General features: G+C 38.6%; 3 protein-coding genes, 1 long non-coding RNA gene and 1 pseudogene across 16 annotated transcripts; 1 reads left to right on the forward strand and 4 right to left on the reverse strand.

Annotated features, from left to right (window-relative positions):
• Positions 1 to 7621: 7621 nt before the first annotated feature.
• LOC110939796 (calcineurin subunit B) lies at positions 7622 to 11466 on the reverse strand. Of its 13 annotated transcripts, XM_022181369.2 has the most exons (13): positions 11309 to 11466; positions 11101 to 11157; positions 10708 to 10991; positions 10546 to 10594; positions 10384 to 10447; positions 10223 to 10285; positions 9993 to 10114; positions 9350 to 9438; positions 9142 to 9266; positions 8430 to 8526; positions 8229 to 8338; positions 8035 to 8109; positions 7632 to 7961 (listed from the first exon to the last, which is right to left on the reverse strand). In XM_022181369.2, exons 8-13 carry the CDS (start codon positions 9417 to 9419, stop codon positions 7911 to 7913), a joined length of 528 nt encoding a protein of 175 aa, XP_022037061.1. In that variant the 5' UTR covers positions 9420 to 9438; positions 9993 to 10114; positions 10223 to 10285; positions 10384 to 10447; positions 10546 to 10594; positions 10708 to 10991; positions 11101 to 11157; positions 11309 to 11466; the 3' UTR covers positions 7632 to 7910. The 13 variants fall into 13 exon arrangements, 12 of the variants coding, with proteins under 12 accessions (XP_022037061.1, XP_035830690.1, XP_022037057.1 ...); XR_002592509.2 differs by lacking the exon at positions 9993 to 10114 and having other exon boundaries at positions 7622 to 7961; positions 8035 to 8123; positions 10254 to 10285; positions 10348 to 10447; positions 10514 to 10594; XM_035974797.1 differs by lacking the exon at positions 9993 to 10114 and having other exon boundaries at positions 10254 to 10285.
• A 17027-nt stretch (positions 11467 to 28493) lies between these two features.
• On the reverse strand, positions 28494 to 30579 carry LOC110938473 (probable carboxylesterase 18). Its single transcript, XM_022180787.2, has 2 exons — positions 29722 to 30579; positions 28494 to 29000 (listed from the first exon to the last, which is right to left on the reverse strand). The coding sequence occupies exons 1-2, from the start codon at positions 30289 to 30291 to the stop codon at positions 28560 to 28562; spliced, it is 1011 nt and encodes a 336-aa protein (XP_022036479.1). The 5' UTR covers positions 30292 to 30579; the 3' UTR covers positions 28494 to 28559.
• Positions 30580 to 51393: 20814 nt separating this feature from the next.
• On the forward strand, positions 51394 to 52088 carry LOC118479909. The gene is made up of 2 exons (XM_035974800.1): positions 51394 to 51566; positions 51633 to 52088. The coding sequence occupies exons 1-2, from the start codon at positions 51396 to 51398 to the stop codon at positions 52074 to 52076; spliced, it is 615 nt and encodes a 204-aa protein (XP_035830693.1). The 5' UTR covers positions 51394 to 51395; the 3' UTR covers positions 52077 to 52088.
• A 5389-nt stretch (positions 52089 to 57477) lies between these two features.
• LOC110939794 lies at positions 57478 to 58801 on the reverse strand (annotated as a pseudogene).
• Positions 58802 to 67071: 8270 nt separating this feature from the next.
• Positions 67072 to 68575, reverse strand: LOC110938472. The gene is made up of 5 exons (XR_002591419.2): positions 68548 to 68575; positions 68378 to 68452; positions 68030 to 68274; positions 67790 to 67900; positions 67072 to 67360 (listed from the first exon to the last, which is right to left on the reverse strand). It is a non-coding gene; the product is annotated as an uncharacterized LOC110938472 (long non-coding RNA).
• Between the last annotated feature and the right edge of the window lie 3514 nt (positions 68576 to 72089).

Consider the following 72089-nt stretch of genomic DNA (forward strand, 5'->3'; position numbering starts at 1 on the left):
GCTCCAGGTTTGGGTCAGCTGCAGTGGTTGCTAAAATGTGGATATTAGCTATACCCCTATTGAACATATATTGGGCATAGGCATCAGTTTCTCTTTTAGCTGCGGCTAAAACTCCCTGTTCCTGCAACTTTTTCATACGCTTTCTACGCTCATGTGCTCCCCTACTTAACCATCCCCTCTTTTTCTGAGGAAATGGCTCTTCAGATTAAGCCTTAAACACAAAGATTCCTTCTTCCGTATCAGCAGAGTACCCTGAGAGGGCAGGCTGAGAAGAGGAGGTGCCTTCGCTCCTAGGCGAACCAGACAATTGACAATACGCGTCAGATGGTCCTTGGTCACTCATACTGTAAACTAACAGATAGTCAGATAACACATAACAAGAAAATACAATTATGCACGTATTCTCGTAATTTATTTCCTCACACTTTGAATTTTGATGTCAGTAGAACACTTCTGTGGCTGAATCAGTGGCATAGCTCTGATACCACCTTCTGTCACAGCCCCCGATTCCAAATCCCCGGGAACGGGCGGCCGCGAGCCAGTTTCGGTGGTATCACGTTATTAACTAATTTGGCAGCGGAAATTTTCATCAGGACCGTAGTTAGGAAATATTAAATCAGAGTAAACCACCACATTTTATAACATTAAACACATGGGTAAAACCCAAGTTTTCAGTACATAAAATTTCATAGGGATACACCCTATTTTATTTAAGAAAAACATCTATTTCTTTTTAGGTAACTTTATTGCCACTTTTCCAAGCCTTCAGTGCTGTCCAGCTGGCTTCTATTTGACTTTCACATTTTGTTACCTGAAACGCGTTTTAAAAACATTTTGTCAGTGGGAAATACTGGTGAGTGAATCCCAGTTTTTATCAACTTTAGATAAAACCATTTTCACAGTGTACAGTATTGAGGGCGCATCCGCAATTACATTTGTTTACAGGTAATACCAATTAACATCCATGGTACTGTCATCTGACTTATGGTCATGTTACTCCACTCCCCAGGTGGTAACAAATTTTGTATACAAAACCCCAAATATACCATCATAATTGTATCCTTACAAATACTCAATAACTGTCGTTCGCATGAAGAAATATTTAAGGTTTTGTAAAAACAATTAACAAATTTTACAAAAAGTGGATCAACTTACAAAAATGAGTATATAAAAAGAGGATTAACTCACATTGCTGTTTTAGGGTTTTCAGTATGGATTTCCTGGGAATAATCTAAAAATTACACAAATGCACGTGTGCTAGTATAATGACCCATTTTAACATTAGTAATACCCTCCCCGAGACGGCATTCCAACGACTACGTCGGGCAGAACCACGACAGCCGTTACGGAACCCTAGATCAATCGGGCAAAGTATCTAATACGTCTCCAGGGATTATAATACTTACATCGTAGCAGAACCTCGCTATTTTAGGGGGTATAATGCCCGGGTATAATAACTCTACTACAGAAATTTAGATTGAAAGAAAGAAAATGAACGATCGGAACTGAAGGCCCGTTGCCTTCTTATATAGGGCTGAAATCTGGTCTCCACGCGGCCTGCGTAAAGCACAGGCCAAGGTTACGCGGCCCGCGTCAACCTTGGTCAACACAATAGCTTGGCCCGGTCATCTACTAGGTTCGACACGATATCGACACGTGTCAGCTCAGGGCTGCGCCACAACTTAGGTTACTCGCGGCCCGCGTTAACTATCGAGAACTATTACGCGGCCCGCTTCAACTGAAAGAAATCAAAGGAATCCAGTTTACATCTTCATACGGCCCGCGTGAGATGTTGGGGTGGGTCTACGCGGCCCGTCTCAACTTAATATTTATTGTTTTTAATTTATTTTAATACTATAACGTATTTCGGGCTTGGTTTTCACATACGGGATATAATATAATACATATTGGGACATTTCAAGATATATTAGGGTGTCGGTTTACGTTAGGGTTGTTATAAATACATAAGGCACACACACACGTATAATAATAACCAACCCTTGCGTTATTCGAGTTTCGAGTTCGTTGATGATTAGATTAGTTCGATTATTGATCAATTGACTTTATTACTTCCTATTATTCACAGTCGTAAAGCGGTTCGCATCGAAAAATATACCTCGATTACTTCGATTGTAATTAAATACTCCACATAATACAACTAACGTAAAAACATAAAATAGACTAACTACAGTCAAAGAAGTCAAAACAGTAATTGAGCAAGGAGTGACAGATCGCAATTAGCGATCTTTTCTTCCTTTGACTTCAATCTTGACTTTGACTTTCGGAAACACGGGGTGTTACAGCCTCCCCTTGTTTAGGGAATTTCGTCCCGAAATTAGGCTGAAAGCTGCACAACACCGTGAATAACGTTGGAGAACTTTCTCTCTCTAGACTTTTACTTAAACAACTGCGGGTACTTTGCCTTCATGTCGCTTTTGAGTTCCCAAGTGAACTCCGCGCCTCGTTTGCCTTCCCATCTATAACAACCCTCGGTAAAACCGACATCCTCATAATAGTTCCGACACCCTAATATATCTTTAAATGTCTCAACATGTCTTTATATGCACCCCGTATGTGAAAACCGAGCCCAAAGTACAATATAACATATAAAATAAATTAAAAACAATAATTATTAAGTTGAGGCGGGCCGCATTGACCTCACCTCAACTTAACGCGGGCCGCATTAGAATGCAACCAGACTCCGCTGAAATCATAAGTTCATGCGGGCCGCGTATAAGATAGCCTAAGTTCATGCGGGTCGCGAGTATCCTGAATTGTGGCACGACCCGGAGCTGACACGTGTCAACATCGTGTCAAGCCTAGTGGTGACCGGACCAAGCTACGCCGTTGACCCACATTGACGCGGGCCGCGTAAGGCCTAGCCTTACTTAACGCGGGCCGCGTGAAGACGCGATATCAGCCCTATAAATAGAAGGCAACGGGTCTTCAGTCTGTCGTTCATTTCCTTTCTTTCTTTCTTAATTTTCTGTAGTGGCGTTACTATACCCGGGTATTATACCCCCTAAAATAGCGAGGTTCTGCTACGATGTAAGTATTATAACCCCTGGAGACGTATTAGATACGCTGCCCGATTGATCTAGGGTTCCGTAACGGCTGTCGTGGTTCTGCCCGACGTAGTCGTTGGAATGCCGTCTCGGGGAGGGTATTACTAATGTTAAAATGGGTTATTATACTAACACACGTGCATTTGTGTAATTTATAGATTATCTCCAGGAAATCCTTACGAAAAACCTAAAACAGCAATGTGAGTTGATCCACTTTTTGTTAACTGTTTTTACAAAATCTCACTTAATTAAATAAATACAAAGCAGTTATTGAGTATTTGTAAAGAATACAATTATAGTGGGTATGTTGGGGTTTTGTATACAAAATTGATTACTGGCGTGGTAACATCCCATAAGTTGAGTATGACCGTACCACTGATGTTAATTGTGATGTCTTGGATACAAATGTAATTGCGGATGTGCCCTCAATACTGCAAATTGGTTTTTACTTAAACTTGATTAAACTGGGATTCACTCACCAGTATTTCCCACTGACAAAATGTTTTTAAAACGCGTTTCAGATAACAATATGTGAAAGCCAAATAGAAGCCAGCTGGACAGCACTGAAGGCTTGGAAATGTGGCAATAAAGTTACCTAAGAATAAAAGAGATGTTTTTAAATAAATAAATAGGATTTATTCCTATGAAACGTGTGTATTGAAAACTTGGGTTTTTCCCATATGTTTAATATTATTAAACGAGGTGGTTTACTCTGATTAAATATTTCCTAACTACGGTCCTGATGAAAATTTCTGCTGCCAAATTGAATAAATAAAAGTGATACCACCGAAACTGGCTCACGGCCGCCCGTTCCCGGGGAATAAGGATTGGGGGCTGTGACACCATCGGACTTTCACAATAGGAATGCGCTAGCGTCTGAGTTGCTTGGTTTGGCGGTCCATGATTTCGACAGGCTTTTCCACGAAGTGCAGCGTTTCGTTTATTTGAAGGTCGTCGAGAGGTACAATTAAATCATGCTCAGCCAGGCACTTTCGGAAATTTGACACGTGGAAAGTCGGGTGGACATTACTAAGTTCCTCCGGTAGTTCGAGTCTGTAGGCGACTTTTCCGATCCTTTCCAGAATCTTAAAAGGTCCAACATATTGAGGCGCTAGTTTCCCTTTTTTGCTGAATCTGACCACACCCTTCCAAGGTGTTACCTTTAGGAGTACGTAGTCGCCAACGTCAAATTCAAGGGGCTTGCGTCTTCTATTGGCGTAACATTTCTGTCTACTCCGAGCTTTCAACAAGTTGTCTTGGATTTGGAGGACTTTGTCAGTCGTTTCCTGCTGTAGCTCGGGACCGGTTAATTGTGAGTGACCGATCTCGTGCCACACAATAGGCGATCGGCATCTTCTTCCATGTAGAGCCTTGGAGATTTGTGTGAATTATCGAGATGAATAATTTGATGTGTATTGGTTCACTTTTCTTGTTCTAGTTAGTTGCGATTACAGTACGAGTTTTGTGGATTAGTTAGATCGGATTATTATCATCTAGCGGTTGATATATTATTATAAGTTTTATGTTTTGTTGTTGAATTTAGTTGATTTTATGAAAGTATGTTGTTGATTCGGTGTTAAGTAGAATGAATTTGGATACAGTTTCACTAGATTAATTAGGTTATAGTGTTGAATTATAGGTAATTTGATTGTTAGGGTAATTTTTTTATGAAAGTATATTGTTGTTGAGTGCTTGATTTCAGATTTTAGATCTGATTTGTTAGGGTAATTTGATTTCAGATATATAATTTTTTTCTGAAATATTTTTTAAAGAATAAATTACAAGTTTTGTCCTTTAAAATAAGTAAAAAGACTAAATTACCCATGTATAATAAGATTTAACAGAAAAATTTAACTGAGTTAGGCTCAAAAGACGTAACTTGCAACAAATTCACTACAAAAGACAAAACCTATCAAAATTTGTTGAAAAGAACACCGCCTGAAAATTGGTATATATATAAAATACAAAACTTGTAATTTTTCCAAAAAAATAATAATTGAAAAGTTAGCTTAAATAAAAATCTCCATTAGACATCAAACTAGAATCTTCGATAACGCGGTGGAAGATCGAATTTACGCTACAAACATACATACGCATCTCTTTTCCCCCAAAATATCAAACCTTCAAGAACACGAAAATGGCGAGACCTACAAGACAATCATCATCAACAACCACCACCATAACCCTCGAAAACCCCGTTCCATCGCAGACAACAACCTTAACGATAACGCTCAATCCACGGAAGAAGAAGGTGACGTGGAAAGAAGGCACCGTCGATAACGAATTTCTTCAAAAAAAGAGCTCCAAAAAATGTTGCATCTTCCACAAACAAAAACCCTTCGATGAAGATTCTAGCGATGATGAAGAAGACTCTCATGATCATCACCATGATTGTGGCGGATTCAAGGAGGATGACGAAGGAGCATCCACGAGTTAGGTTGTTTTCATGTTTTTGTATTGTTTTTGATACCGTATGTATACGAGTTGTTTGTTCGATGATATTTTATGAGAAATGAAATTGATTCAAGTTCTGTTTGGGATTTTGGTTGATGTTTTGATGCGTATGTTGTTGATTGAGTTTGATCTCAAAATGAATTGGTTGCATATGGTGTTTGTATAGATTTTGTGGTCTGCAAGTCTTTTATATCTGCAGATAACACATATTGATCAATTTGATGCTGTGTTTGATGTCTATTGAAATGTGGAATGTGCTAAGGAGTAATGATGCTCTGAATAAAACGTTTTTGGGTAGTAATGATGCCCATATATGAATGATTCTCATGTGTATTTGAATCCAGTTTTCAGCATGTTCAAGGGTTAACATGTCGTGAACTATGGCTCTCGCTTGGAAGACCGAACAACTCCTCTAGGGAATATACACTTAAAACTCAGCTGTTGAAACTTGAGATGAAAGGGGATGAAAGTTCTGCCTCGGATCTCAGCTGCGTGCAAGAATATGCCACCGGTCTGGCCAATATTGGCGAGCCCTTCAAAGACAAAGACATTGTTATGCTTACTCTTTCAGGTCTAAGAGATGAGTATAATGGCCTTAAAGCAAACCTGCTTGCTCGGTCACCACCTGTAGCCTTCAATGAATAACATGGCTTGCTTAGCGATCATGAGTTCGTGATTAATCGTCACTCATATTCTACCGCAGGCTTTTACAACCTCCATAGTTGGTCCGGTCCTTTCCTCCCCTGCACGGTTAGGGTACCAAGTCAACCCTGTTATTTCTCAACACAATCAGCCTCAAGCTTTCTATATAAATCGCCAGTCTAAACAATTATCGAGGAAATCGTCGTGGTAATTCTCGTGGAAACTCGCGTGGCAATTATACCAGAAACCGTGATGAATCTCAGGGCACCAACGGTCAAAACCGTAAACCACATTTTGCTTGGGCATCTACTTAAAATATAGTACTTGGCAGAGCCGTCCCCGAGAACTCTAAAAAAATTTAGTCCCCAGGCAACAAAAAGAATTGGGCCCAAAATGGTGGTTAAGTGGAAATGAATTAAAAAATAAAACCTTAGTGGTGGTCTGGTGGAGCCAACACATTATCTTAAGATGGATGCATATACTAAAATATAATTTAATGTGTGTGTGTATATATATATATAAGCTTATAAAAAACCTTTCGGGCCCTTTGAAAATTTTGGTCTCGGGCGATGGCGTGGGTTGGCCGGTTCAAGAGCCGGCCTTGGTACTTGGAATCCAGACACCGGATCAAACAACCATGTTACCCCAGATTTAACAAATTTGTATAACTCTGAAGCCTACTTTGGTAATAACTCCCTTCATGTTGGCGACGGTAATCCTCGTCCTATTTTTCACATTGGTTCCTCATCACATACACCTGCAATTAAGAAGAATCTCTTGTCTGTTCAACAATTTTGTTTGAATGATAATGTCGTTTTTGAATTTCATTCGTCTTTTTTTATGTTGTTATGAAGGACGAGTCTACACATACCATCCTACTCACGAGGGATGTTAGACAATTATTAGACTACGTTTTATATTTATATTTATAGCTCTTGATGGTAGTTAGGTGTAATATACAATCCTGTATAGAGGATCCTCTTGCAATCAATTATTAATATCAATAATAGCAAAAACAATTTGATGCAGAATTATCTTTAAAGTTATAGAATAATATTTCATTCCTTAGTTATCGAGACTTTTATTAATTATCGTCTCTTTTATTTATTTAGTTTATTCATGTCCATCTCTAAGGTTGTTAGAGTCTAGTATAAATAAAGGTCTTGGTTAAATGTTTATGATCAGTTTCTGTTGAATTTGAATGATAAGAACTATGTTATTCAATTCACGGTCAAATAAACCTGTATGTATCCTATGCAATTTACACAACATAAATACATAATAGGCGTAGGCTTTACACAACATGATACAGGCATGATAAAGATTTGAACACATCTTAAAACACAAAAAACCATGAATGATCTCTTTGTAAAACATAGAAGCCACTTCTGCAATGAGTCATTTTATGTGATGATCTCGCTTGTAGGTTGACTCGAGTGCCATATATTTATATAGCCCAATTGCAAATTGTTTAACGTAGCATACTTGCAGTTCAAACCATTCTTATATAGTTTACCTGAAAACTTTACAATACACCGACCGATGTTGGAAAAGAATGGAAAAAAAATTAAAATAAAATAAATAAAAAACACTACGGCTTCAGGCGACGGGTCAACCTTCCTTAAAATCTACTGCTTCAGTTTTTGTTGTATAGATGATGAAAAGGAACTTAAATTATTTCGCCTTACAACAAGTGTCAAATACAAGCAGCTAAACGCCCTATTGATAAATAAAACCATACATCTCCATCTAGTCGACGGGAATCTCAACTTCCATCTTCAAGCCAGAGTTGCCAAGAATCTGCACATTTGAAAGATGAGAAAATATTGTAAGTTTTCTGAAGGTAAAATGCCAAGACAGAAATTTAAATCACCTTCATGAAGTCGGATAGAACTAATGTAGAATCTTTCTTGTAACCAGCTTCCTCGAGAACTTGGGTTAGAACAAGCTGTAAAACCAGAACTGGCCGATATTACTGGTCGTAGTTTAAGGCTAAGAAACAAATTCAAAACATAACATATGGAAACAACTTATGTTTCACATGATAATGTTAGGCTTCAAACTCACCTCCCTTTGCTGTTCAGAAATGAATTGACCGGTCAAATCGCGTAAAACATCCAACAAATCCGAAAATGAAACTTTCCCATTTCCATCAGAATCATAAACCTTAAATATATCTGCAAGCAAACAAAATAATAACTAACCATTCATGTATATTAAACTCAAACCATCGCCATCGTATATAAACAAGAAGATAACGATACTTACATTCCACTTTATGTTGTAAGGTGGCACGCGAACTAAACGCAGACAAAAATGCCACGAATTCCTTGAAATTCAACCCATCAATCATCCTAAACAATCTCTGAGAGAACAAACATACAAATCAAAATATTAACAGACTTAGATTTTGATAATTATACGTGTTCTAAGATGGAAACCAACAATCAAATAGTGTGCTACTGCTAACCCTTGTTTTGTTAGCTCATATGTATTTAACGACAAATCTAGGGCTGCAAAGAAATCGCAAGTTCAGCGAACAGCTCGTCACGGACAAATCCAAGCGTTCAGTGGGACTCATTTGTGTTCATTCGTTTAATAAATGAACCAACACCAAACGGACAATAAACTTTGTTTGTTTAATTAATTGAAAGAACATGAACAGAGGCCGCGCTCGTTCTTTTTAGTTCGTTTATGTTCGATAAGAGTTTTTTTATATTTTATATATAAATAGTTCAAAATTCCCACTAATAAAATATTTAATTAACATTAGTGAATTATATTACATACCTTTTAATATATTTTGTTTGTGTTCATGAACGTTTTTATTTGTTCGTTTTTGTTTTCATTACCTAAGACTAAAAACGAACACGAATAAGGCTTAAACGTGTATGTTTACAATTATTACAACTCAGCCCTTATACTTTACTAATTGATACTATTGGTCCTTAGACATATTCTCGTGGATTGAAATATATACCTGAGAGAGGGGATTGACGGCGAATTCGGGTACGGAAAGAAACTCGTCGGCAGAGATGAAGCCGCCACTATTACGATCCAACTGACAGAAGCGTTGGTACAAGGAAACGATCTCTTGTTGCGAAACTAGAATCAATTGACCAAATTTACAATTTATACAGTACAGTTGGCTTGTGATTGTGAAACAAGAAGACAAGTAAAGCACTTACTGGTGTTGTTGCAGTGTTCTTGAACTTCTTCGATGTCGTATTGAGTGAGCATTGAGGATGTGTTTCCCATGATTTCGATGAGATTTTTGCTGGAGATTGAACAACGGATGTTAAGGGGATTGAAATGGGTGAGATTTAGGGAATGATTTGGTGAGCAGCACACCAACTAATTAACAATCAACAAATAATGTGTTGGTTGCTGCGATCTTGAAAGTGGGTTTGGGAAAGTTTTGACTTTTGACCGAATCGCTTTTCACCCAATGTAACGTTGGTTGTTCAAATCGCTAATCGCTCGTTCACCGATCGTTCGGAAAACGCTTAGAATATGCTTGCTCGGTTTGGTTCGGTTAGCAAACGAGTCAAGCATGAGCAAATGTTCGCTCGGCTCGGTTCGACTCGAATTAATTTTTATTAGTTTACTAGGATTTTGACCCGCCGCGCGTTGCGGCGGCGTCAAAAGTTATAGTAACTCGGAATTATACGATATATTTGACACGACTCATTTTTGAAAAAAAAAATTATGTCGCCATCAAATGAAAATGTATTATATTTGTCGATCCGACTCGCTTTCGAACATGCATACACCAAATGTGGTGGAACGTTAACTATCTCTATCTTGACCAAATTCATGTAAGATAAATACATTCAACTTAACATCATCCAAAATCTGAATATTCAATCCGATGCCGAATTCACCACGAACTTTTGCCTCGAACATATCAAGACCGTACACAAAAGAAAAGTTCCATATCCCGACTGGGTTATCTGTTATTGTGATCATGCAAAAGACAAAAAAAATGTTATTAAACCAGATCTAAAACATCAACACACACTATCGAATCACACAAATCGGCAAATAATCATAGGACTTACTTGATGAATAGTTGGGTAACATTCTCTTTACCTTAAGATCAAAGTACTAACAGTTCTCTTAGCCTAAAACATAAAACAATCATTTAACAATAAAACATAGATTAATTAGAAATTAATAATCTTAACAATAGTGTCTTGTTTGTTGGAAACCCTAACATGACCTTTAATCCCTTGTTTCTCCTTCTCAAGCCCTTCACCTTCTTCCCATCCGTACAATCTCTTAGCCTAAAACATAAAACAATAATTTAACAATAAAACATAGATTAATTAGAAATTAATAATGTTACCAACAGTGTCTTGTTTGTTGGAAACCCTAACATGACCTTTAATCCCTTGTTTCTCCTTCCCAAGCCCTTCACCTTCTTCCCATCCCTACAAAACTCAAACACAACCCATAAATCAAACAAAATCTTATAATCAACATTAAAGTTTCCAGATCATAATATAAGGGTTAAGATGAAAGCAAGTTATGAACATAATCTAACCATTTGTTTCATCAGGCGGAAAGCGGCGGACTTTCGGGCCACGCCGACATAACAGAGAGGAGCTTCCGGAGCTGCCATGGTTTCTCCGCCGTCAACTGGTTGCTCGAGGAGGAGGACGACGGCGGCGGCAAGCAGATACAAATAACAATCATCATCATCCACCTTTGTTATTGATTAGAGTTGCTGAAAAGAAAGGAAAGAGGAAGACGAAGATAGAGATGGAATCTACTGTGTCTGGCAAAAAGAGGAGACGCCAACAATATCCATAGGCTCCATCTTTGACTCTTCAAATTCAACAAAAAACACACACATAATCATCAGATCTGAACCAAATTTCAACAAAAACACACAGATCCAAACAATAATTGAAAAAATAAGGATCTGAAAACTCACCGAGAAGATCAAAAACTCAAAACCCCTCTTTAAAATCAACTATTCTTGATTAAACTTCTGCAAGAACAACATCAAACCATATTAAATCCCAAAAAGACTCAACCTTTAACAATCTTTAACTATGTTTAATCAATCAATAGTTATTCTAAGATCTAACAAATTAGCAATGAAAACAGAAACATGCAATGAAGAAAATCAAAGGGGTTACCTGATCTACAAAGAGGGCAATGGGGAAAGTGAAATCATGATGATTTATTATAAATAAGAATAGGCATGTGATGGATTGCAAGATGAGAAAAGGGGTTGAGCTAATTGCTGAATAAAGTAAAGGGGTAGGGGCGGATTACAGGAACGTAAAGGTAAAGGTAAAATGTAAATAAGACAAATGAGGGGCATGTATGTCATTTGGTGAGGGCACCGACATTTGTCTTTAAGAGTATATAAATTACATATATAATCATATATGCACACACAAATAACATGTATATTCATATTTTATACATACAGTTCTATTAGATTTGGACCACTATATACTTGAGCAAAGGTCCGCTCGGCTCGGTTCGACTCGAATTAATTTTTATTAATTTATTACATATATAATCATATATGCACATACAAATAACATGTATATTCACATTTTATACATACTGTTCTATTAGATTTGGACCATTATACTTAAATATACAATTATATTTATCCATACTAGCCTAATCAAACCAATAAAAAATTTAACAACAAATTTAAAACTAAAACTCTAAGTCGTGAAGCAACAATATTTGACATCTTTCTCTCATTAATCGTCAGTTGTCAATCGTCTTTCACTCTCACCATACGCCACAATGAGACAATTATTTTTTGTTGTATATTCATCGCCTCACCTGCCTCAGAGCCTCATCCTCGGACGATCCGACATCAATTTTAGTGTCATCCTCGGACAGTTGGACCTTTGTCATGACCCGATAGCGGAGACATCGAAGGAAACATGCTAATTCGATGGTTGTCCAAATTACTCGTCGCTTACTTCTCGCTCGCCAATCGCTTGGAAAATTACGTGCTCGAATATGCTCGTTCGGAAAATTACCAACCTGATGGATGTTATGTAACACCCCGTGTTACGAAAGTCAAAGTCAAAGTCAAAGTCAAGATTGAAGTCAAAGGAAGAAAAGATTGCTAATTGCGATCTGTCACTCCTTGCTTAATCACTGATTTGACTTCTTTGACTTGTAATCGAATCTTTTATTTTATTTGCTTTAGTTGTATTATGTGGAGTATCTGTGAATAATCGAGGTTTAATCGATGTTTATTGTATGTTTTATCGCTTATCTCATCGCAATCGCATTCGCAACTCGAATTATGCGTTCTGGTTATTGTTTTACGTGTGTGTGTTACTTATGTGTTACTTGTGCATGTTTATTTATGTGTATGTTATGGTGATTAATCGAAACGCAATCGCAACTCTATCGCAACGCAATCTAAATCGCAAACGCTAAACGCCAGTTATTTATAATGATTGTATGTTAGATATAGTATTTTTGTGGATATTATAAATCTATCGCATCGTTCGCTCGAAACGCATCGCAACGCTCAACACGCGAACCGAAACGACAAAACTCAACACACCGGACACCCGGATCGAATGGCCAACCGATCGAGTGGCCATCCGATCGGATTACCATCCGATCATGGCGCCATTCGATCGGTGACCAATCCGACCCTTGTGCACTTTCCTCTTTTGGAAACCTTATAAATACCCTCCTGTCACATCATTTGTGATGTGACAGCTTCTCTACTCGACCAGCCGCACTCCAGCCTCCTTTCTCTCGATTTCTCGCGATTCTTGTAAGTTTCCAACCTAAATCTTGTACTTCTATGATCTACACACACTCCTCCATCTTTTTCACCTTTGAATCTTAACTTTTAACCGTGAAATCAGCGGATCTGAGGTGTTCCATGAGGATGTCATCATGGAGTTCTTATGAACTTCAAGATTTGGCTTCATTCAACCAAGAACAACTTAGATCTGAACGATTTCCACATGAATAAACAATGATCTTGCATAGATCTGAACATTTTCAAGGTTAAAAGGATTGAAAGATGGTTTTCCAGCTTTTTTTCAACTCTTTTACACTCCATGCACTCAAAACCGATAGAATCGGAGCTTGTCCTGATCTTCTACTCATTCTTAGTGAAGTGTTGGTTCAAGATCTGATTTCTATCTAAGAGGCAACTGATTCTGAGCTAAACGTGAACAACCGTCACGAACCAGTAAACTAATCGGACTTGGGTGATTCCTGTTCGATCGGACGACTTGGGACTTGACGAGGTTCTGTTGTTTAATGCGTTATCATATCGTCTCGAGCAAACCGCAAACTTCCAGAACTTAACAAATCTTTAGGTTGCAAAAAGATCAGATCGCGGGACGGATCGCCGTCCGATCGGATTGCCATCCGATCGAACCGCAATCTGATCAGATTGCACTTGAGGATTTCAACACTTAAACAATTTTCAAACATGTTCAAGGCACAATCAGTTCTAACAGATTGCCACCCGATCGGTAGACCATCCGATTGGATGATAACCCTGCTGTGAACTTGTTCTCTGAGAAATACCTCGCCGGACGGATCGTCATCCGATCGAACCGCCGTTCGATCGAACGACCTGAAAGGTAGAGATACTTCTCTGTTTACAAATGCTACAACGAAAACTTCAAAGCCATCATACACAAACACATCCTTGCCAAACGAATGTCAATCCGACCGAATGGCCATTCGATCGGATGACCATCCGAACGGATTGACATCCAATCGAATGACCATCCGATCGGATTGCTATCCGATCAGATTACCGTTCGACACTTGGTTCTTTTGCACCGTTTTACGCGCCGTTCTTCGCTTATGCTATTGTTAACTGTTCAGGCTAATCTCTCTCAGCGCCCCCTTCAATCCAAGAGAGTGTTTACTTGTTAAACGCTATCTGTGAGTATACTCGATCCCTTTTTGCTATATGCACTTTTGGGTGTTACATACATTATCAATATTCAATCACATCAATCACACAACGCAAACACTATTTATACGCTGACCATTATTGCATATTACGTGTTATTCGATGAATGCTTGTATGTTATGTTAACATAGTGATTGTTGCCTGACACCTTAGCAACGATAGTACTATAGTTTAGACTCAGCACCTGTCGTGGACAGGGGTTGTTAAGGGCTTTACTTCACGTGTCCCAATGGGGATATGTGTTGCGCATTCTACAACTCGCAGTCACGTATGTGCATATTTCTCTGTCGATAACCTACTAGCTTTCACTTTACTACATGTTACATGCTGGTTATGCGTAAACGATTTCGAACTCTATTATACTATGAAACTTGTATGCTCACCTTTACACTATGTGTATTGACCTTACTTTAACGTATGTGGCAGGTGTTTGAATGCTTAGGATGTTGTGCTTGCTAGCTTTTCATGGAATCAAGTAGGATTGAGAGTCTAGAAACAAAGACAATTTATTTTATTTAAATCTGAGTTGTCGGAACATGTTATTCGTCTTTGAGATACCGCTATCTGTAATAATTTACTTGCTTAATAGGTTATGGTATGGGACAAAATGTTAACTATTCGGTAAAGTAGTTGTTATAGAATTTCTCTTGGACAATCTGTTTCGCTCAGTGCCGCGCCCCGATGTTTCCGCCATCAGTTGGGGTGTGACAGATTGGTATCAAAGCCATAACTATAGTGAATTTGGCAAGACTCGACCTAGTCCGGGCTGATGTCTTAGAAACGACCTAGTCTATAGTCTAAGTCCCAACAGACCGACTTGTGCATACCCTGTAGGGGTTCCGCATGAGCTTACTCGTTATTCTCGTTTGCACTCGCACTCACTACATTATCACTGCACACTATTTTGAAAAAAAATGAGTGATTAGGTCGAGATTAGGTGTGAAAACCGCAAACTCTCGACTGAAACACTTGTTCAACCCGCATTTTTATCTATAAACGGGAGAATTTGCGTTGAATCAGGAGTGGAACCCATACTTTAACGTAGATTTTCCTATCTATCTCATCAGATAGGAATGCAGTCGCTAAGTTAGGGGTGAAACCCGAACCTTAATGACTTGTTCCGATCTTTATTTTGGTTTTACAAAACTCTCACCAAAGTCTCGACGGACTCCAACGACTTGAGGTCACGCTGTAACTAGAAGGATGCGTGCTGTTCGCCCAAAATTGAGGCGAGAGCACAGTCCTGAAAGCCAAAGTATGTACCAAAAGTCCTTGTGAATAGTCGAATCACTTTGGGTAGTCGACGTCTATCAAAGCCTTAGACAGTCTATTTTCGATTTCAAGCTCGCAATCGCTGATTTTATGTGTTTTGATTCTGAGCCCACAACTGCCGACTGTGATATTTGTCGCTTTTATGTGGATTTTACGTGATTTATGTGATTTTACCTGTTTACGTGTTTTGATTTTTGGTAATTATATGTTTTTCGTTGTTCGCTTTGGTCGACACACACCACCCGCACTGCGTATCTACCTCAACACGCTAACAAATCGTTGTTACCATCGCATGCTATGTTACTCGCTATCTCGCTATTCGCACTCACAACTCTCGAACGCTTTACGCAGCTTGAAGGATAAGTGAATACGCGCAATATGTGTAGGTGAATACGTGCAAGATATAGTGTGGATTCTATGCTTACGTGCTTCTGTGCCTATGTGTTTACGTGCTTTTGTGATTATGTGCTTACGTGCCTATGTGTTTATACGATTGGCTGTGTTCCTGAGCTTTAGTGGTATTAAGTACGTTGTGAGGAGAGATTCGATTATATAGCGTCTGAATCCTATGGCGATGTCTGTTGCAGACAATGTCGTCATCTGGAACGTGCTCTTCTCGAACAGCTCGTCGCAATCACGATGACAAACGCATCGCCGCCCTCGTCGCTAAGCAAATGGCGAAAGCTATCCCACAGATTGTTAGTGAGCTGAATGAAAACACCAGCAAGTCTTCTGAAGAGTCCAGGACTGATTGGCCAAAGTCTGTTTTTAGCTTCAAGCAGTTCAAAGCCTGCAGCCCGAAAGAATTTACCGGCGAAGATAGGCCTACGGCCATGTTCCAATGGTTTGATTCGATCGAAGTCACCCTGCGCTAGAGTGGCTGTCCCGATGATCTCCGCAGTCTTAACGCCATCGACGTCTTCCAATCCCGAGCTCTAGATTGGTGGACGGCCGAGAGAAACAAATGCGGAAATGATGCAGCTTACGGGTTGACGTGGGACGAGTTGAAGGACGTCATGATGCAAGAGTTCTGCCCTCCCCACGATCGCCAAAAGTTGGCAGACGAGTTCTGGCATATCAAGTAGAAGGATGGTGACAATGCTGCTTTAACTGCTTGCTTCAAGTAGCTAAGCATAATCTGTCCAGGCCAAGTTACGACGCCCGAAATCACCATCAAGAAGTATATCCGTGCTCTTCCGGATTGCGTGGCCGATTTCGTTCAAGCTGCTTAGACGACGACTATTGAGGAAACCTATCTGCTCGCCACTGAGATCAACAATAAGCGAGTCAAGTCTGGTTACTGGGATAAGGCCCCCAAGAATCTCCACCAAGTCACCGTTGTTCCAACCGCTGAAACCGCCGCCGCACCGCAGTCTTCAAAGTCCTCTCGTCGCAAGAGGAAGAACAACAAAAGTAGAAAAAATTGCGCTTTCACCACCACCGCTCCACTCCAAGCAGTACCTGCCCCACCGCAGCCTCACCACCGCCAAGTAGCGGCACCGGTCACCAACGCACCGCCGGCTAAGCATGCGTACACTGGTCCTCACCCGGCTTGCCCTACTTGTACTTATCACCACCCAGTGGGAATCGCTTGCAGATACTGTGTGCACTGTAACATGTACGACCATTTCACCGCCAACTGTCGTACAGGTCCATGTCAAGCTCCAGCTCCAACTCAAGGTCAAGCTACTGCTCAACAAGCTCTACTTCCTGCTCTTCAAGGCCAACAAGCGGCTCCTGCACCCGCGACCCATGCTAGAGCTTGCTTTGCGTGTGGTGATCTCAACCACTTCACAAACATGTGCCTGAATCGAGTGGTGAAGCAATAGCCACAACAGCAGCAGCCCCAGCAACAACAGCAACAGCAGCCAGCAGCCCGCGGACGAACTTTCAACATCAATGTCCGCCAAGCTCAAGCCGAAAACAATGTAGTTAATGGTACGTTCCTTGTGAATGGTAATTATGCTTCTTGCTTTTTTGATACTAGAGCCGATAACTGTTTTGTATCGTTTGAATTCGAAAAGCTCCTTAATCGTAAGCGCGCCCATCTCCCCTCAACGTTCAATGTTGAAGTTGCCACCGGAAGAACCGTCGCTGTCAGTTCTGTTCTTCGTGATTGTACTCTCGAACTCAACAGTCACGTCTTCCTTATCCACCTCATTCCAATGCAGCTCGGTAGTTTTGACGTCATAGTAGGCATGGACTTTCTTCGCGAAAACTATGTTAAAGTTGTTTGTTTCGATAAGATGATTTGATTCTCGCTCGCCAATGGTGATCAACTTTGTGTGTATGGTGAAACTCCTTCGAAAGGTCTAAAGCTCATGTCGTGTACCCAAGCTAGCAAGTATCTCCGCAAGGAATACAGAGCTTTCTTGGCTAACACTGTAGTAGCGGAGAAGGAAAAGAAAGGGAAGGAAATAGACAAGGTGCTTGTAGTTCGTGATTTTCCTAACGTCTTTCCTGACGATCTCCCTGGATTACCTCCGAGTCATGATATTGACTTTCGTATTGATCTCATTCCTGGAGCTAATCCTGTTGCTAGAGCCCCTTATCGACTCGCTCCGTCCGAAATGCGCGAACTCTCGAGGCAGCTCCAGGAATTGCTTGATAAAGGCTTCATTCGCCCTAGCACCTAACCTTGGGGCGCACCAGTCCTTTTTGTCAAAAAGAAGGATGGGTTGTTCAGGATGTGCATCGACTATAGGGAGTTGAATAAGCTGACAATCAAGAATCACTATCCCCTGCCCCGAATCGATGATTTGTTTGACCAGTTACAAGGTGCTACGTGCTTCTCCAAGATCGATCTACGCTCAAGCTACCGCCAACTACGCATTCAAGAGGAGGATATACTTAAAACCGCTTTTCGCACTCGTTACGGCCACTATGAGTTCGTTGTTATGCCTTTTAGTTTAACCAACGCACCCGCGGTTTTCATGGATCTGATGAATCGCGTGTGTAAACCTTTTCTCGACCGCTTCATCATCGTGTTCATCGATGATATCCTGATCTATTCTAAGTCAAAAACCTAACACGCGCAACATCTACGTTTGGTTCTCGAGCTACTCCAGGGGAATCGACTCTACGCAAAGTTCACCAAGTGTGAATTTTGGCTGGAAGAGGTTCAATTCCTCTGTCACATTGTCAATAGTCAAGGTATTCACATCGACCCCGCGAAGATCGAAGCTGTTAAGACTTGGGTTACACCTAAGAACCCGTCTGAAGTCCGTTCTTTTCTCGGACTAGCGGGCTATTATCGCCGATTTATCACAGGATTCTCAAAAATCGCCGTGCCGCTTACTTCTCTCACGCACAAGGACAAGCCTTTTGTTTGGGGAACTGGACAAGAGACTGCCTTTCGAACCCTCAAGCATATGCTTTGCAATGCTCCTGTTCTCGCTTTACCCGACGGAAACGATGACTTCATTGTCTATTGCGATGCCTCGAACCTTGGTCTTGGTTGTGTTCTCATGCAACGGGACAAGGTTATCGCTTACGCGTCTCGTCAGCTCAAGATCCACGAGAAGAACTATATAACCCACGACCTCGAGCTAGGTGCAGTTGTTTTTGTGCTGAAGCTTTGGCGACACTACCTTTATGGTACCAAGTGTACGATCTTCACAGATCACAAGAGCCTACAACACATCCTCAACCAAAAGGAACTGAATATGCGCCAACGCCGATGGGTTGAACTTCTCAACGATTACGACTATGAGATTCGTTATCATCCTGGCAAGGCAAATGTCGTTGCTGACGAAGCTATTTGCATAGCGCTCGTAATATCCAAGACAAACATAATCTCGAAGCCTTTATTCGCGAAGCCCAACATGCTTGTTTCACCGAACGCACTTTGAAGAAGGAAAGGATTCTGAACGATGGAGCCCAGTTAGTGAGTAAGTCGACCGGGATATTCCATTATCTAGACCGAATTTGGATTCCCAAGCGTACCGACTTATGACAGATTCTGATGGACGAAGCCCACAAATCCCGATATTCTATTCATCCCGGCGCCGATAAAATGTACCAGGACCTTCGATACAAGTACTGGGGCCGGGCATGAAGAAGGATATCGCTCTCTATGTTTCGAAGTGCCTGACTTGCTCGAAAGTCAAGGCCGAACATCAAAGACCCTCTGACTTACTCGTCCAACCCGAGATTCCCATGTGGAAGTGGGAGAGTATAGCTACGGATTTCATAACGAAACTTCCACGCACGCCATCAAATCACGACAGCATCTGGGTTGTCATTGACCGTTTGACTAAATCTGCTCATTTTCTGCCGATTCGAGAAGACTATAAGGTAGAAAAATTATCCCGAATCTACACCGAGGAGATCATTTGTCGACATGGGAGGCCTAGCAACATCATCTCTGACCACGATGGTTGGTTTACCTCGCAACTTTGGGAAACGTTTCAATTTGCTCTCGGTACTACGCTTAATCTAAGTACCGCTTTCCATCCCCAAACCGACGGTTAGACTGAGAGAATGATTCGTACCTTGGAAGACATGCTCCGTTCATGTGTCATAGACTTTGGTGGTAATTGGGATGCATACTTACCTTTAGTCGAATTCTCGTACAATAACAGTTATCATTCTAGCATTCAAATGGCACTGTTTGAGGCATTATACGGAAGAAGATGTCGATCGCCTATTATGTGGCACGAGATCGGAGATTCACAAATAACCAGTCCTGAGCTGTTGCAAGAAATGACTGAAAAAATCCTCCAAATTCGAGACAATCTGCTGAAAGCTCGGAGTCGTCAGAAAAGTGATGCCTATAGACGCCGCAAGCCCTTTGAATTTGACGTTGGCGACCACGTACTCCTAAAGGTATCACCTTGGAAGTGTGTGATCAGATTCGGCAAGAAAGGAAAGCTCACGCCTCGATATGTGGGACCCTTTAAGATTCTGGAAAGGATCGGAAAAGTGGCCTACAGACTCGAACTACCGGAGGAACTTAACAATGTCCACCCGACTTTCCACGTTTTGAACCTCAGAAAGTGTCTGGCTAAGCATGATTTACAAGTTCCATTGGAGGATCTACAAGTGGATGAAACATTGCACTTCGTGGAGAATCCTGTCGTGATCGTGGACCGAGAAACCAAGCAGCTCAGGCGCTTACGCATTCCCATTGTGAAGGTCCGCTGGGAAGGCAAACGCGGCGCAGAGTTCACCTGGGAACTCGAAAGCGACATGAAGGCGAAGTACCCGCAGTTGTTTGTTACAGCCAAGGCCTAATTTCGGGACGAAATTCCCTAAGTAGGGGAGGCTGTAACACCCCGTGTTACGAAACTCAAAGTCAAAGTCAAGATTGAAGTCAAAGGAAGAAAAGATTTCTAATTGCGATCTGTCACTCCTTGCTTAATCACTGATTTGACTTCTTTGACTTGTAATCAAATCTTTTATTTTATTTGCTTTAGTTGTATTATGTGGAGTATCTGTGAATAATCGAGGTTTAATCGATGTTTATCACATGTTTTATTGCTTATCACATCGCAATCGCATTCACAACTCGAATTATGCGTTCTGGATATTGTTTTACGTGTGTGTGTTACTTATGTGTTACTTGTCCATGTTTATTTATGTGTATGTTGTGGTGATTAATCGAAACACAATCGCAACTCTATCGCAACGCAATCTAAATCGCAAACGCTAAACGCCAGTTATTTATAATGATTGTATGTTAGATATAGTATTTGTATGGATATTATAAATCTATCACATCGTTCACTCGAAATGCATCGCAACGCTCAACACGCGAATCAAAACGACAAAACTCAACACGCCGGACACCCGGATCGAATGGCCAACCAATCGAGTGGCCATCCGATCGAGGCGCCATCCGATCGGTGACCAATCCGACCCTTGTGCACTTTCCTCTTTTGGAAACCCTATAAATACCCTCCTGTTACATCATTTGTGATGAGACAGCTTCTCTACTCGACCAGCCGCACTCCAGCCTCCTTTCTCTCGATTTCTCGTGATTCTTATAAGTTTCCAACCTAAATCTTGTACTTCTATGATCTACACACACCCCACCATCTTTTTCACCTTTGAATCTTAACTTTTAACCGTGAAATCAGCGGATTTGAGGTGTTCTAGGATGATGTCATCATGGAGTTCTTATAAACTTCAAGATTTGGCTTCATTCCACCAAGAACAACTTAGATCTGAACGATTTCCACATAAATAAACAATGATCTTGCATAGATCTGAACATTTTCAAGGTTAAAAGGATTGAAAGATGGTTTTCCAGCTTTCTTTCAACTCTTTTACACTCCATGCACTTAAAACCGATAGAATTGGAGCTTGTCCTGATCTTCTACTCATTCTTAGTGAAGTGTTGGTTCAAGATCTGATTTTTATCTAAGAGGCAACTGATTCCGAGCTAAACGTGAACAACCATCATGAACCAGTAAACTAATCGGACTTGGGTGATTCCTGTTCGATCGGAAGACTTAGGAGTTGACGAGGTTCTGTTGTTTAATGCGTTATCATATCGTCTCGAGCAAATCGCAAACTTCCAAAACTTAACAAATCTTCAGGTTGTAAAAAGATCAGATCGCGGGACGGATCGCCGTCCGATCGGATTGCCATCCGATCGGATTTCCATCTGATCGAACAACAATCCGATCAGATTGCACTTGAGTATTTCAACACTTAAACAATTTTCAAACATGTTCAAGGCATAATCAGTTCTAACGGATTGCCACCCGATCGGTAGACCATCCGATTAGATGATAACCCTGCTGTGAACTTGTTCTATGAGAAATACCTCGCCGGACGGATCGCCATCCGATCGAACCGCCGTTCAATCGAACGACCTGTTAAAAGATAGTGTTTACTTGTTAAAAGATATCTGTGAGTATACTCGATCCCTTTTTGTTTTACGCACTTTTGGGTGTTACATACGTTATCAATATTCAATCACATCAATCACACAACCCAAACACTATTTATATGCTGACCATTATCGCAAGTTACGTGTTATTCGATGAATGCTTGTATGTTATGTTAACATAGTGATTGTTGCCTGACACCTTATCAACGATAGTACTATAGTTTGGACTCAGCACCTGTCGTGGACAGGGGTTGTTAAGGGCTTTACTTCACGTGTCCCAGTGGGGATATGTGTTGCGCATTCTACAACTCGATGTCACGTCTGTGCATATTTCTCTGTCGATAACCTACTAGCTTTCACTTTACTACATGTTACATGTTGGTTATGCGTAAACGATTTCGAACTCTATTATACTATGAAACTTGTATGCTCACTTTTACACTATGTATATTGACCTTATTTTAACGTATGTGGCAGGTGTTTGAATGCTTAGAATGCTGTGCTTGCTTGCTTTTCATGGAATCAAGTAGTATTGAGAGTCTAGAAACAAAGACAATTTATTTTATTTAAATCTGAGTTGTCGGAACATGTTATTCGTCTTTGAGATACCGCTATCTGTAATAACTTACTTGCTTAATAGGTTATGGTATGGGACATAATGTTAACTATTCGGTAAAGTAGTTGTTATGGAATTTCTCTTGGATAATCTGTTTCGCTCAGTGCCGCGCCCCGATGTTTCCGCCATCGGTTGGGGTGTGACGTGTTATTCGCGTAACTGGCGAATATGTATCAAATAATCTAAACATTCTTGTTGTTTATATCCTTTGATCACCAACCTTGCCTTGTACTTATTGATGGTTCCATCTGGTTTCATCTTCTTCTTGAAGATCCATCGATATCCTAGTGGTTTACATCCTTGAGGAAGATCCACTAGTTTCCAGGTATGATTTTGTAAGATAGAGTCTATCTCACTTTTGATGGCCTCCCTCCACTAAGGTCCTTCTGAGGAATTCACTGCTTGTTGGTACGTTTAAGGTTCCTCTTCTACCATATAGGTTAGAAAGTCAGGGCCAAAGGTTTTTTCAGTCCTTTGTCGTTTACTTTTTCTGATTTCAACTTCCTCAGTCTTAGATTGTTCTCGAGGTTCATTATTTGCAACCTCATTCTCTGGAACAAGTTCCTCTACCGGTCTAGTGAAACTCGGTTCACTTTTACCTAAGCATGGGAACACATGTTCAAACCATGATGCATCCTTAGATTCTATTATGGTGTTGTTTCATATTCCAGGGTTCTTAGAATCATGCACAAGAAAACGATATGGACCATAAGGACGGGTGTATCATAAAAATACACAATCCACTGTTTTGGGTCCAATAAGTAGGCGCTTTGGTGGTGTGCCACCACCTTGTTTAGACACCTCCACACTCTCAAGTATTTATATGGTGGTGTCTTTCCCGTCCATAATTCATATGGCGTTACATTTTTCTTCTTATTGGGTATCATGTTCAATACATAATTTGCCGATAAGATTGTGATCGGAGTGTCGCGCCCCGGTCAAAGATAATATTTATAATCCCAAATTACCCTTAACAATGTGTTAGTGGTAGTAAGGGGTCGAACCACGAAGAGTTTATGGTTTGTGTGTGGTCTTGATTGATTTTAGGTGTTGTCACAATTTATGAAGCTTGCTAACGATTTTACTTTGATTACTTGTTTGGTTGAAAGGTGTTGGATTGCATCGACAATTTGTTTAAACTAATTGACTACTAAAAACTAGATCGATTGCAAGAGACTTGGTTTGATAACTTAAAACAATGATTGAGAAACAAGGTTCCCACCTGGTTCAACAATTGCAAAGCCTAGGGTCGCTAACCATTTTTAAATTGATTCAATTGAACATGTCATTAATGGATTTCTATCACGAAGCTTAGGTGCCAATTGCTATCAACGCGTATAACGGACCGCAATGCACTTCGTTACCTCAGACAAGTAAAACCTCTTGAAAGATAAGGTACAAATACACAAACTTATTTCGCAAAGTCAAATTTATCATCATTCGACAATTCACAAATTTAGTTCCAATGTAAGACAATTATCAATCAATTCAAAATACAATTCAACTTATCACAAATCAACTAAAGAACAATTAGCAAACCCTAAACCTTAAAAAGTTTACACCGGTGTGAAACCCGCAAGAGTTAGCCGCTCATGGTGAACGGAACTTGATCAATGATGGATTAAGACTTGAACTTGAACATCTTGAAGCCTTGAAAGTGATGAAGATGGTGGCTAGGGTTTGGGATGGATGATGGTGATGAACGGATGGAAGATTGGAGGATGATTAGGGTTATGGAATGAAAATCGATGATGAATTCGGATGAATGTGGGTGAATAATGATGATTGGTTAGATGATTCGGATGATTCGGGGTCAATTGGAATGATTGGGGATGAAAGGGTTTGAGTTCTTGGCTCTAAAGTAGTGTTCTAAGCTTCAAAAATACGTAACTTCCATTAAAAGACCAAAAAATTGGGTTTTAATTCTTCCAAAAACGCAAAACAAAGGAAATTCAGAAAAATGCACTTTCTGGGGACACTAGCCTACGCCCCCTGGCGTCGCCGATGCCCCCATAAATTGCATTTTTCTGCTGACGCCCTAATTCGCTGTCTACGCCATTTCTTGACGACGCCCCCTGTAGGGTATATTTTTCTATTTTCTCATTTCTCGCGTTTCCAGATGATCCCTTCGCTCTCGGTGCTCCGAATAGCTTCCAAATAGCTCCTTAAATTCTGTTAGACCTGCAAAACACAATTCTAATCAAAAGTAGGCTATTCGAAACTAAAAGCTATGTAAAAACATAAACTTAAACATATTAGAACACCGGTATTCGACCACGCATCAGATTGCTTCCCCCCCCACATGTTTTAGCCTATCCAAGAACTTATCATCATGGCATTCATCATTTCTTTCAAAGTGCGATTTTTGCGTTCCGCGATGCCATTTGATTGGTGGGGAGGGGGGAGTAAGGAGCCGTGAGTTCATGTATGATTCCATTTTTTGCACACACATCAATGAAAGGTGAAACATATTGACCTCCTTGGTCGCTCCTTACGATTTTGATTTTCCGATTTAGTTGATTGTCAACTTCGGCTTTAAACAAGATAAACTTATCTATAGCCTCGTCGGTCGCTCCTTACTCATAAGTAAGTACACAAAGCAATACATTGTACTATCATCAATGAACGTGATGAAGTACTTGTTCTCACCAGGAGTAGGAATTGCTTTTAGATCACACACATCCGTGTAGATCATCTCGAGGGGTTCGGTGATTCGTTTAACCTTTTTGAATGACGATCTCGTTTGTTTTGCTTCAACGCAAGTCTCACATTTATTATTTGAGTCGATGTCGAATGTTGGTATGCAATTAAGTTTAGTCAAATGACGTATGTAATTAAAATTAACATGACCTAGTCTACCATGCCAAAAATTAGAAGACTCAAGCAAGTAAGCAGAACTAGTAGATTCTTTCATTCCATTCACAACGATTACATTTAGTTTAAACATACCGTTGAGGGCATAGCCCTTACCAACATATACACCATTTTTGGTCAACACGACATTGTCCGAATCAATCACCATTTTGAAACCAAACTTGTTCAATTGCCTCCCCGACACAAGGTTCTTACGAATTTCTGGAACATACAACACGTTGGACAAGGTGAGTTCCTTTCCAGAAGTCATTTTCAAAATCACATTCCCCTCGCCTTTGATTTCAGCCGTGGCGGAATTTCCCATAAAAACCTTTTCTCCATTAGTCACCTCCTTGAAGGTGCTAAACAGATTCTTGTCAAAGCATATGACGGGTAGCCCCCGTATCAACCCACCAATCCTTGTGGTTTTGCCTAACCAAGTTAACTTCCGTGACCAAAATCGAGAGGTTCGTGATCATAGAAATGAGGTTATCAACCTCATGAACCATGTTCACTTGTCAAGCATTTTCCTTCTTTGGAAGCTTGCATTCGTTGGCCTTATGGCCTTGCTTTTGACAATTGTAGCAAGTTCCTTGGAACTTCTTTTTCCCAACCCCCCCTTTAGGACCAAGGTTGGAGCGTTTCCCATGAACTTTTTCCCACCCTTCCCACCGTTCTTGTTTCCCTTCGAAGATTGGCCATGTTCAACAACATTGGCCTTTGCTGTTTCAGGACTATCAATCCTTTTCAAAGCAACTTTGTTATCTTCTTCAATGCGAAGGCGAATAACAAGATCTTCAATGGTCATTTCCTTTCGCTTATGCTTGAGATAGTTCTTGAAATCAACCCAGCTTGGTGGTAGCTTTTCAACAACATTTTTCTTTCTAACACCCGTACGTTTATACCCTATGAATCTGTCCAATATTCTCGCCTTAAATGTTTGACCCTGAAAGTCAAACAACCCTAATACATTGACTTGGCAAAGTCAAAACTAGTAATTCATGCACATTTACCAATTCGAAGGTAGGATTTCATAAATGAATCATTGAAATTAACAAAACATAAGTTATAAAAATAAGTTCGATAACTAAAAATGATTTATTACATAGGGTGGGAGTTGGCTACAAAGTCTATTTTCCTACAAAATGTAAAAAGTCATAAAACACCATAATGTCAACCATAAAACACACTCAAAACCCACAAATAATATAATGAAGATTACCAAAACATCATATTTGTTGGTTTTGTGTTCGTTTTGGATGATAAGGCTTTGATTATCGAATGACTAACATTAGCGTGTTTTATGTTGATTATCATTTTGTGTTTTATATTCATAGTTGTACGATATTGTGTTTGAAGTTTTTAAGGACTGTTAGAGTTTGGATATTGTGTTTTAGTGAACTTCACTATGTTATTTGTGGGTTCTGAGTGTTTTTTATGGCTGAAATTGTGGTATTTTATGACTTTGTACACTTTGTAGGAAAAATGGACTTTGTAGCTGAACCCCATCCTTATTACATATAATAAATCATGCTAGTGTTGATACAAATTAATTATATAATTAGATAATAATTATGCTAGTGTTGATGCAAAAGCCATCTTGGTCCAGGTTGAACGTCTAGCAATGGCACGTCAAGGATTGAGTTATCAAACACAATGATATGCAAGTGAATGACCATCTTTGGGTAGGTAGCAATGACCCATAAGTGATTACCGCTAATAGATCGTAAAAGTATATGAAGCATTGTTGGGATCGACATCGGTTCTTGATTGCGGTTCGGGGATGGGCTTGCAGGTCTCGCCGGCGGCAGTGGCTTTCAGCCAAGATGAAAGCTTGAGGAGGTGCGGACAACGGGGTGTAAGAATGAATCGGGCGCTATTTACTAACCTTGCTAAGTTATTGACCGTTATTTTAAAGTCGTTGACTCTAACGGCGTTGGGACCCATGGTCCAACATTGAGGCAAATTAACATACGCGGATGTAAAATAGCAAATCTTTTGAAATAGGGTGTAAAGTTGCGAACCGCCCTAAACCACAGGGTGTAATATTGTAGTTTACTCTTTAAATAAATTCATTAACTTTTATAAAAAAAATATATCATAAAATGAATCATTTTATCCTATAAAAAATAAAACGACCTTTTTTAAGTTTGTTTTGATATACGTAATGATTGCATGATTATGTTTATGGTTACATTTTTGTGTTATTATTTGATGTAGCGTGTGATACGGAAACGAAGATCAAACACGTTGATTCAAAGAATAACCGTGTGTTCTTCCCCAACCCTTAAGATTCCACTCAAAAGGCACGGAATTTGAAGTGAAAAATTGATTGTCTCAAATTCAAGTCTAAACTTTTCATTAGCTTTAGCAACATATAAATAGAGACCGAAATTCGAAAATGGGCCTAGAACACACTTGGGCCAAAAACTAGAAAAAATAAAAGTCCAAAAAACCCACTAAAAAACACAAAACATAAAATAACTCATGAAAATAAGCGTTTTTTGGCCCAGACGATGACCCAAACCGCCGTAGGCTGTTTGCAGCAAGATGGAGCTCGTTCTCACGTTCGTTTCGCCTGGTCGCACGCCCAAAACGGACCCTCGTAGCCCAAGTTAGAGCCATTTTAGTGAAACCCCTTTTGTTACACGATCTTGGGCCTCCAAATACAAAATAGCCCGCTCCTCCACACTTGGGCCCGCATAATTATTCTTCCATTTCGTAGGTTTTGCACGAAAAATCATTTTCTTATTGTAAGTATATATAAGGAAAAGCTTAGAGTAATACAATTTCATAATAGCATTCAATAAATCAGTTATTTTTTTTGTTCCAAGTAGACCTTTCTTCTATGTCTTGTACGTGTTTTATAGGTATTTACATTGGAGCTGAGCATGCCTTTAACAACACCTTGTGAAGAAAGTCCTTCACTTCCAAAATAAGTTGGTCCGATTCCGGCAACTCAGGGAAGAAGCAGAAATCGTGAAACATGTTTGGGTAGTCCACCAAGTATGCTTCTTTCCCGGATTTCTTGAGCCACTCGTAGTACCTTATTTGCCAATCTCGTAGAATATCAAACCCAGCCACAACCACCATGGTTGCTGGAAAATCCGTTTTTGATATGTCCACGCTATTGGGCCCGCTAACATTGATGATTGGATGGTCTCGGTTGTAGGGTTCACCTAGCGGCATGAATGCGTTCCATAACCAATCTGTAAGTTTCGTTGACAGGATAGGCGCTGATCCAGCCAGCCGTATCTCAGAATCTGTTCGCTCCTCCCCGCCAAAGAATGGATGGATTGCCACTAGCCCGATTACCTGCAAAATAGTAGGCTTTCATCAGCAGGTATGGTTAATCTAAGAGTAATTACCTTAGAATCTGTTTAGTTATCTAGTTACTTTTTATATTTCATGTGGTGTATGACATGCTAAACAACTATTGCATTATGTTTTTTTGAACGAATTGCATTATGTTAATCTCACAAAAAATATGTATAATAGGTTTGGTTCAGTCAGTTCGGTTATGTCACACACCAAAACTGAAATGGAACCACATTTTTTGGTTAATTGGTTATGACTTAACCGAACCATCAGTTAATTGTTTGGTTCGGTTAAGGGGCTGTTTGACAACTTCTGAATGGTTAAGTGCTGAATCAGTAAGAGGTCAGGTCTGAACCATTAGGAGTCAGTATAATCTTTAACCGTTCAGATGCAAATGTCTAACCAATTCAGATTATAGGACTTAACCATTCAGATTCAGTATAATGCTTAACCATTCAGAGGCAAATGTCTGAATCATTCAGACATCTGCTCACGAAACAAATAGTCTGAACCATTAAATGCTGAACCAAATGTCTGAACCATTAAAAGCCCCATTAAAAGATAAACAAACAGCCCCAACTTACTTAATTTGGTACACCAAAATTGAAATGGAAGTATGGAACTATAATTTTATTGGTTAAGGCTTAAATGACACTTAATTGTTTGGTTTGGTTAAATCAATTAATTGGTTATTTCGGTTATTTGCTCCCAGCCGTACCAGGAGTTGTTGGAAGTTAGACTGTGAAGCTCTTAGAACAACATGATGAGCTATGTGTCCGCCAGCGCTATCACCCGCGATAAAGCAACGTGAAATATTCGCATTCTCCGGCAACCATATCGACCTGTTTTCTTCATTGTCAAGAAATTTCAGCACATCAAACCCATCTTCATGTTGCGAAGGGTGTCTATGCTCCGGTGCAAGACGATAATCAACAGAAACAACTATCACATGCAATTCTCTCGCAAACCTGCAGCAAAAATCGTGGGTGATCGTGGCATCCGGGGAGACAGCAACATATCCACCCCCGTGAAAGAACACGATTACTGGAAGATCTTCAACCGTGTACTGTGTGGGGACAAACACGCGGAACCAAAGCTTGCGAGTTGGATCCACCATGACATCGTATGTCTTGACACCGTTGATTGGTTTGGACGACGGCGGTGTCCGGAAGTCTACGAGTTTGATAAGACAGCGGTTCACCGTGCCGTCTTTCCGGGTAATTAGGTGTAACCCGGTGTTAATTACCCAGAGTAATATTCGTGTTTTCCAGGGCAAGGTAGATGTCATTGAGAGATGAAAGAAAATTAATCAAAATTCATATATTTATGATGCAAAATACATGAGGTTAGTTAGTTATCACACCTAACTGTATGGCGTTCTTGACCATGAGTTCATGCTCGGAAAAACGTGGTCTCCCCTTGGAGGTTAAAAGTGGTGATATGTATGTGGTTTAAGAAGATAGAAATTTAAACAACCTTCATGAACTCCGATAGAACTGATATAGAATATCTTTCCTGGATCCGAGAACTTTTAATTCAAGACAACAAATTATAATCATGTCCAAGACAGCAAATGTAAACAACCTTTTTTTTGGTATTACATGATAACGAGTTGACGTCAATTTACATGTTGCAGTGAGGTATTAATTATTAATGCTTTATGAAAATTGTTGTATTGTAATGATTAGAGCTTCATCAAGATTATACTTGATAATCGTCAACATTCAATTGTTGTATTAGTATTACTTAACAACATTCGTATTTCAAATTAACACTTACTCATTAAGAAAAAGATGTCATTGTCAGACTTCATCAAGATTATACTTGATGGGTCAAGTTATTCTACAAAGGATTCTAATTGTAAAGAGTGTAAGAAAGATTTATAGAGTGACAAGTATCCAATAACCTAAAACTAAACCCACTACATCACCACCAAAAACCTAAACACCCACCCAAAAACCTAAACCCCCCCTCCCCCGGCAAAAAAAAAAAACTATACTTCACCAAAAAAAACCCAAAAAAAACCTAACCCCCCTCCACCCCCCACCCCCCAAAAACCTAAAAAAGCCTAACCCCCCCCCCCCCCCTCCAAAGAAAAAAAAAACCTAAAAAAAAACTAAACACCCACCCCCACCACCACCCAAAAACCTAAACCCCCACCCCTCGGCAAAAAAAATTTTTTTTTTTTGGGTAAGTGATGTGGGGGGGGGGGGGGTTTAGGTTTTTGGTGGTGGTGGATGTTTAAGGGTTTTTTTTTTTTTTTTTTTTTTTTTGTAGTGGGGTTTTTTGTGTAGTGGGTTTTTCTAGGTTATTGGACACTTGTCACTATATAAATCCTTCTTACACTTCTTACCATTAGGATCCTTTGTATTTGATCCTAATCCTATACTTGATATTGAAATTTCGAACTACAGAAACGTAATTTCATCTTTCACTTATCTTTTCGTTTTATTTATATCAATAGTACGTTGGTTATTTTATTTCTTGAGACTTCCATAATGATTTAATTCGAAAAAATTCGTTGTGATCATCATAAACATATAATGTTCTTTGTCAATATATTACTAATATAATTCTTTGCATATAATTTGTTTACAATAGGTACAGTGTTGTTGGATCATATGATATAATTCAAATCGAACATATTTCATTAGGTGATGATTGTTTATTCAATTGGTCAAAAATGAATTCGAGGTTATTGTTTACGAAGCTCCAGCAAGCAGAAGTATTAGAGTAATAGGCTTTCAATTTATATTTCTAACCAGAAAAACATATTTCCTTCATTTACTTTTCTTTTCGGTAATTTTAGATCTATAGTATGTTGGTTCGTTGTATTTTCATCTTGAACTTCAGATTTCCATAATAATTCCATGCGTACAGTTTCTTTATAATCAGTATAAACGTAATTCGTTTTTTCAAACAATAAAAAACATAATATTTCTCAACATCGCAAAATTCACAGATGTTAACACTAATTTAATTTGATAAATCTCTAAACATGCTTCTACAATGCATTTAGAGTGTATGGTAATTTTAGAAAAAAATGTTATCACTAAAAAATGTTTAGCAGATAAGGTGAATAAGATATTATTCTCTTTGGCTCTTTGCTAATGTGTGCCTTTGATCTGTTCAAACACTATACACAACATCATAGTTTGTAAAATAATGATTATATTTACGATAAAAGAATAAGAGAGATTAATTCTACGAAATATAGGAGACAAGTTTAGTCTATTTCAAGATTAATGATACAAAATTAGCAGGAGACATTTTTTTAAAACTATTGGGTGTGGTTTGGTTAGTCCTCAAAGAGACTACCCGTTACGTAGGCGTCACCTCAGCAAGGGTGGAGGACCATCCCCTTGGGGACTATCCAAGGGTGTGGAGGGGAAGCAATGACTACCCAAGAGTTGTACCTTGTGCTTATTCATTTGTACCCTGCAAGGAGAGAGAGGGAGAGAGCAAACTTGAGGGGCCCACCAAAATATAAGCAGCCAATCACCAAGCTCGTCCCAACGTCCGAAGAGTGTCGCTTGCGCCACGACGATCCGAAGGGGGGCGGTGTGGGACGACGCCGACGACCCAATGACCCGGGGGGGGGGGTTCCCCACACCCTTCCGTCTAAATGTCAAGTGCAAACATTTAAAGAAATAAATAGAGAAGTTGTATTATGGTCTTTTCGCAGTTGAACTCTTCCCTTCTTGATTTTCAAACGGCTAAAATTTTTTAAGATGTTACCATTTAAAAAAAATTACATCGTATTAACGAACATTTAATTCTCTTTAATTCGAGCAGCCTATTGTTATAGCTTTCTTAAAAAAAATTATATGATTTTGAATACCCAACACATAACTACGTGATTTCGAATACCCATTACATGATTCAATTATAGTATGTGAAACCGTTGTAAAGGATTATGTAATTACGTAACAATACTTGACTATGCATTTATTACATGAGTACGTGATTTTTGAATACCCATTACATGATTACGTGATTTTGAATACCCAACACATGACTACGTGATTTCGAATATCCATTACGTGTTTTCATTCTAGTATTTGAAACCACAGTAAGTGATTACGTAATTACGTAATAATAGTTGTGTGACAACTCGAAATTTCACCCTATGCATTGGCCCATGAATTGTCTAATACGTGATAAAGTTGTGAGTTTAATTGTTTAATATGTGATATCGTTGTGAGTTAAATGTTTATTATGTGAACGATATAAATTAGTATACGTTATGCTTTTGGATCGCCAAACATTCCGAGTCACACATTTCGTTACCATCGCACACCTTTCTGCCCTTTTGGATGTTCGGGCTCGGTCCAAGACCTCTCATGATAATGCACCGTCAGATAACTCAAGCCCAAACCCGCCACCCGTGACCCATAGATTGGCAGCTTTGCCATTAGTTATGGCAGCCCAACTGAATGGGCTTGAGCCCATCAGCATGGCCGGCCAAAGAAGGAACCAGGTCTTGAACTATCATGCAAATATTATTATACGTAAACTATCATACATTTTATATCCTAATCGAACTCTCGGCCCAGGTCTTGTCAAGCCCAAACCTTTATCAAATACAATACGCATTTAATGTTCCTGATTAAGCTTAAACTCAAAACAAACCCCTGCCCCCCTAATATACTTTACGTACAACAGAAGGAAACCCCCCACCCATCGTCCCTTACATCGAAAACCCTAGGAGAAGCACCGTTCACTGCCGATTCTTCTTCTTTCCTTCTTCGACGCACCGGAGCTATCACCCAAGATCACCACCGGTAAGTGTTCGTAGTCTCACATTAAGGTTTCGTTATCGCGGTGTCGGTTCGATGTCAGCATCGTTTTATGCCTGTTTTTCGTTATGTGCATATGTATGTAGATGATGTTGCATATTAGATTAGTAGAGATATTAGACCGTGATTGTGAAGTTCGTGCCATAGGACCGAGTATATAAGAGTTCCGACTCGACTCCGTTTAAAGCCATAAAACCCGTGACCGAATCTGTGTAACCTGTGATATGTGATGGTGTACGTGTATAAACAAGTTCCGTTTCGAGCTCGGTTCCAAAGAAGAACTCGTATACTATCATGCGTGTCGATATATTTTTGTTGATAGTCAGGAGTTTTAGGAGACGTTATCGATGATGATAATCGCGGAATTCGGAACCGATTAGTGTGATGTACTGGTCGAATCGTGTATGATAGTAATATACTTGTGTTAGAAAACTCGTTATGATGATTTTATGAATGTGATTATATGTTCGATTGCATGAGTATGTGTAAGTAAAAGGTCGGAATTGGTCTTGTTAGGAGCTGTGTTGATATAGGGGGATCGAATATTAGTAGGGGTGCAACAATTTATACGTTTAATCTTGATGCTTGATTGTAATAAAGGTGCGACGGATTAAATATGATTTAGGGAGGTGTGTTAGTGAATACGTTTGATGATACTGATCATATGTGATGATTAGAGCAACGGTTCCGTGCTTGCGTAAATATGAATGAAGGTTGTATGTGTTAGTTATTTGGATAACGATGATGATGTATGTTAGTGGCTTTAAATAATGGTGATCGTAAGATCTGGGTTGTCATGAGTGTACAGCTGCGCAAGCCTAGGGTACAACCTGGTCATGCACGTTCGTAATGTTGATAGGATGATTTTATAGTGTTAAGATAAAGGATAGTAACAGCTTAATGATCATATTTGCTGCTTATATATGAGCATCGAAAAAGAATAAATAAAACTTGATAATTATCTTGAATGTATAGTTGCTGTGATCATCGACTGTGGTTACCAGAATGTATCACATGCATCATTAGTCAACATACAAGTTAGCGGCCCAATGGGTGTCAACCATTGAAGAAATCGGTCCAGTGGGATCCTTTGGATGATTATAATTGTCGGCCCAAAATGGTTTTCGGCCCAAGTGTTTATTTTGTTAACTTTATTAATTAAGTTACATATGATAACTCTGCTAGTCTCTTGGGGATATAATTAACTTTGTTAATTAAAGTTGCAACACTGTTAAGTATGCTATTTCTGTCAAACATGCTAACTCTGTTAAGTATGCATGTAACTTTGTAAAAATGTAATTCTGTTATATATGACAATCCCGTTAACCTTGTTAACTCAGTTAAGTGTGTTATTGGATAGTTATATTAGAATACACTGTGAATGACACTATGTGAATCATGAATTAAGTGAACACTGATTGAACTGTTGCATGTTGGTATATTGAGGACTTGATTATTTATTAATGTATGTGAGTTATATGTGAACAGTATGTGGATTGTAGAATATGAAGCATGACTGCGGTGTACAAAATTGTTAGCGTATGTGTGATAATGTGTGAACTACTCGTGTATGAAACTGATTTTTAGTGGTAACCATGGTAGGATTGGTTTGTGCAACTTGAACAAGTAATTAACCATACCGAGCAAAACTAAGGTGAGTTCATCTTTCTTGAGCATGCGTCCCGGTGGTTGGGACAGTCAGTGGGTATTCCTGGGAGGGACAAGTCTTTTGGGTTAAAACGGGAATGTTGGATAATATACTCTTCCTATCACCTTTAAAGTCCCTCCGTGTTGTTTGGTTACCAGGAAGGTAACATGGTATTAGTTAGTAGCGCTACTTAGGTTTGGCAACCTCACCCCGTTCCTGGGAGGACGGGTGTTGAACTAATGACCTAGTCATGACCAATGCTTTGATAGGAGCATTGGAGAAAGGGCAAAATAATCAGAAGCCGTCTTGTATCGGGGTATTATCAACATTGTTTTCATCATTACTTTCGGATTTAACTTCAATGGATTAACTAAATACTTGGTAACCAACGTTTTCGTAAAACTATGAACTCACCAGCGTTGTCTGATACACTTGTTGCATGCTCGCAGGTCGTTAGGTATTTTGGATTTGGGAACTTGCTGTCTGGAATAGCGGGAGTGGTCATGGGTCGACAGGATGGATTTATGTGACTGATTTCTTGATACTATACTTTGATTTGAAACAGTTTAACTTCGTTTACTATTTGCTTCCGCTGAACTTATTGGTTTTCGTTTAAACGTATTGAAGATGTTTTTATTAATAGTGGGGATTTTAATTATAACTTGTATGGGTTCAATGTAATTGGTGGCTCGTTATTGGTTCGTCACACGCCTGTCAGGGACACTCCCTAGGTGGTATTTTGAGGGTGTGACAGTTTGGTATCAGAGCCATTGGTTATAGTGAACTTGGTTTTAAAACGTTTTCATAAAACCAGACTATAACCGAACAGTACCGAAATCGACCATGACACTCAGCTCCAGACTGCAAGGTTCGTTCTCATTTACTATTGCGTAGTATATCTAGTGTACACTTATGTATAACATTACCCGTGAATGCACACTTGGCACAACTGCATGAGCCCTTATATTACCAACCCCTATTATGTGAACTGTTAGTGTGACACAACCCTTTGACTATTGTGATTCTTGATCCTGTGAACCCTTTTTGCTGCTATTTGAATGTGGGGAACCTTTTAGCGCAAGTTAAGAGGCACTGAGATAAGCATGCAAATCGCCTTATTATTATGGGTGCACACATAATCATAACGCGAGGTGCATGCAAGTCCCAGTGAGGCTTAACGAGCGTGGGAAGGGTTCTGCCCTATTGTGTGTAAACTTGGTAGTTTGTAGATTTCAATGTGATACTCGACTTTTACCTCATTTCGACCCTTAAGATAGTTCCCTTCTCTTATTTAGAACCATGAGTGGACGTGGAGGAGGCCGAGGTGGTGGACGTGGTCACATTGCTATGACCCAGGCCGAATTACCCGACTTGATCAACACTCGTGTAGCTGAAGCCCTAGCGGCTTACCAGGCTGGTCATCTACTACAACCAACTGCGACCAAAATATCACGATCAATATCAACTGAAAATCTCTTTTTTTTCCTCTGAACGAACGAGTCAAGATGATACCAGTCTGAAATAGGGATTAATGCCTAACTTGAGTTTTCATCCAATCGATTGATTGAATTGCTTGAATCACCTGTTCCAAGAAATTATATTTTCTTTCTCGAATTCTTACATACGATGGCGTCACCTTTGATCTTCGATAGGGGTGACTGCACCAGTTCTGATCGCCGGTAGCGATACCATATATAAACATACATCTCTTACACTCACTTTATCGCATTCACATACTTTGCTTCGAGTAAATCTTGGTGGTGCACCCAACACACGTGATTTTAGGGTTGAGCATTTTAGCCTGTAACAAACTACCCTAACACATTTCCAGTTCGGTTTATTTCGTTGACCCTTCGTTTATGATGTACGACATTCGTCTCAATTCTGGTAAAGCTCTAGATATACATTAGATACACTTGCTTCGTGAAGTGTTGGCTACTTAATATACAATATCCATGATAACTAAATACTGCCTTTTTGCAAGTCCCCAAATTCGAAGGCGTATAGCTCACCCAAGTTATATTTAGTACAACAACCCCCCCCCCCCCGGTCGCACATGTTAAATGCATCAGGCAATGCCATACAGATGTATGACACACTCGTATTTCAACTTTTGTGAGCATCTCTTGAGCTTAGCATAACTTGTCACAACATTCTTCATTATCAAGCTTCTATTAACTCAACTTGTGTTTCTACTTAAGAGTAAGCACAAAATTGACATGTGTTAGTGTTTTTCCTTTGTTAGCCTAACTCGATCTCTAATTAAAACCCCAGTATACGAATTCACTCCAATGAATCATATTCTCTCCAAGCCATAGTAGCTTCACCTACTAAATCATTAACATTAATATCACTTCGGTAACGGCAACTATACCTGGAAACTAGGTACAATATGAACAGCATCTTACTCGCGAAAGGAAACTAAATCACCAGAATTTAATACCATAATTCATTTTGAAATTGCATCATTTCTTACTTCCATGCATACTTACATTGCAAGCGACTTCCAATAACTTTTGATAGTCACACTTATGTGCACCAACTCTTGCTGAAATCGATTTGTTGCTACGACAATTGGCTACTCCATACCTATATATATATAATCTCCTATAAATTGTACGAATGAACAATTGAATCTCATTGTCATCAGCTGTTATTTCAATCATGTAGTTTGATCTTATCTCATTTCATTTTACCGTCATATGCCTTCACGCTCTCTTTAGCAATGAACTCGCAACTATCATTTTAAAATATCATGATTCAAATTTTCGGGACGAAAATTCTTTCAACAAGGGGATGATGTAACACACGACATTTTTAGTTTAACACAATTAACACAAACTCTGTTACCTCAAACACTCATTCATGCATAACACTCACGTAACGGTAATTCGGGGAATTACGGAATTACACATGGGTTGTACTCGAACGTTGATGAACAATTAGAACACTATTCCTGAACAAATAAAGAAATATAACTTATGTGAATTTATATGTTATCTGACTTTATATGCTATATGACTTATATATTATTTAGTGAACTTTCGTGAAACCGTATTTAACTACGTGTTTAGTGAATTATCGACAAACTCATAGTTGGAGTCTAGAGTACAATATAGCCTAAATTTCGAGGACGAAATTTCTGTAACATGGGGAGGATGTGACACCCGAGCAAAATCCGCAATAATCCTAATTTCCTCACTTCACTCCTCAGTTCTTACTTGTCAAATTTCGGGACGAAATTTCTTTCAAGTTGGGGATGATGTGACAACTCGAAATTTCACCCTATGCATTGGCCCATGAATTGTCTAATACGTGATAAAGTTGTGAGTTTAATTGTTTAATATGTGATATCGTTGTGAGTTAAATGTTTATTATGTGAACGATATAAATTAGTATACGTTATGCTTTTGGATCGCCAAACATTCCGAGTCACACATTTCGTTACCATCGCACACCTTTCTGCCCTTTTGGATGTTCGGGCTCGGTCCAAGACCTCTCATGATAATGCACCGTCAGATAACTCAAGCCCAAACCCGCCACCCGTGACCCATAGATTGGCAGCTTTGCCATTAGTTATGGCAGCCCAACTGAATGGGCTTGAGCCCATCAGCATGGCCGGCCAAAGAAGGAACCAGGTCTTGAACTATCATGCAAATATTATTATACGTAAACTATCATACATTTTATATCCTAATCGAACTCTCGGCCCAGGTCTTGTCAAGCCCAAACCTTTATCAAATACAATACGCATTTAATGTTCCTGATTAAGCTTAAACTCAAAACAAACCCCTGCCCCCTAATATACTTTACGTACAACAGAAGGAAACCCCCCACCCATCGTCCCTTACATCGAAAACCCTAGGAGAAGCACCGTTCACTGCCGATTCTTCTTCTTTCCTTCTTCGACGCACCGGAGCTATCACCCAAGATCACCACCGGTAAGTGTTCGTAGTCTCACATTAAGGTTTCGTTATCGCGGTGTCGGTTCGATGTCAGCATCGTTTTATGCCTGTTTTTCGTTATGTGCATATGTATGTAGATGATGTTGCATATTAGATTAGTAGAGATATTAGACCGTGATTGTGAAGTTCGTGCCATAGGACCGAGTATATAAGAGTTCCGACTCGACTCCGTTTAAAGCCATAAAACCCGTGACCGAATCTGTGTAACCTGTGATATGTGATGGTGTACGTGTATAAACAAGTTCCGTTTCGAGCTCGGTTCCAAAGAAGAACTCGTATACTATCATGCGTGTCGATATATTTTTGTTGATAGTCAGGAGTTTTAGGAGACGTTATCGATGATGATAATCGCGGAATTCGGAACCGATTAGTGTGATGTACTGGTCGAATCGTGTATGATAGTAATATACTTGTGTTAGAAAACTCGTTATGATGATTTTATGAATGTGATTATATGTTCGATTGCATGAGTATGTGTAAGTAAAAGGTCGGAATTGGTCTTGTTAGGAGCTGTGTTGATATAGGGGGATCGAATATTAGTAGGGGTGCAACAATTTATACGTTTAATCTTGATGCTTGATTGTAATAAAGGTGCGACGGATTAAATATGATTTAGGGAGGTGTGTTAGTGAATACGTTTGATGATACTGATCATATGTGATGATTAGAGCAACGGTTCCGTGCTTGCGTAAATATGAATGAAGGTTGTATGTGTTAGTTATTTGGATAACGATGATGATGTATGTTAGTGGCTTTAAATAATGGTGATCGTAAGATCTGGGTTGTCATGAGTGTACAGCTGCGCAAGCCTAGGGTACAACCTGGTCATGCACGTTCGTAATGTTGATAGGATGATTTTATAGTGTTAAGATAAAGGATAGTAACAGCTTAATGATCATATTTGCTGCTTATATATGAGCATCGAAAAAGAATAAATAAAACTTGATAATTATCTTGAATGTATAGTTGCTGTGATCATCGACTGTGGTTACCAGAATGTATCACATGCATCATTAGTCAACATACAAGTTAGCGGCCCAATGGGTGTCAACCATTGAAGAAATCGGTCCAGTGGGATCCTTTGGATGATTATAATTGTCGGCCCAAAATGGTTTTCGGCCCAAGTGTTTATTTTGTTAACTTTATTAATTAAGTTACATATGATAACTCTGCTAGTCTCTTGGGGATATAATTAACTTTGTTAATTAAAGTTGCAACACTGTTAAGTATGCTATTTCTGTCAAACATGCTAACTCTGTTAAGTATGCATGTAACTTTGTAAAAATGTAATTCTGTTATATATGACAATCCCGTTAACCTTGTTAACTCAGTTAAGTGTGTTATTGGATAGTTATATTAGAATACACTGTGAATGACACTATGTGAATCATGAATTAAGTGAACACTGATTGAACTGTTGCATGTTGGTATATTGAGGACTTGATTATTTATTAATGTATGTGAGTTATATGTGAACAGTATGTGGATTGTAGAATATGAAGCATGACTGCGGTGTACAAAATTGTTAGCGTATGTGTGATAATGTGTGAACTACTCGTGTATGAAACTGATTTTTAGTGGTAACCATGGTAGGATTGGTTTGTGCAACTTGAACAAGTAATTAACCATACCGAGCAAAACTAAGGTGAGTTCATCTTTCTTGAGCATGCGTCCCGGTGGTTGGGACAGTCAGTGGGTATTCCTGGGAGGGACAAGTCTTTTGGGTTAAAACGGGAATGTTGGATAATATACTCTTCCTATCACCTTTAAAGTCCCTCCGTGTTGTTTGGTTACCAGGAAGGTAACATGGTATTAGTTAGTAGCGCTACTTAGGTTTGGCAACCTTACCCCGTTCCTGGGAGGACGGGTGTTGAACTAATGACCTAGTCATGACCAATGCTTTGATAGGAGCATTGGAGAAAGGGCAAAATAATCAGAAGCCGTCTTGTATCGGGGTATTATCAACATTGTTTTCATCATTACTTTCGGATTTAACTTCAATGGATTAACTAAATACTTGGTAACCAACGTTTTCGTAAAACTATGAACTCACCAGCGTTGTCTGATACACTTGTTGCATGCTCGCAGGTCGTTAGGTATTTTGGATTTGGGAACTTGCTGTCTGGAATAGCGGGAGTGGTCATGGGTCGACAGGATGGATTTATGTGACTGATTTCTTGATACTATACTTTGATTTGAAACAGTTTAACTTCGTTTACTATTTGCTTCCGCTGAACTTATTGGTTTTCGTTTAAACGTATTGAAGATGTTTTTATTAATAGTGGGGATTTTAATTATAACTTGTATGGGTTCAATGTAATTGGTGGCTCGTTATTGGTTCGTCACACGCCTGTCAGGGACACTCCCTAGGTGGTATTTTGAGGGTGTGACAAGTTGACTATGTATTTATTACGTGACTACGTGATTTTGAATACCTATTTCGTGATTACGAGATTTCATTTATAGTATATTTCATGTGAAACCACACTGGTGATTACGTTATAATTATAATCGTAATAACATTAGTTATAACAAATCATACTGAATTTGTAATCACGTAATGGATTTATATTGAATGTGTAATCACGTAATGGTTTATGTTGAATGTTTAATCACGTAATGAGTATTCAAAATCACGTAGTCATGTGTTGAGTATTCAAAATCACGTAATCACGTAATGAACTAATCAGTATTCAAAACATGTAAAGTTTTTTAAGTAAACCATAGCAATAGGTTGCTTGAATGAAAGATAATGAAATGCTCGTTAATACGATGTATTTAAAAAAAAAACGTACGAAAAAGTTATAGTCGTTTGAAAATCAAGGGAGGAAGTTGTTTAAGTGAGAAAAGACTAAATTACTCTACAAGCCAAGGACACTTATCCTTCTCTAATCCTCACGTACACTTCGTATAAAATTGTTGTCTTGTACTAGCTCCTTTACAAGAGACCATTTTGTACGAAGTATACGTGACTAGGAGAGGATGACAAGTGTCCTTGGGTTGAAGGGTAATTTAGTCATTTCTAATTTAAACTCCCTTTGATTTTCAAACATCTACAACTTTTTCATACGTTAATATTTTTTTTTTTAAAAATTACACTGTATTAACGAGCATTTTAATCTCTTTAATTCGAGCAATCTATTGCTATAAATTTCTTAAAAACATTACATGATTTTGAATATCCATTACGTGATTACGTGATTTTGAATACTCAGCACATGACTACGTGATTTTGAATATTCATTACGTGATTACACATTCAACATAAACCATTACGTGATTACACATTCAATATAAGTCCTTTACGTGATTACACATTCAAATAATAAGAACTTGATTGTTTATGCTTTATTACGTGATTAAATCTCTAATATTCGGCATTATGTGGTTATTATATGTCGATTTGACTAACGTTTTGTATATAATTTATCATTAATACGTGATTAGACATGAAATATTTGGTATTCAAAATCACGTAGTCACGTAATAATACATAGTCAACTATTGTTAAAATCACGTATTATAATGAAATCACATAATCATGTAATCACGTAATGAGTGTTTAAAATCACGTAGTCATGCTGGGTTTTCAAAATCAGTAATCACGTAATGGGTATTCAAAATCATATAAATTGTTTTTTAAAATATGCTTCCGGATCCAATGGCTAAAGGTTTCCTACCTAAAGTTTTTTGAAGAACATGTTTCGAATATGAGATTTACTAAAGACCTTATTTAATTGCATATTGTACTTATTTATGTTTTAATTAATGAAATTTCCTCAATTTTGATTTTGTATGTCTCTAACATATGTTCTGCCAGTATAATAACTAACATATAGACAAATATAAATGCAAATCAAACGTTTAGAGGGCATAGTAGAATATTTTGTTCATAATTGTTAGGTTTTAAATTGAGGTTGTAGTATAACTAATGGGGGTCCTGAGTTGAATGATGACTCAACGGTTGTATTTCTCTGCTACGGTTCTTTGTTTAAAGCTAAAATGAGTGTTAACACGTGATCAGGATTCAGGATTATCTAATGCTCATGATAAATGATTATTTGGCTAAGTGGGAGAATTTAAGATTAAATATGTATTTAATCTAGTAGTCATCATTATCATTTATATAATATAAATCAAAATATATTAAAACCTTATAATATATTAGTTGATAATTGTTGATCGACCGATTTACCCTTATTAACTAATTAGTTTTCCCTTTGGGTGTATATAAGGAGATTACTAGAGGGGGTTTAGGGTTAGACTCTCATAACATCATCATTATCATCATACTCAGTAAATCCCACCAATAGCAAAGCTAAGGTAGGGTCTGAGGAGGGTAATATGTAGACAACCTTACCTCTACCCCGTAGGATAGAGAGGTTGCTTCCAGTGGGACCCTCGACTTGATTAGACTCTCATAACAATAACATCAAATTCGACCTCTCCTTTATCTCCATTCACAAGTTCTTCAACCCTAAAGAACTCGGTACTACCATCAAGAACATACACTCTAAACGTGAACCAGATCACGCTGACTAGCATGTCGAACTCCATGGCTGCATATGTATCTGGATTATCTGCTGGCATGTCTGCTCTAACAGGTGTTGTTTACATATTTTCTATTATGTTTTAATGGAACTGATAAAAAACCAAATCTTAAATAACTATTTATGTCGAAGTATTAATTTTTAAGCAACAAATTCAATTAGAAGATGATTGTTTCGGGACTTGCAAATAATTCAATTATTCTGTTCAAGGAAATTGAAGCATTATTGAAGTTAATCAAACATTTGAAAAATAAACACACAAACACCCATGTGTAACATGTGTTCGAACACATACAACGGCAACATATCTATAAAATTAAGAATCTGTGACAAAAATCATAATGGAATAACCTAACATTTGAGAACACAAACAGAAATTGTATACATTTATGAAGATAATGAAAAACAAAATGGAAAGGTGTATTAGTGTTGAAGGTTCATCAATTGTATACATCGTATTCCTTATTCACCTCATGTATTTGATATTAAATACAAAAAAAAAAAAAAAAAAAAAATGTTTGGGCAAAATCTAGCAAAAATAAAAAAAAAATGGAAATTATATATCTTTATTTATTTTTTATTCAAAAGTATAAAAAATGTGAAGTCCATTTTCGACATGTCCAGTCGTATGATCCATAATATACTCCTTTTTTCACATGTCCACTGCTTTGGGCACATTCAACAACTAATCTGTCCCTTTCGTTATCCATAGTCTGTTCCCCTCCCCACCAAAGAAAGGATGGATCATCACCAACCTTCAAAACATTATACTGTTTGTGGGTATATCATTCATTCATTTGATAATTATTTGGTATGCTTAAAGTAACTTTTAGATGCATTATTATATAAAAAAAATAATGGGCCCATACATAAATGTAGTTTTATCATTTTCTAAATGCAAATAATACTTTATTATATAAAAAAAAGAGAAAATTACCATTTTAGCCAAGAAAATAGTCAACTTACCAATTCAGTCAAGTGATGAGTCTTTGGAAGGACCATCTCTAATCCCAAGGCGGCTGATGCCTCTTTTTGTTCCTTTTTTGTGTCAGCCAATCTCCAATCGACACGTATAACAATAATCATTACTTCCAGAGTGACTCATCCAAAGCCTCTAATAGGAGGCAAGCTATCCGGCTTGCGTCTGGCTTCAAGAAAAGCACAAAATTTAATGCGTCCGTACAAGACCCGTCGGATGAGTCTGTGACGCAACAAAATGTCAGTTTCCGCGACGCATCACATGAGTCGGCGACGCATCGTTTGCGTTTTTGTCAGAGCCATCACATCAGTCGCTGTCACAAATCTTTTGGAAGATCTTGAAGTATTTGCGACGCTTGCCATGCGTCGCAAACGCAAACGCATCAGTCGCTGTCACAAATTGGAATTTGGAAGATCTTGAAGTATTTGCGACGCTTACTATCCGTCGCTAACGAATCCAAGTTTTTTTTTTTAAATGTGCTTTGCCATACTTACCGGTTTATTAAATACCGGTTTATCTTAAAGTTTTACTACTGAGTGAATTTTACTTTACTTTGAACGGCCACCTTCGTTTAGTATAGCGGTTAGATTTGTGGTATATCTTATGTAGATTTCCATTTATTATTATTTATGTACCTTGATAATAAACGTTTATGTATGTCTTATCGTTTTTTGTAACGTTGGAAAACAAAAAAACATTAAAAAAGTACTCAGATTTATAGTTAAACAAACGTTCGGCGAAACAAATTTCACATTAAACAATATTTGGACGCGGTAAGCAACGCCAAAAATACAATTTATCTGCCATAAACCTTCTATATGTCATAAATATTTCCTTCATATCACTATTGAGACTGATAGGTTTATCCGTGAGCAGATGTTCCATTATCATACATAGATAAACTGCTTCGTTACCAGACAGGGAGCTGCGAGACACGACGTAGTCGTCATTCATCTCAAATGACATTATTTTTTCCGGTTTTCCAGATTTTTTCCAGTATTGCATGTCAACCAATACTGCTCCTAAATATACCGCAATTTTTGTAAGCTTGGGAATGACAACTTGTCGGTATTTCTCGCCTTCGCAAATGTCTGCACAGGGATACATTAACAGTTGTTGGGTCGCCAGGTCGAGTTGTAGCATTAGCCATTCCTTATTTTCTAGCGGGATAGGAAAAAAAACGTAATCAACGTCAAAAAAGGATGGGTACAGCTTGAACTTACCATTGCAATAAGTTGCCACGTTTTTTGGAATGGAGTCCAATAAACACTCATAAAACTTTGGTGGTAGAATTGTCCAACGAAGATTTAACATAGGCTCTTTCAAAATTTTTCTAGTTCTCCAAGACATCAGTCTACCAACCCAGCCTTCAATATGCTGTAAAAAAAACTTTAATTCAGTTACAGATGCATTTAATAAAAACAATTTTTTTAACATAGTAGTTTATATAATTTACTGTTTCGTTGAGGTTGCCGTTAGAACGAAATCCCAATAAAGTTCCCCAAAAGTTTTTGTCGAGCTGAACGTATCTAGTAAAAACTGCTGCATAACAAAACGGAGCGTCTCCGCTACGATAGAATTCTACCACATCTTTAGACCAATTCTCGTTTTCGTCGTCTGGTATCGCCCACCTACCTCGGTTGTGCTGGTGTAAGCAATGTCTATTATGTACATAGTCACCTTCATCAATATCATGTCGATTTTCAATTTCCTTAGTAGATGTCCCGCTTTCGTTTGCATTTGCCGGCCTTCTCCATCGACTTAGTATCCAACTTGATGCCTTTTTAGCGGGTTGAGAGCAGTATTCGTCACTCGCTAAATCTTTTCCTCTCCGATTCGACATAAATAAATAATTCCTCTCTAAAAATCTTTGCAAATGTGATGATTTTTTTAGTGTACGTTATTTTTTTATCATTAATATGGCGATTTATATAAAACTTTTGCCAAAATAACAAAAAAAATAGTACTTTTACTGTAGCGACGCATAAGAAATTGTGCCAAACTCATTAGATAGGTTTCAAACTCATCAAAACATGTGCCCTAAAATATTGTGCCAAACTCATTAGATAGGTTCCAAACTCATTAGATAGGTTTCAAACTCATCAAAACATGTGCAAACTCATTAGATGCGTTCAAAACTCATCAAAACATGTGCAAACTCATTAGATGCGTTCCAAACTCATCAAAACAAGTGTAAACTCATTAGATGCGTTTGCAAGATGCTTTGGAAAATAAATATTCAAAGTCAACGTTCAGTGCTCACGTGGACGCATCACAATCGGGTTACTGGTTCCCACCTCTTGACGGAGATCCGACCCTTCAAGTTCCTATCCGGCGGTGGTGTGTCGGAGATCCGACCGTTCAAACTCCGATCAGTCATTCTTTTGAAGAAGATCCCACCCTTCTTACTCTGATCCGTCATACCGTGGTTCGATGTAGTGCTCATCTACACGATTAGGGGTTCTGACCCGAAGAGGTGTGACCCGAACCGATGTAAATTTGTTGAAGACGATCCGACCCGACCCGTCAAACCTCCATCGTCGCTCTCACGGGGACCATAATGAACTGGAATGGTTGGGATGAGGGCCCTTTACCACCCATCAACAATGCAGAGGAACTCATGCATTCTGCCACTGCATTCGTGGACAATGCCGCTCCTTCCGCCAAACCGGTAAGCAAACCATGTGTTCTTATCGATTTATTATTATTTTGGTTCTAATCTTGCCTTTATATTTTTCCTGCATTTCATTATCATTGTTTAGGTTAAGAATCCTAGAATTAGAGTTAGAGCTGTTTGGACAATCATCGATAGGATCAAGAAAACAGTCACTGCAAGGATACAACTTAGGTTGAGGGATAGTGTCTTCGGGCACTATTCGGATATTCAGTCTGTGATTTGTGAAAGCCCATTGTTGCTCTGTGTTGCACGACATCAGGCTTTCACTGAAAACCCTAGTCATGGAATATGTTACATGTTCGGCAATGATTGAGTCTTGTTTACCCCCTTACAGTTTTGTGTTATCACCGGGTTAAGATTTGGCGAGTACCCAACTGTCATATTCAACGAGTCAGCCAATTCTTTCAAATCTAGGATATTTCCAGGGAAAAGGGTGGTTAAACAACGCCACTTGAACGAGATATTCACTTCAGATTGGTCAAACTATTCGGAGGATGATTGTCTCCGTATCTGCCTTTTGATGATAGTAGGGTTAGGTTTTAAAGGCACTCAAAGTCACGAAACCATAGATATGAAGTTGATGAATCTTGTTGATGACTTAGAAGCATGGAACCAGTTCCCGTGGGGTAGTTATCTTTGGGAGAGCACCTATTCACATGTCTACGATATGACTCGACGACACGTACCCGGTAACGCAGGTTTCAATTTGCCTAGATGCGTTTGGCCATTCAAGGTAATGATTTCTGTGTTGGATAAACAATCCTATCTTTCTAATTGGTTAATGATTATCGTTTATATGTGTAGATGTGGATTTTAGAAATTTTTCCAGAGTTTTTATAAATCACCCAGAATTCCTAGATTTCTAAGTTGGGGCCCGGGGACACGGCTTACGATTACAACTGTCGAGCGAATTTTGGAAACAGCAAAGACGGTATTACGATATATTTGTACTATTTTTGAGGTGTATATTCTTTTGCTTAATACTATCAATGATCTGATTTAACGACTTGCAGAATGATTTATACCGTCCAATACTAGATGTAAGCGCCACTAGTGATGAAAGGCAGTGTGAATGGTACAGAGATAGTGAACAGCATTTACGTGCTGTTGGGATATTGAATCAACCGGCGATTAACAGGCAGCCCAGTTTCGAGTCAATGCACACTATGGGTAATCAAAAACCAAAAGATTGTTTTGGTGATAGGTTTCAGTGTTTTGGATCGTCTTTCAACATGAATAGTGCCAAAGAATCAAAGAAAAGAAGATCTGTGACTATTTCGGGATTCCAATATTCAATTCCTGATGAAATACAGACATTCTTGGTGGAAGAATTTAAATCAATTCTGGACAATCGGCTTCATGCGAATAACCCGAGGCTTAGTCAGCTAATAAAGTCCGATGTAGGGGTTCAATTTCAACTGTTTTATGTTTTTTTGATGTTTTGATATGTCAATAATGAATTTCATCTTATACAGCTCACTAGTCAGAAGGGTGAAAACCGTACTGGTCATGACGATGAAAAGGTAATGTTGTGGTTTACTGCTAGTTATCATACCCATTTGTTCATTAATCATTGGTAGGGGTTTAATTTCAACTGTTTTATGTTTTTTTGATGTTTTTATATGTCAATAATGAATTTCATCTTATACAACTCACTAGTCAGAAGGGTGAAAACCGTACTGGTCATGACGATGAAAAGGTAATGTTGTGGTTTAATGCTAATTATCATATAGTTACTTACATTTTATGTATTCAGGTGGAAGACGACCTGTTCGAAAACTACAACGATGTTATTGTTTATCATGTGCCAACACACAAAATGCAACCGTCTAATCCTCCTGTAAGCCAACTTGTTCGTTAATTAGTAAGATGTTAGTGTTTTGGTAAAGTTAGGCTGATGAAGCCAACGGAGTGTGATTTTTTTTTAAATTTATTTTGTTAGGATGATGAAGCCGAGATTGCTTTATTGTGTCGGTCGGAAAGGTTATGGAAACCGTCTGCATGTACGCTATCACCTTATGTTGTTATGAAGAGGGTGTCAAAGAAAAAAAAGAAAACGAAGAAAGAGATGCAAACGGAAGATAGTACCGATGGACCCGAGAGTCTCGAAAGTACTCTTGAAAAAATCAAGAGTTGGTATGAAAGTGAATTTGCTAAAGTTTGCAAAACAGATTTAAGATTGCGGCGGCTTGGGGCGTTGATGGGCGGTGAAGTTGGCCCTGATTTTTGGATGTCGTTGATGGGCGACAAAGGAAACGGTTGGTTATCCGATGATGTAAGAATGATAATGTTTTGTTTCTTATGTTATTTATGTTTAAAAAAAACTTAGTATTTAATCAACATAAAAAACAGCATTTATACGCTTGGATGATTACGATGTATGAGACGAGGAAACCAACTGACCGGTGGAGCATTCTACCGCCTTACTTTCAAATGACCTTATTTGAATGTGAGTCGAACCGGAAGGTGAGGTGTTATTTTGATGGCTCAATGGAGCCTGTGCCTCCAATCGCCGATGTCGACGAGGTAAGTGTTATGTTGTTATTGTAATCATCCAAGCGTATTAATGCTATATGTTTTATGTCTTATTTCTATAGGTTTACGTACCGTTGAATATTCCAGATTTTCATTGGTTTTTGGGGGTATTCAACCTTTATGACAGGTAATTGGACAGGTTTTTGAATAAGCAGTTATTTGTACTTGTGCAATAGTTCAACAGCCCTTATAATTTTATAAAAAAATTGTAACTTGTGCAGTCTTTCGGAGTGTGCAAGTGTGGCCATGAGAAGAACAGAAGTTGTCTGTAAAATGAATGTTGCCTTCGACGTATGGCTACGCATCAACGGCTACTACGCGGACAAGCCATTGAAGATGTCTCTCCCGTTCAAAATGATCTACCCAGACAAAGTGCCCCAACAATCAGGCGGTCTTGGAGATTGCGGGGTTTGGGTTTGCATTTTCCAAGAAAGGTTAATCAAGAAACAAGCAATATTTCAAGACGAAGACACCGCTGTGGTTGCGAAGCAAATGAGGCAAAGGCTAACGGTGTTATTCTACGAAAGTCTCTTACCAGAAAATTTTGATATCGTGTCCACTAGCAACAAAATGCTAAACGACTCGGATCATGAGGGTTAATGTTGCTGCATTGCGTTTTGGATATTAATCGGGTATAAACACCCTATAAACAATTGATTTTTTGGGTTATGGAATGTGTCTCGCTATGTTTGTGGAATGAAACAGGTCATGTTTTTTGGTTGTGGAATATGTATGCTATTTGTGGAATTTTGTAGTTATATAGTTGAGGTATGTGTATGCTATTTTGTTTTTTTTTAGATTTTGGTGTAGTTGGTTTTTTAGGCCATATGGAATAGAGACTCTTATATATATATGACCCCATAGTGCCCATTTCTTCATACAACCATAGCAAATGTCAAGTGGCAGGCATCCCTCTTGCATTCCAAATTCGGTACAAAACACTGTTTGGATAAATAGAAATGAGCACTTCGATGATTGGTCGCCAAATGTTCTAGAGTTCTACTACGATGGAGATAGTCCCTTTTGTTTTTCTAACTACACGGGACAAATACCACTTGACAGAGATTGGTGGGGTGAACTGTTGGGTTATTGCGGCAACGGATATATACAAGAAAAGGTATAAAACTATATAGAATATAAGAGATTAGTTATTTAGTTTTTTAAAAGAGAATAGTAATTTAGTTTTTTATCTATATATATGCTATGTTACAGCATGTCCAGGCATGGTGTAACAAACTAATGGAATATAGAGAGAGTGTAAACCGTACTAGGACGTCTTCTTCAAAATATTGTCGTTGGACTATTTTGCCGCCCCGTTTTTTCAGCCTTATTATTGAACAAGATCACGAGGCTTACAGTTATGCGAACGGCTCTGTAGGACCATACCCTGCCCTTTGGGAAGTGGATACGGTAGTAAATAAATTTAGTTATGCTAATATTGTTTTACGTATAGTTATAACACAACACTTTTTTCAGGTTTACATACCGCTAACGCAGGACGAGATTAACTGGAACATTATAAAGATAGATTTGCAATCATTAAACGTTACAATTTATTACCCCAATAATTGTCACGTAAAAATCTGCCGTGGTTCGCTTTGTGTACACAAAAATATATACCAGCTTTTTGTGGAGTTTGAGAGTGCATTCATATGGTTTTTAGGGAGCATAAATTATTGGCGAAACGCGGGACAGTCCGAGACTGATGCACTGGATTTTATAGGTGATGTTGCATGGCCGAGCCACGTGGATAATGTGGGGAGAAATTCAGGGGTGATTGTGTGTATGTTGCTTAATAATCTTGTTCTTGACCGTTCAATGACTTGCATTGAAGGTAACATACAAGACACATGTATGCGATATAGACGATTTATGGCAGATGAACTCTACGCGGCACGTTCCACGCCTAATAATATGTAACTTCACATTATATATTAATTTAATAGCATTCGAAATTTGTTTTTGATTTTTATTTTAGCTTTTTTTCGACATCATACATATGACTGGCTAAATTTAATGTTATTAAATGTTTTATAACTAGTTATAGGTTAGTTTGTAACTATTTATTTTTCTCAATAAATAATATTATTAAGAAATGCTATTAGTTTGTAACTATTTATTTTTCTCAATAAACTAGTTATATGTTAGTTTGTATTTCTCTTTCTCAATATTAATTTCTCAATATTGCCGTTCAAAATAGATCACACCCACCAAATCCTTTCTCTATCTTGTCTCCCAAAATCCTTTCTCTATCTATCTCCCAAAATCCTTTCTCTAACTTTTCAAACCGTCCCAAACCCTTTCTATATCTTGTCTCCCAAAATCGATCACACCCACCAAACAAATGTCTCAAAAATCAGCTTCCTCCTCCTCCAACAAATCTACTCAGTTCGTGGAACCTTCTAATTTCATATGTTCGTGTGGTGCGGCAACCTGCTACAAGCTTTCAAGGACGGAGGCTAATCCAAATCGAAGGTTCTTATGCTGTGTAAGTTACTTTTTAACTACTACCTTGTCTCCATATCGACAGTTCGTATGGTTGATTGAGCCGGATTTTATGGGTATTTCATAATGGCTCTGTTTTTGTAACAGAAGCAAGAATGTGGTTTTATTAGGTGGGCCGATACACCTTCCTCTTCATCTGCACCTTCGTCCTCGTGCCACGGTTGTGACAAGGTAATACCGGTACTTTTAAGAAGCATGGAAAACAAGGATGATTTCGCGATTAAGAAAGCTAAGGAAGCAATGTTTTTGAAGATGTGTTTATTGTTTAGTTGGTTGATGATTGTGGTAGTTTATATGTATTTTTAAATTAAATTTTATAATGAATTTTAATTTTAAATTAAATTTTACTTTGAAGAAGCTATCTCTAGTTTATATTAATCTTCATGATGTCCAATGTGTAGAAAAACCAATTTGTTGAGGAAGTGGCAGACAATGAGTTAGACCTAGTGCGGTATCTGGTGCAGGATTGGTTTGATGACCATGACGCGGTGATTGAAGTGTTGAAACAAGAGTATGAGGCGTCTCTTCCAGATCCAGAGTTGGACTACGACCCAGAGGTGTTGGAATCTTTTAGGAATGACCTCCTTCAACCAGAATGGTCTTGTGATGATGTGTGCCATGATTTCTACCCGGGGGAGCATTCTTCCGACTCAGAATGGTCTTGTGATGATGCTCATTGGAAGTAGATTGTTAGGCCTTTTTTTTACTACCATGCTTGGTTAATCTCTGATCGGATGGAACTAGTATCTTTTAACTGTTAGGCCTTGTAATTTAGTATCTTTAAAATTAGATTGTCACATAAAAATATAAAACGCATGATAACAGTAATAGTGCATGTCACATAAAGACGGTTTTCACATAAAACTCCCTAAAACTAATAACCTGATAGGCTATACATTTACGGGGTTTTAATCCTCTCCTAAATTGTACGTGGGGATTGTATGTTGCGATACGTAATCCCGGAAATCCTCTGGTTCGACTTCTACGCTTCGTACATGTGCCGTTGAGATGCCCCGGGAGGTACTCTGGGAATAGGTGGGGTGTCTACAACTTTCCCGGTGATGGCCGTGACTTCGGCACCGGCCACAGAATATGGGAGTGGGTTCCTCCCCTCGTGATAGGATTCGCTTGTTTTCCTTTGGCCGACCGGATTGACGTTTGGTAATATTCGAGTGGTTGCAGATTTAATAAACCGTCCGGTTTTTCCCACTCAGATTTATGCGGGAGAGGATTTATCTCTTCTGCATACGTTGCTTTATAAACTTCGTTACTGTAACATGACATGGAATAATGACCACAGTCGCTTTCACCTAAAAATCTTGATACAGCAATCACGTGACCACATGGCAAACCCGATAATTGCCATACCCGACAAGTGCATGTGCCGTTAGCTAAATCAACGAACCCTCTTTTTTTACCATCTTCAACTTCAAAACTGTTAACACGAACGCCGGTGACCGTCCAAGTCCTAGAGTTATCAATTTTGTGTTGGATCTTATATACAGCCCACTCTGTTTGCAAGTGTTCACCATGGATTCCCTGGTTGCGACGATCATAAAACTATTTTTGAACAGATTGCCGGAAAAATTCAATAAGTTGCGTCACCGGCAATTTTCGGGAATGTTTTGATAGAGCGTTCATCGACTCGGCACTATTAGAAGTCATATAATGGTATCTTTTAACAGGACAATGTGCTCTTGACCATTTCTCAAACCCAATTGTCGTAAGAGTGTTCCTTAGTCTCGGAACTGCGGCACATAACGCGTTGAAAGATTCCTCAAAATCGGATAGCCGGTAAGATTTGCAAGTCTGCCACCATAAAGACTCGTTTTCCATTTTTTTTTTTTTTTGGTAATTTAAGGTTAACCATTAAATGACGACAACACAACCCGTGAAACGCTTGTCGAAACACGGCCTTTACGGCTAATTGTATAGAAGGTGCTCGGTCAGAAATGATTGCCAACTCTGGATGATCGCCAATACAATCTTTAAGTTTTGGAAGGAACCAAGTCCACGAATTACCGTCTTCGGATTTACCAATCCCGTAACCAACAGGCAAAATCTGATTGTTTCCGTCCATGCCCACAGCCAAAAACAATGTTCCTTTAAACTCACCTTTCAAATGGGCCGCGTCTATGATAATGACCGGTCTTAAGGTTCTTACAAAGGCACGAATCTAACATTAACATTAACAATTTGTTAGATAGATGAAAATTAACATTTTATTAGATAGATGAAAATAAACATCAATAAATATTAACATTAACAATTTGTTAGATAGATGAAAATTAACATTTTATTAACATTAACAATTTGTAACATAGAATAAAATTAACATTTTAGTTCGGTTATTACTAGAAAATTTAATGCGTCACTTACCGCGGCACCTAGGGCGACAAATACCATTTCAAAACGATCCTCCGAATCAGTCAATATGTGCGTCACTGTTCCTGGATTAGCCTTCTCCAAATTGTAGCAGTAAATAGGAAGTTCAGCAAAAGAACTTGCTGAATTTCCATGCAAAAGTTGTAATGCATTGTTTTTTCCTCGCCACGCTTGCATATAAGTTATATTGACTCCTTCTTTTATTCTAAGATCTTTGACTATTTCTGGGCAACGGTAAATTCGACCAGAGTTTTGAAATTGTTCTTTTAACATGCTACCCACAACCATTGGGTTAGCCTGACGCATGTGTGGATGTGTCTGCGTCTTAGAACACGTATGTTTGTTGTTAAAAGATTTAACGTAGAAAACATCACAAGATTGCCGACTAGCGGATTTGAAACTCCACTCACAATTTTCAACAACACATGATACTTCATAACGAGTCTTTGATGACCTGTCTACTTTATACGAAAAAGATTCGGATAAGCACATCTTTCCTAGTTCGATTTTCATTTCCTGCTTGTTACGAAAGGTGTAGCCTTCATAAAATCGACATTTATCTTTATTATCAATAAATTCTAGTTTATCGTTGGCCTTAATTTCATCGTTTGAAAAAACACAATCATTTAAATCGGGGCATTTATATTCAAACGTAGGAGCACAAGAAGAAGAACCCACACCAACTTCTTGCACCACGTATAGTTTAAAAAGTTCTGTAGGATTATTTTCCCTCAGTTTGAAAAAAAAATAAAAGATCTGAATCATCTATAATATCTATAGGTTCAGAATAATCAGACATCTTGTAGGATAACCGTGTGATATTTCGAAAACCACAAAAGTCACACACATTTTTAAAAAAGGTATCATACGAAATTTTGGCAAAATTAGTTTCAAACCCACGTATAAGAGAATCAACTTGCATTACGTACTCACGCCTACCGTCAACGAATTCCCACTTGCCACCGGTGTAAACCACAAATCTAACCGCCATAATACACGAAAGTAACAGTTCAAAGTAGAGTAAAATTCACTCAGTAGTAAAACTTTAAGATAAACCGGTATTTAATAAACCGGTATTTAATAAACCGGTATTTAATAAACAGCGACTGATGTGATATGCGTTAGCGACAGTAAGCGTCGCAAATACTTAATTCATGTATGACAGCGACTGATGTGAGGGGGTATGAGTGCGTCGCAAATACTTAAGTTGATGCGTTTGCGACGCATGGCAAGCATCGCAAATACTTCAAGATCTTCCAAAAGATTTGTGACAGCGACTGATGTGATGGCTCTGACAAAAACGCAAACGATGCGTCGCCGACTCATGTGATGCGTCGCGGAAACTGACATTTTGTTGCGTCAGAGACTCATCCGACGGGTCTTGTACGGACGCATTAAATTTTGTGCTTTTCTTGAAGCCAGACGCAAGCTGGATAGCTTGCCTCTTATTAGAGGCTTTGGATGAGTCACTCTGGAAGTAATGATTATTGTTACACGTGTCGATTGGAGATTGGCTGACACAAAAAAGGAACAAAAAGAGGCATCAGCCGCCTTGGGATTAGAGATGGTCCTTCCAAAGACTCATCACTTGGCTGAATTGGTAAGTTGACTATTTTCTCGGCTAAAATGGTAATTTTCTCTAAAAAAAAATTGAGCATTTTATTTTCTCAAATTCGAGATATTATTGTTGTATATTTTGAAACGATGATTTTAAAAGTCTAATGCATTGTACACACGACGATGTGGGTTGTCTAGGTCGCCACACATTTACATGATGCGTTAAACTAAGTAAACGAAGCGTCCAATATTCGTTACACGCTGGTCATGATTAAGAAGATACACTTCCCCATACACATAGGCGCCTATATACAATTCGTCAATGTTTACGTGTATTTGTAGCCGAAAGCTGCAAAATTACACCGAAGCGCAATTTGTAGACAAAAGCTGCGTAATTACACCAAAGCGCAATTACATCTTGCTCTAAGGGGAGTGGGGGTGGTATCAGTTGCAAAAATTCTATCACTCACAAACATCCAATCAAGTTCCGCCATGTTATCAACTATTTTTCCATCACTCACATCCTTTTTTAGTGGTAATGGTCATCACTCACCACCACACCCAACAATTTTCCCCCAACCAACAATTACCCTCACAACCTCAAAATATCAAGCGTTAAAAACATCACGGAAACTGAATTTGTGCATGCCCATCACTCGTGAACATTCTAGGGGCGGTGGATGTTTGGTTTGTTCCACGCGTCGCACCACACCGCCTCCTCTAAGGACAAATTTCGCATCCTTGATTAAGAGAATCTTTATACATACACACACGCTACAATTATACATAATAAATGATAATGAAACAACAGAAAGTTTAATATTGTTATAACTCCACCACCAGAGAAAAAAAATACACAATTGACAAAACGAGGTAGTGAAACATAATACATATTACAGAAGCCTTGAGCTTAAAAGCAATATATACTTGTACAAATTCAATTGAATGCAAGGAAGACTTACATAAAAATAACATATTTTTTTAAGCTCCCATCTTGATCTTCTAGATCTGTAAGCAATCAACACATGTAAGAAGTATCTAACATAAATGGTTCAAAACACAAAAATCAACACATGCAAAAACTTAACTTATGTGTTTTATCTCTTCTTTTATTCAAAAGTGTGTACATATACATATGTATATGCATACCTTATTTAACACCTTCTGAATGAAGTCCTTCACCTCCAATATAAGTTGGTCGGATTCCGGCAACTCCGGGAAGAGGTAGAAAGCGTGAAACATGTTTGGGTAGTCCATCAAGTACGCTTCTTTCCCGGACTTCTTGAGCCACTCATAGTATCTTATCTGCCAGTCCCGTAAAATATCGAACCCAGCAACAACCACCATGGTGGGTGGTAGATCCACTTTCGATATGTCCGCAGCATTGGGTCCGCTAACATTGATGCTAGGATGGTCGCGGTTGTAGGGTTCACCTAGCGGCAGGAACGCCTTCCATAACACATCTGTCCGCTTCAATGACAGGATAGGCGCGGTTCCATCCAGTCGTATCTCAGAATCTGTTCGCTCCTCCCCTCCAAAGAATGGTTGGATCACCACCAGCCCAATTACCCTGAGTCGTTGGAAGTTAAACTGTGAGGCTCTTTCAGCAACATAATGAGTTATGTGACCGCCAGCACTATCACCACCAATAAAACAGCGTGAAATATTCGCATTCTCCGGTAACCATTTCGATCTGTTCTCTTCAATGTCCAGAAACTTCAGCACATCAAACCCATCGTCGTGTTGCGAAGGGTGTCAATGCTCCGGTGCAAGACGATACTCAACCGAAACAACTATCGCAGGCAATTCTCTAGCGAACTTGCGACAAACGTCGTCGTACTTCTTCGCGGCTGGGTTGAGGACAATAAATCCACCTCCATGAAAAAACACCATCACTGGAAGCTCTTGTTCCGCATACTGTGTGGGCACAAATACGCGGAACCAGAGCTTCCTAGTTGGATCCACCTCCACATCGTGTGTCTTGACACCATTAGACAACGATGGCGAGGTTCGGATACCAATGAATTTGAGAAGACTTTGGTTCAGTGTGCCATCTTTTTTAATAATAAGGTCGAAACCAATTTCGGTTAGCTTAATTGCAATTCGTGTTTTCCATGGTAAGGATAGAGATGCCATTGGAAGATGAGAGAAAAAATAATTAAAATTCAGGGTGTAACGAAGTATTCAATATTCATATATTTATAATCATATTTGTAGGCTAGTTATTCATCCGAAATATCTAAGGTCACGTTGCCTATCACTTGGGACCCCCAAGAAACTGGAAGGCAAATGGATTCAGTAACATGTCGGAAATAAAGATAGATGGATATAGGAGCGTATCAATCATTTTGGGGTAAAAGCAAAATAGGAATCCCGAGCGGTGTTTTAAATAAATGCAACTCTTAGCGGCGAAATGTCGCTGCTAAAAATATTAGCGGCGAGGATGAAGGCCTTTAGGGGCGACGATGGCTTTTCCTGTAGTGACTCAACCTCTTAGTAAAATATACTTCGTAACACTTCAACCCAGTTAGCATTGGAATGTCAAGCATAGATAATCATATCACATAAAACACAATCCATTAATAGTAAAAAATTAGTAATTCTTACAATAATTCAACATAAAATACAAAACACCAAAAATTAATTCTAGAGCCCTACTTTCCCGCTCTTTCCAAGATAATCCTCTAACCTTACTAGCAAAAACCTTAATCATAAAAATTTGTAGGCGTCCACTACGCTTTATTTTGGTGTCATAAAAACATGTTATTGTGAACAAAGAGTCGGCCTTGGTTTGAAAATTTGTGATGTTCGACACTCGGTACACGCACCATCGAAGTCAACACCTACATTACATCGAAGGCAACAAGCTGCACCGCAACCCTTTTTTAATAGCAAAACTTAGTCTTTTAAAAACTACTTTCTAGATCTCGGTGTCATAACATTACTATGCATGACCCTTTGAACTCGGCTAAGCAGGTCCACAGCCTTTGGCGCAAGGAAACCAAAAGTATCAAAAGCAAAAAGAATAAACGCGTGCCAGTTGTCAAGGCACGCTTTCTCGTGTTTGGTCACTTTGTCCGAAGAAACCTTTAAAGTAGCCTGGCCCACCATGAAAGCATTACCCCCTAAGCCCACAAGCGGGGAAACCCCTATTAGATCTACACATGCATGTTTTCCTCCTACCAATTCAAAGACCAAAATATCGACTGGTCTAAGGATAGATCTCCATTCCAATCGGTCAATTAAGAAATTGACAAAATCGAAGAATGGATGATGAGTCCTTATTATATATATATATATATATATATATATATATAAAATACGAACATGGGTTTGCGCCAGTCATCTTTCCGATTTCACTGTATCATCACATAACTTTTTGTTTTACACTTTACCTGCTAAAGCATCTTTTGTTCTCTTACTTTTATTATTACTAGTTGTAAGACCCGTGTGAACACACGGGTATGTTTAATAACAATCGTAATCAAATACTAAAAAACAGATTATAATATATCATTTAAATTGTTTGCATTTAGTTACATATCTTTATAAAACAATGTTAAAGACAGTATGTAGACCACTCCAGACTTTTGATGGCGGAAGTATGCAAATTTGCCAAATTTCACAAGAATCTGACATCAAAACTTCTATAATTTGATTAAAAGATTACATAAATCAATAAAAAATGTATCTTTAACTTCTAATGAAATTCTCACATGAAGAAACCAAGATATGATCGAAATCATTTAACAAAATTCGATCATATCTTGGTTTACTATCCATTCGTATTCATATAATATCAACCTTATGCTGATTCGCTAGCTTCTTCGCATGCGGCGTCGAACAACCTTCCTCGGTCCATCCACCACAACCGCAACCGGTGTTGCAGCCACAGCAGCCGGAGCCTGTTTCTTTACAAAAATGTGGGTGCAAAATGGTAATTTGGACACAAAGTAAATACCTGAGAAAGATTAATAATATTTTTTTCCATGTAGAACATACGATGATAGAGCATGAGAAGTTTGAGCACAAATATTTACATAAATAAAGCATGATTGAAGACAAACAGTCGCAAATTAGCTTTATGTATAACTTGCATCTCTCTAGCCATTTGTACATATTAGACTATAAACTGTTATAACCTGTTCATCAATTTTCTCATACAAGCCTCCCAATGGTCGCTATTTTCTGAATTTCCAGAGCCGAGAGGACTTGCGCTCCGCAGCAGGGAACATGATGATTTTTAACAAACCATATAAATAAAAACTTGGATAGAAATAATTCACATAAGAAAAAAAGGGTAAATGCACGGTACCCCTGCCCGCGGGAGGGATCCCCCTCCCCAGTTTGCTACCCGATCAAGCGCCATGGCGGTAAATTCCCAGTCTGCTCAGGGTAAGAATCAGGGTAAGAAATAATTCACATTAATCACATATAGAATCAATTTAAGTCAATCCTTATAATTAGTGCAATTTTACCATAGTTTAGCATCATTCATCATATTATTATCATGTCCAATGCAAGAAGAGAGCATTTATAACATAAGACAGGTGTCATCATTTAAAAAAAAGGATTAGGGAGCATATGCTTACCACCCCTCGAGCAGACAATCTATCTAGATCTGTTGGTGCAAACGACTAATCACGGGTCCAACATTTTGAAGAGGTTTTAGGTCTTTGGTCAACAACTGTTAAAAATACTCTATATATATTCAGTTTTAACGTTTTCTAATATTTTTATCTTGTTTCCTTTTGAGGTGTGATCTCTTGATGGTGGGCTGCTTGTTACCGCTGGTCACATGTGCTGGGCCTGTGTTCGTGTTTGATGCTGGGCTGCTCCTTATATTGGGCTAAGGGTTTCATGTCTTTCTCATATATAAAAGAGGGGGTTGTCTCGGGATGAGGTGCACCGACTCTCTTTTGTCTTCTCCTTCTCAAACCCTAAATCATCTTTTTGATTCCTCACACGTACATTCGTGAGGAATCCTTTGTTCTTGTTTTAATCATTTGATTCATTTAGAAAGCCTGTCAATCTGTGATGACTGGCTAGTGTTCTTGTATTGTGATTCTGAGAAGTTCATCAATAAAGTTGCATTATATTTTGTATTGGGGTTTAATCTTTGAAGTTCTGACATGGTATCAGAGCTCCAAGGTTAATTTGGTGCTCTGGTGATCTTCCGCTGCACTTTCCGTTGCCTGTTTCTCCGGAGGTTTCTATCCAAAGGTTTTTTAAATTAAAGGTTGATTCTCGTGGTGGTTTCGTGGCAGATCTGTGGTCCGCCGTGTCCTTCCTGGATCCTTGTTGATCGTGGTTGCTGTGCCGCTGTTGGATATACGAAACCCTAATTTTTAGGGTCTTTCTCGTTGGATTGCTTGAAGTACTTCCTGTTGGTCCCGTTTAGGGCAAACCAACAGTTTTTTGGTCTTCTGTCTTCTGATCAAGCTCTTGTAACCCTAAGTGAAGGTTACAAGTCTTGATCCCTTGGGCTTCATCCGCACCCACTGTGAGATCTTTCCTTTTTTTCTTTGTTTAGTTTTGCATCATCCTTTATTGTTTGTGTTTAGGCATATTGATACCGGGTTTTTAGGTGAGACCGGCTTGATTTGGGATACAGAGAGGGTCCACTCTGTTGCATTTGTTTGTGTCTTTTAGCTCCCTGAATATTGTCTGCGGAGGCACGTTTTGAGTGATGAACCTCTGATCGGACCTCTGTTCAGGCTTCGCTTCGTCCCTGACCTCTTGTCCCTTATTTTTGCTATTTCTCTGCTGTGACTGTGTGACTGCTTTCCTTGTTATTACTGCTCTTGTGATTATCTTGATATTTGGTGATTTCTTGTGTGACTGCCTTTCTTGCTGTTACTGCCTCTCTGTGACTGTGTGTTACCATGCCTGATACAGAAAATCAAGGGGAATTATTAGTAAATTAGATGCAACTGACCCGTTATACCTACATGCTAGTGACTCTAGTAGTCTTACTATTGTTAATATTAAGTTGAAAGGAACTGAGAATTATATGGTATGGTCAAATGCTATGAAACTTGCTTTAACTGCTAAAAATAAGCTAGGATTTATTAATGGTACCTGTACCAAATCAACTAAAGATGATGTTCTTGCAAGTCAATAGGATAGATGCAATTCTGTTGTTTTAACCTGGATTCTCAATTCTGTTTCTGAAGAATTATATGTTGGTCAAGTTTATTCTAGGCTTGCTAGTGAAGTTTGGAGTGATTTAAAGGACACTTATGACAGGGTTGATGGGTCAGTTGTGTTTGGGTTATACCAAAAAATCAATTCTGTTAATCAAAATGGGGCTAGTGTTTCAGAATATTATCATAAACTCAATACTATGTGGAAACAATTTGATGCCATGGTTCAACTACCTTCCTGTACTTGTGATGCTTCTACTAAATACAATGAATTCAGCCAACTGATCAAACTTATGCAGTTCTTAATGGGATTAGATGATATTTATCAACCTGTTAGAATAAATCTGTTAACTAGGGATCCTTTACCTACTGTCAAAACTGCTTTTTCTATCATTTCTAGAGAAGAATCACACAGAGATTCAAATAAATCCTCTAAAATTCCAAATGTTGGTTTTGTTGCCAAGGCAACACAATTTAATGATAATAAAAAGCGTTTTAACAAAGGTCCTAATCCCAGCTTAAAATGTACTCACTGCAATAAGGTTGGTCATGTGATTGAGAAATGTTTTGAGATTCATGGTTATCCTCCAAACTATAGAAATAAACCAAACAAAACAATTCTCAATGGTCTAAAGCAAATGTGTCTGCTAATAGTTCTGTTGCCAATAATGATCAATCTGCTAATTCTTCCTTGAATGCTTTAACTGCTTATTAATTTTCCAAGCTGCTAGGTCTGTTAAATGAAAATAAGCTGGAAGATTTTGCCAAATCTAACATGGGTGGTGAGTGCTTTAGTGCCTTTACTCCTTTAGGGTCTTATAAAAACACCTATTGTTTCAACTCTAGCTTTTTCCATCAAAATAAACTAAAATGGATCGTTGATTCAGGGGCAAATCAACATATGGTCATGAACAATGACAACATGTTTAATCTAGTTGATGTATCTGAGTATGATATTACTATCAAACATCCAAATGGAACTGATGCTAAAGTTAAACAAATAGGGTGTTTTAAACTCTCTGAAGATGTGATCTTGAAAGATGTTTTTGTTGTCCCTGAATATTGTGTGAATCTTATCTCTGTTCACAAACTTGCTAAAGATAACAAACTTAAAGTAATTTTTGACAAGCATAACTGTTATATTCAGGATGTTTCCTTAAAGAGAAACCTGGTGATTGGTAGGCAAATGGATGGTCTTTATTTCTGTGGTAATTCTATTAAACCTGTGATTGCTTGCTTTAATAAAACTGAAACAATAAAGCTCTGGCATTCCAGACTTGGTCATCCAGCAGACCAAGCCCTACATGCTCTAAAACTTAAAAATGAAACAGGACAAGTTGAGCCGTGTGACACGTGTCACAAGGCCAAACAGCATAGAGTTCCCTTTCCCTTAAGTGACCATAAATCCAAAAATATTGGTGACCTTGTTCATCTTGATGTTTGGGGTCCATATAAACGACCCAGTCTTGATGGGTATAAATTTTTCCTCACCATCGTTGATGACTACTCCAGATCTGTCTGGGTCTACCTAATGAAGTCCAAAACTGAAGTGTTTGAAAATATTAAAAACTTCTATGACCTGATCCTCACTCAATTTGAAACAAAAGTCAAAATTTTCAGAAGTGATAATGGGTCCGAATTTATCAACACTCAAATGGATAATTTTGTCAAAACACATGGCATACTTCACCAAACCTCTTGCACTTACACCCCCCAACAAAACGGGATTGCTGAAAGGAAACATAGGCATCTCCTGAATGTTACAAGAGCTTTATTATTTCAATCTGGTATTCCCTTAAGATTCTGGTCTGAATGTGTTCTCACTGCTGCTTATTTGATTAACAGGACACCCTCGTCTGTGTTAGGTGGTAGAACCCCTTATGAGTTGCTTTATGGCTTTGAACCTTCTCTCAATCACTTGAAAGTTTTTGGATGTCTATGTTATTTTACTGTCTTAACTAATACCGATAAACTTGAAGAAAGAGCTGAGCGATGTGTCTTTATGGGATATTCAAACTTTAAAAAAGGATACAAACTTTGGAGTTTGGATCAAAGGACATTCTCCTTCTCTCGAGATGTCAGTTTTTATGAAACCATTTTTCCTTTTAAAACCAAACTTTTTTCTGAACTCGATCTTGACAAAACAAATACTTTAAATCATTCCAATTTTTTTGATATCTATGAACTCTCAAGTGAAACAAATCCCAATGATGAAGAGAAGGAGTCTCCTGATTCTGTACCTGAGACACAGCAACACAGTAGCTCAAATGAGCCAGTTGATGTTGCTGACACTCAGTAGTCATTTGCTTCAGGTGAGATGGCTAATGCTCAGCATCATGATGAGTCTCAAAGTGAGTCTGTGAGGGTTGAGTCAAGTGGTACAAATGATGAATCAGTCCTTCCTGAGGGTAACCAACCTAGTCTTAGAAAGTCCACTAGACATGTGTTTGCCCCTAAGAGATTTAGTGACTTCATTGTTGGAAATGCTAAATATAGTTATGATAAAGTTGTTAACTATGCTAATCTATCCAGTGAAAATATGTGCTTTGCTGCTAACTTAAACAAAACTGTTGAACCTGTTAACTATAACGAAGCATGCAAAGATAAAAGGTGGATAGATGCCATGAATGATGAACTTTCTGCCTTATATAGTAATGACACTTGGGATATAGTTGATCTTCCACATGGGAAGAAACCCATTGGGAGTAAATGGGTTTACAAAGTCAAATACAAATCTAATGGTGAAATAGATAGATTTAAGGCCAGACTTGTTGCCAAAGGCTTTAGTCAAAGGCCAGACTTGTTGCCAAAGGCTTTAGTCAGGTTGAGGGTATCGATTTTGAGGAGACCTTTTCTCCCGTTGTCAAGATGGTCACGGTCAGATGCATCATCAGTTTGTCTGTTCAAAATAACTGGCCCATATATCAACTTGACGTAAATAATGCCTTCCTTTATGGAAATATAAGGGAGGAAGTCTATATGATCCCTCCTGATGGTCTAAATGTAAATAACAAAAACAAAGTTTGCAAGTTAAAAAGGTCCCTCTATAGCTTAAAGCAGGCCCCTCGTATGTGGAATGAAAAACTTGTCCAAGTTCTTGTTAAAATTGGTTTTGTTCAGTCTAAGTGTGACCATTCTATGTTTGTTAAATCTGATAATTCTGTGTTTATTGCCTTGTTAGTCTATGTTGATGACATTATACTAACAGGAAACAATGTTGATGAAATTAATAAAGTGAAATCCTGTTTAAAAAAGGGGTTTCAAATTAAAGACCTTGGTTTCTTAAAATACTTTCTTGGTATTGAAGTCATCAAAAGCAGTGAGGGTACTTGCCTCACCCAAAGAAAATATTGTATGGATCTTTTAAATGAATACGGGATGAGCGGGTGTAAGCCAGTTAACTGTCCCATAGAGCAAAATCACATTTTGACCAAAATGAGTAAAAATGAGAAATTAAATGATGTCAGTATCACTGAATATCAAAAACTTGTGGGCAAACTTATTTATCTCTCTCACACTCGCCCTGATATTGCCTATGCCGTTCACTATTTGTCCCAATATATGCATAAACCAACAGAAGCTCATTCTCAGATAGCCTTTAGGCTGCTGAGATATTTAAAAAATGCTCCCGGATATGGCATTATGTTTAAACAGAGCGATTCCTTCCAGTTATCAGCCTATGCTGACTCAGATTGGGCCAAGTGTGTTGACAGCAGAAGGTCTGTCACTGGGTACTGTATCTTTCTCGGAAACTCTCTAGTTTCTTGGAAAAGCAAGAAACAAAGCGTTGTCTCTCGTTCATCTGCTGAAGCAGAATATAGATCCATGTGCAGTGCCTCTTGCGAAATCTTGTGGCTGCTAAATGTTCTAAGGGAACTAAGGATCAATGTTGCCTTACCAGTGACACTGAATTGTGACAACAGTGCAGCCATTTCCATAGCTGCAAACCCTGTGTTTCATGACAAAACAAAACACTTTGAGGTCGACTTATTTTTCCTTCGGGAAAAAATAGCAGCAGGTATATCAAAACATCTGGTATAAAGTCTGAATTCCAGCTTGCGGATGTGTTCACAAAAGGGTTATTACCAAGACATCATGAAGAAATGTGTAAGTTTCTTGGTCTCACAAATCCTTTTAAACATTAAAACTGAGGGGGGGGGGTGTTAAAAATACTCTATATATATTCAGTTTTAACGTTTTCTAATATTTTTATCTTGTTTCCTTTTGAGGTGTGATCTCTTGATGGTGGGCTGCTTGTTACCGTTGGTCACATGTGCTGGGCCTGTGTTCGTGTTTGATGATGGGTTGCTCCTTATATTGGGCTAAGGGTTTCATGTCTTTCTCATATATAAAAGAGGGGGCTGTCTCGGGATGAGGTGCACCGACTCTCTTTTGTCTTCTCCTTCTCAAACCCTAAATCATCTTTTTGATTCCTCACACGTACATTCGTGAGGAATCCTTTGTTCTTGTTTTAATCATTTGATTCATTTAGAAAGCCTGTCAATCTGTGATGACTGGCTTGTGTTCTTGTATTGTGATTCTGAGAAGTTCATCAATAAAGTTGCATTATATTTTGTATTGGGGTTTAATCTTTGAAGTTCTGACAACAACCTGCACATATTATCTATAAAGTCATCATCCATGTGAAAGTATCAGAATAATAAAAAGCCATGGATGTCTCCTGGTTTCAACCTCTGCACAGTTTCTAGGTAAATTATATTTTTTTAAATATAATCATTTCTTAAATAATCATGTATGTTACACTGCAACACCTCTTGACGAGATAGCCCATCAAGCACACCACATGGCAACCATGCTTTAATCAGCCCTGCTAGGCAATGAACCTCGATGTTTTCAGGTAGGTACTGTGCCTTGGTTCAGCTGGTTCCGCACCTCTTCCTCTTTGATGTTTTCAACATTTATACAAAATATGCCCCCCACCGCCCGTTATATAACTTTATAATCATATTTGACACACTAATTATTTAAAAAGAAAAGGACAACAGGTGATTCAGGTCAACTTGGCCCGGCCCGTTATACCTTCTTTATTGAGCTTTTTGGTGTTTCTCTTTCGTTATAGAAGCTAGGTAGCGGTCGAGCTTTAAAGCAAAAGCTTTGTCGCAGTCTTCTGAATTCAGACTCTGCTTTCTCCTGCAATATTATATGCTAGAGGTGTCAATTTATGCATTTATCACGTATTTAAATTTGTCATAAATGAATGCAAAAAAATAAAAAATAAAAAAACTGGGAATAATCCCATAATATTATTATTATTATTACCTTTAATGTCGTTTGCAGCTACACTTTCTTCACTTCTTTTTCATTTAACTTTTCTTCGAGCTTCTGAAAATTAACAAACGCATAATAAAAATTAAGAAACCGGGCCTGTGCTTTCATTAAAAGAGAAACCAATGTGAATTCTTCCTTGTTTTCTTCGGGCGGCTCTTTTCTCTGTTCGCAAGGTGAACGCGGATGATACGGTCGGTGATTGTAACTTGTTTTTATATGCGCTAAGGGACTTTGAGCTATCGGTACACAGACAAACAAAAATAACAAAACTTAGATGTGTTTGTTAGCCCATATGAGGCAAGAACTAAGGTATGATTACTCATTAGCGGAACAACTTACACAGCTGAGAAAATACGCCATTTTTGGCCAGGGGTTTTGCTTCCAAAAACTAAAGGATGAACCGGTGTTTCCATCCTTCAATATGTATATAAAAAGGTTAATTTATATAGAAAAAACTATGAATTTGACAATTGCCTAATAACTTTCACAAAATAATTTGAATCATTTACCTTCTTGTTACCAAAGGGGTTGCTAACATGTCACACCCCGACTTCCACGTGTATCACCGGTGGGCCCGGTGGGGGATTACCGTGATGTAGTTGGCAACAATATAGTCAAACCACAATATAAAAATGCACAGCGGAAGCATAAAGATAAATATAATTCAACCATTTACTGTGATATCAAATGTATCACAAGGAGTTGAATAGTATCCACAGGATGGATCAAAATAAATTAAAAATATTGTTCAACAGATAGACATCAAGCTTGCGAGACTTCTTTAGATGCTAGGGAGCTATTACCAGCCAATTACGTGTAGTACCTGCACTTAATCTTTTTGGGAAAATACGTCAGTTTACACTGGTAAATACAATCAACTGACTCATTTTGTAAAATGGTTAAAAATTGGTTTGGATGCACGTGGCATAAACATGTTTGTTTAACTTGGGAGAATTATTTAAAATTATAATCTTGTGAACGAATTACATGTTCCTTCTTTGCGTTCAGTAGCCCGGATCGTGCCGGGTTAAAGATCAATAGACACACCACATTTGCGTAAAACCGAGGTGGGTAAACCATCGGCTACGTCTTTTAATAATATAGACATAATACCGGGTGTACGCCTACACCCGACTGTCAAGGTCGTGGCCATTTCGTAAAATGATGCCTAGGATATCCGGGACATGGTCATCAACCCCCCAAAGGCTTTTAAGTAACAAGACTGTTTAAATGAGCCGATCAAACTATTCAATTAACCACCTAAACGATGGAATTATTTGATGCTCAATCAAGCGGTATTTTATATACCGTAACCCAAGCCCGTATAAGGGAAAATAAGTTAAAAGTATTTACCTTTGCAATGTATATTCCTTAATCAATTAAGTCACTAATATCTTTTACTGTGGCTTCTTATTCTGGAACGAAGGTTTTAAAATAACCTATTAGAATCCTAACGGGTCTTTATATTAGCCGTAGCCTAGACCGGTTAGTTTCGAGGGATCGATACGGTTTAATCGCGTGAAAGGCGAAAACCGAGAATGGAGTGTGATTCTGACCCAACAAGTTCGGAGACTTGTTTTATACGGGTTTAATATTCACACTCTGGAGTTTGGGGTCAAAATAATATGGTTTGACCCGTATCGGCTAATTTATGTAAACTAGTTACATAAGCGGAACCGTGCGCGCAATAGGCGCAACGGGTAACCGTAGGAGTCCTACACTGTTTTCCTAAGTCAATATACTTTAAAGAGGTTGTGGTATCAGTAGGATACCTTCCATAATGCCCGTAACGAGTTTTAGTTCATTATACGCCCCGTAGGGGTTTTCCGGTCATTTTAAAGACTTTTAAAGGCTTTTCTGAGTTCTACAGGAAACCTGAGTTTCCCGATCAGTTTAACAAGTCTAAAATATCTTATTTATTATTTAAAATCAGTAGCAACTGAAATCGGGTCAAAAGACCTTGTAGAACTCAAGTTTTGGCCGAAAAGGGCATATTCGGTATTTACCGAACCGTAGCCATAACCGCAGGTTATGAGCAAGGTAAAAATAATTAAAAATCTTTAAAAATCCCAAAATATTATTTTAATACAGTGGGTAAAAGTTTTGGTGATGAAATCTTGGTTTAGGTAGGCGTTATGCTAATTGCGCCGTTTATTACAAAAGTTTCTTATAAATGCGTTAATTAGCATAACTCCCATTCTAGACCTCAGATTGGCGTGAAACTTTAGGGGCATGCTTAGAATTTTGTAAGCAAGGTTATGGTCCCTTCACGTGTCCGAAATACTCGTTTTATTTTAAAAAAGGGCGTTACGGTCAACTTTTAAGTAATTACCGAAAATGCGTAAAAGACTCGGATAAACGATGAACCGGTCACAGAGGGTGATACCAACACGTGACCTGGTCCTAATAGAGTCCTAAGGCATATCTACACTGTACTAAAACGGGTCAGAACTGAAGTCAAAGCAAAAGTCAAACTTTTGCGACATTCGGCTCCGAACCGGGTCAATATAGCAAATGGCCGAATCAAACGAGTTTAGACAAGTTTATATACTTAATATCATGTTTTATGATCATCAAAACAGGTTTCATAGCATATACATTACAGATTATGCAAGATTCTCAAAAACGGCTTTCTGTTGACTTTTTAAGCATTCGTTTGACTCGAAATTTGAACTAGTTAGAGTGGTGATCAGTGGGAACCCTTTTAGAGGTTTATTACCCACATAAATACCAACACATAATCACTTTTGATTCGACAATTCACTTAATCATTCGTGAGTTATCGCAAAGACAATCGTTAGTTACGACGGATTGACTTTTGGGCTAAACTAAGCAAAAACAAAACCATAAAAGGTTTGGCATACTTACAGAGACTTGTGCACAACTTAGAATGATAAGAGAAAGCTTTGAGAGCTCCAAGTATGATCAGAAGAGTGTGTTTGAGGTGTGTTTAAGTTGTGAACATTGAAGGTCTATTTATAGTGCAAGAAATGCTCTTAGATCATCACACATTGGTCTACAAGTGATCATGGATGATGGGCAGGTGTCTCTAGATGTTATGGGTCTAGTAGGGGGCGCCCATGCCTCTGGAAAACCCATCCATAATTGTCTTGCCGCTTAAAAGAGCCAACATCCATATTTCTGTCGCTGGGCGTTGCTTACGGACCGTATGGCTTAGGCCTTGCGGTCCGTAAGCCTGTGGCGGATCTAAATCAATCATGCGCTCCCTTACGGTCCGTAAGGCATGACCTTTACGGTCCGTAAGGGGTTAAGAAACAATCTTTTTAAATCTTTTTACAATGATTACCAAAATCTTGGTAATTAATAACCTGACCTTTCGGGTTTGAAGGGGTAACTTTGCGATATGGCCCTCAGTTAATTATAATTAAGGACCTCGCGTTATTTACCCGTGTTGTTAAGCCCCCGGATAGTTTACTTATTATCCGAGAAGCCTTAATTTATATAGTTGACGCTTTTAACCCCTCTCGTATGAATTTGGTCATAAGTTTCTCGTTTTAAAACGGAACTTCGCGGAATTTATATATTATATTCTAGTGAGCGTATTTTACTGTTACAAGGCTTCGGGTACGTCAAAGGGTCACTCAGAGGTATAATTAAACATGTTGACACAGTTAACCCCCCAGTTTGTAATCTCTCACTTTCTTCCGCGTTTCGCTTCCGTACGATCCATGATTTATTCGTTTTAAGGTACGAGCATCTTTTAGGGTTACTATACAGTATACTTACCCTTGTTTGACATTTATAACCCTCGAATTTACATACTTTCAAGGTTTGTCAATATTAGTCCTTTATTAAATATTAAATGCCACGTGTAAACTCAAGACACGTGTCAATACATTATTGGACTCAAAATTTCGAGGTGTTACATCCTCACCCCCTTAAAATAAATCTCGACCCGATATTTACTCGAACAAATAGGGATATTTCTCCTTCATCGTGGATTCAACTTCCCACGTGAATTCGGGACCTCTCTGGGCATCCCATTTAACTTTGACTATTGGCACATGTTTTCTTCGGAGCTTTTTCACCT

This window comes from Helianthus annuus, chromosome 6 (genome assembly GCF_002127325.2).
Source record: "Helianthus annuus cultivar XRQ/B chromosome 6, HanXRQr2.0-SUNRISE, whole genome shotgun sequence".
Lineage (NCBI taxonomy): Eukaryota > Viridiplantae > Streptophyta > Magnoliopsida > Asterales > Asteraceae > Helianthus > Helianthus annuus.

Bases quoted from the DNA above. Each gene is read 5' to 3' on its own strand.
- LOC110939796 (XM_022181363.2), bottom strand. From the start codon at position 10,542: ATGTTAGGGTTTCCAACAAACAAGACACT. The intron at 9,267-9,349 runs GTAAGTGCTTTA...AATTGATTCTAG, and splicing joins AGAACACTGCAACAACACCA to TTTCGCAACAAGAGATCGTT. The intron at 8,527-9,141 runs GTATATATTTCA...TTGTTCTCTCAG, and splicing joins CCGTCAATCCCCTCTCTCAG to AGATTGTTTAGGATGATTGA.
- LOC110938473 (XM_022180787.2), bottom strand. From the start codon at position 30,291: ATGACATCTACCTTGCCCTGGAAAACACGAATATTACTCTGGGTAATT. The intron at 29,001-29,721 runs GTACGGCTGGGA...ACTATTTTGCAG, and splicing joins CTAACTTCCAACAACTCCTG to GTAATCGGGCTAGTGGCAAT.
- LOC118479909 (XM_035974800.1), top strand. From the start codon at position 51,396: ATGGAATATAGAGAGAGTGTAAACCGTACTAGGACGTCTTCTTCAAAA. The intron at 51,567-51,632 runs GTAGTAAATAAA...CACTTTTTTCAG, and splicing joins CCCTTTGGGAAGTGGATACG to GTTTACATACCGCTAACGCA.